We start from the raw sequence: 60,948 nt of genomic DNA on the forward strand, positions 1-60,948 counted from the left end.
CTCTCTCTCTCTCTCTCTCTCTCTCTCTCTCTCCCTCGCTGTGCTTACGTTTCTCAGACCGCCAACAGTATGCTGTGGTTTATTTTCAACCTGTCACGTAACCCCGGCGCTCAGAGGAAGCTGCTGCAGGAGATCAGAGCGGTGGTACCTCCCAACCAGAACCCGTGTGGAGAGCACCTCAAAAGCATGCCCTACCTGAAGGCCTGCCTCAAGGAGTCCATGAGGTACGGTGCCGCAGCAGCAGCATGACAGGAAAATGTTGTAGAAAGCTCCAAAGCTCTAATCGGAAACAAGGAAGTAGCTTTAAACCAAACTTAAACTGGACGCGGTTGTCTTACTGTTGTGTCATCATAGTCCAGATGTTAGAAGACCAGAGTTGACTTCAGTTATTAACCCTCCTGTTGGCTTCATTTACGGGCACCAAAAATATGGTTCCCCTGTCTGATAAAAATTAAAAAATTCAGCAAAAAACTTTACAAAATTTGCAATACCTTCAGGAAGAAAATTCCAATAATTCCTTAAAAGTTTCCCTTAAAAGTTCTATTTTAAAAAATACCCCAAATTTGGCAAGAAAATTCTTTTACATATTTTCAAAAAAAAAAGTAAAAATCTTCCCAAAAAAAGCCTAAAAATATCTAAAGTGATTACATATGTATCAGTAAAACCTCTAATATTTTTTACATTCTTAACATTTCTTCTTTTTTCCACCTAAAAATATTCAAAGATTTCCCAAAAATATTGAAAATGTGGACATCAGAAGTTTCTCTGTGAAAATATATATTTTTTCTCCACATTTTCAAACTTTAAACCGGGTCAGTTTAGACCCGCAGGACGACACGAGTGTTAATGCAGCCGCTGATTGGAAGACCTCAGGGCTCTTTATTGGTCCTTCAAAGTTTAAAGCTCCGATAAATAAAGTCTAGCGAGATCGTTAAGAGCTTCAAAAACGAACAATAAAAGTTTAAAAAGATTACATCACATGAAATGGCACAGCATGTACAGAAAAACCTGATTTATCTAGAGAGTCGTCATCGTCAATCAGATTCACTGTCTGATTCCACTTGGAGATTAGGAGGGAGACCTCTCACACATGACTGGCTCAAAAACAAGCCTCCTGAGATATGGTGGCGTGATCAGCAACAGCCAGTGGTCCAAGCTTCAAATCCACCATGTGCTCACGTTCAGATCTCTTCCTGGGCCTTACAGGCTCCGCTTTCTCCCATCTTCCAGCGCGATCACAAGTTGTCGAACATCTAATTTCAGGCCCCGCCATAAATACATCACCCGTAGAATGCATATGACCGCTGACCTCACCTCATCTTGCACTGTGAAAAACCACTGGATTATGATTAGCTCCTATTACACACATGCTACGCTACAGCTTCACTGAGGCCATATTCCCATGGGTTTCTTCTAATGCTCACAGGTTATCGCCATCAGTCCCATTCACCAGCAGGACCCTGGACAAAGACACTGTGCTGGGAGATTATGCCATTCCAAAAGGAGTAAGTGGATCAGTTATTAGTTGCCATACATCTGACATCAGCAGAAGTCTTCAGGCTCATATTCTGCAGTACTGTCTGTATCATTTAGCTGCACAGTTATGCTGCTAAAGCCAAAGGATTTAATTGCTTCTCGATTCACAGACGGTGTTAATGATCAACACTCACGCACTGGGCTCCAACGAGGAGTACTTCGAGGACAGCAAGCGGTTCAGACCTGAGCGCTGGCTGCGGGAGAACAGCACCATCAACGCCTTCACCCACGTTCCCTTCGGCATCGGAAAGAGGATGTGCATCGGCCGACGGCTGGCAGAGCTGCAGCTACAGCTGGCCATGTGCTGGGTACGAGCAGTACCAGTCCCTTTAGCCCTCCTGTTGTCTGCGGGTCAAATTGACCCGTTTTAAAGTTTGAAAATGTGGGAAAAAAACATATATTTATGTCCACATTTTCAACATTTTTGGGAAATTTTTGAACATTTTTTGGAGGAAAAACAGAAATCTTAAAAAAATAACAGTTTCTTTAAGAACATTCACAAAAAAATCAACCAAGATCCAGCGAATTTCGCTGGATTTTGGTTGATTTTTTGTGAATGTTCTTAAAGAAACTGTTAGAAGTTTTACTGATATGTGTGTAATCACTTTCGATATTTGTAAGATTTTTTTGGAAGATTTTTACAAATTGTTTTGAAAATATTTGCAAGAATTTTCTTGCCAAATTTGGTGGATTTTTAAAAAATAAAACTTTCAGGGAATTATTGGGCTTTTCATCCTGAAGGTTTTGCAGATTTTGAGAATTTTTGATGAATTTATTGCAGAATTTTGGAATTTTTTCAGACAAGGAAACACTATTTTTTGGTGCCGGTAAACGAAGACAACAGGAGGGTTAAACTCGTGCACGAGCACTTGGTTCATTAAATTCCCCACTTTGAAGTGCTGCCGTCCAACGAAACTGATGTTTGTTTCTCGTCTTTCTCACAGCTGATCAGAGACTTTGAGATCGTGGCGACAGATAATGAGCCGCTGGACGTGATCCATTCAGGGGTTTTGGTTCCCAAAAGAGAACTGCCAGTGGCCTTTATCAGGAGATGAGGTAAGGAGGGAATGAAATGATTTAACTGTCATATCTGTTCAGTAAATATGACGTTATTGAAGGCATACAGCTAAGCGTAAAGACTGGAAAATCTACCAACCAGCACTATAAAGACGACATTTTGCCATTTTTTTCGAGTATGGTAGAGTATTTCTTGGCTGTGAACAGTGAAAACCGGAAAAATGAAGACATAATCCCATGTGAAACGGTGAAATGCTGATAAAACATGCTCGTCACTGAGAGTTAGAGGTTGTCGTCGGTGAATTTTGTTACCAGAAGGTTCAATCTTTCTCTCATTTCATGTTATTATGCAAACAAATTGATGCGAGTGTGATATCAGCGTTTAGATCTAACTCAAACAAATGTTCCTTTATTTCTTTAGAGATTTGACTTCTATCTATCTTTCTCACCTCCTGTCAGAAGAACATGAAGACTCTGCATTCAGCCTGATTACTTGTTTTTTCTTTCCCCTTCAGACTCCATATCCAGCTTGTCCGGACGTAGCGACAGAAGTCGGTTCCTCTGCTGCCACGCTCCTGAAGCTTCAGTGACTCCCTGTATTGCTGCTCTGTAAATAGAAAAACCCCAGAAATTATTCTTCATGTAATCGTGCCATAAATACCTCAAACTTATTTAAAGCTATTACTTATGACTGTTAATGACTGACCAAAATACCAGTTGTGATGTACAAATTGAATGTTGTACCAAGGCAGCTGTCTCTTCAAATTGTCAATCTCTTACATGTAGAATGTAGAAACGACTTTATGCTTTTTCTGTGTAATAACTTATAAGTTAAATAAAACAAGCTATATATAGATATATATATATCTATATATAGCTCATGGATATGTTTATTTCCTATTGTGTATATAATGTCCTGTTATAATATTGCATTGATGCTCATTGTTTTACATAGAGACATGTTTTATTCACTTGAATAAATGCATTAATAAATGTGTCAAAGCCACATAACTTGTGTTCATTTTCAAACTGCCAAGTCTTGGAGTTAAACCTTTGAGTTATCTGGGAGTTTTTATAACTTGAGCAATGGAGCTAAATAAACCTTAAAAAACTTCATTTTTTGAACTTGGTGCTAATGCATGAAGACAAGGTCAGAGTTTGGCTAATTAAAATTCAAGCTAAGCTACAACAAAATCCTTTTCAGATGAAGAAAAATCTCTTCGACACAGATTCAAACAACATCTGGGGGCCCTGTGTTTAGAATAATGTATTTACTGTGTAAAGTAGTGGTTCCAAACCGCTTAGCTGTTGATTCCTTAAAATTAAACATTCAAGCCTTGATGTGGCCAAGTCAGTGGTTTGAACTGGAGGATTTTAGAGGCCTGGAATAAAGAAAACATGAATCCTAATTCTTTCCTTGAGGAATTTATGTTCAAAACAAAATCCCAACTACCATCCATTCTCTATACACCGCTTTATCCTCACTAGGGTCGCGGAGGGTGCTGGAGCCTATCCCAGCTGACTCGGGCGAAGGCAGGGGACACCCTGGACAGGACGCCAGTCTGTCACAGGGCTACATACACAGACAAACAAGCACACTCAAATTCACACCTACGGACAATTTAGAGTAGCCAATTAACCTCAGCATATTTTTGGACTGTGGGAGGAAGCCGGAGTACCCGGAGAAAACCCACGCATGCACAGGGAGAGCATGCAAACTCCATGCAGAAAGATCCCAGGCCCACCCCGGGATTTGAACCGGGAATCTTCTTGCTGCAAGGTGAAAGTGCTAACCACTAAGCCACTGTGCAGCCCATCCCAACTACCCTTTTATGAAAATTTTATAAAGCAATTGAAAAAAAATCTGCAGTTGCACTGAGAAATTCCATACATATTGTTGAGCTGAATCTCAGGACATGGGACAAAATACTAAACTTCCCAGAATGCACCGGTAGCAGCAAAGAGGTGCTTGACTCCTGATCAGTCATCAGTGATTGAGAGGACCTGGGAAGGACTGGGAGAAGCTCAGTCATTCAGAGAAACAATCTTCAGAGGAGAACGTAAGAAGGAAAGAACAAAGGAGATCCAAGTCCAAACATGGATTCATTCCAAAGACGCCAGTGGTTGGTGAGACCCATTGAGATCGAGACCTCTTTCACAAATTCTCTTCCTGGCCAAGAGAGGCAGCAGCAAACATCAAAGTAAACAAAACAGACAGATAACAACAAACATTAAAATATTAATTACAAGTAATTAGATGCATAAAATACAGGAGTCCTATTTACAATAGCAATTTAAGAACACAGGCACTGTTCAAAGGATTTACATTGACGATACCTTAAAATAGAGCGGAAAGCCTCCAATTAAACAAATTTTGACAACTTCAATTTGGATTGGAGGGCATTCCAAGCAGAGGGAGCAGAGTAACTGAAAGCTTTTTACCCATTTCAGTTCGAACACGATGAACAGAGAGATGTAAAATGTCATGAGATCTTAGGGCATAACAGCTTCTAGTTCTCTGAAGAAGGGTGCATAAATAAGGGGGACCCACGCCAAGAAGTGCTTTGTAAACCAGAGTCATCCAGTGTGTGTATCGTCTTACGTTCAAGGAAGGCATGCCAGCTTTAGCGTACAATTCACAGTGGTGGATGAGGCGGCTACAGCCAGTGACAAAACTCAGAGCACAGTGGTAGACTGGAGTCAAGGACTGTAGGCAGCTGGTTGAAGCACACATATACACAACATCACCATTATCAAGTATCAGCAGAAAAGTAGCTGACATCAGAAGCTTCCGAGCTCTGAGGGAAAAACAAGACTTGTTTCTATAGTAGTAACCGAGCTTCACCTTTAATCTAGAGATCAAGTTTTTGATATGGACTTTAAAGGAAAGGCCCTCATCAGTAGTTAATCCCAGGTACTTGTAGCTGGTGACCGACTCTAAAATTGTACCATGGGTAGTTCTAATTGTGGGGATACCTTCAGAGCGAACAGAAGAATTTGAAAAAAGCATGAGTTTGGATTTTTCTGCACTTAAAGGGATAGTTCGGGATTTTTGACATGAATCTGTATGGCATCCCCGTCAGCAGTGTTGTTCATTCACACAGACTTACCGCCGACAGCGTCCGGTGAGCAGAGATCCGGTCCGGTTTTGGTCCAGACGAAAGTAGTCCGGCAAGTTTGCTGGGGTCACGAAAATAAAGCGTTTTCTTCTCAAACCAATATGTGTTCGAAAGAGTGATATATTTGCATCACAAAACCGTTGTCCACGAAAAAGTCAGACCTCGTAAACGCTTGGCACTATTTTCTCTCCCTTCATATCACTCCGCGCTGCCTCCAGCTGGCAGCCGCGCAGGTTTCACTTTGTTTACTGCTCGTAAAGTTAACAACAACATGTCTGACTACGACAGCGACGATGAATATATTGACTTCAGCATTCAGCCAAGGGGATATCTTTATGAACCCGAATATACTGAAGCCGAAATTCACCAGATGGAGTTAGAACGGGCAGAGAGAGAGAGAGAGGGTGGACAGAGAAGTGGATCACTTGTACAGTATAAAGTTATAAAAATGACAAACTGAGGCATAATGTTGTTGAAATTGAATTTAGTTTTCTTGAAAAATTTCAGGTTGTTCATGATGTTTTGTAAAAAGTTAGTTCCTAAAATGTCAGCACTTTCAGAATGTACTTTTTTTTACACTAAAACAAAGGAAAAACATTGCAATAGTGGTTATTTATAGGTCATTATGGTATGATTTTACTGGTCCGGCCCACTAGAGATCAAATTCTAGAGGTACGACCAAAGCTGCTAGAAAGAAACTGAGAGGATTTTGCCAACAGCAGTTGTTGGAGAAGAGAAGAGCTTAGGCCCCAGTGAGGATTGAACTCACGACCCCTGGTTTACAAGACCAGTGCTCTAACCACTGAGCTATAGAGCCCCACATAGTGGCCTACAGTAACAGAACAATTCAGACATAATCTATGCTTAAACTCTCCTAAGAAATAAAGACAGTCATGCTTTTGAGCTGGCCTTTTTAAAAATATGAGTCTCTCCTTGTGTTAAACCTTATCCAATCTGTTACACATCGGTTCATAATCAGTGAGGGTCACTTTGAACTATATTTAACTGATCCTAAAAATCTTAAAATCATGTTACACAATACCATAGTCTGATTAGGAAAGTGAGTTATGAGGTGAGAAGCTTAAACGTCATGATCGAATGGAAAATATAACTTACCTAAATTATAAAGAAGGAAGCAGAAAAGAGAAGCATGCCAAAGCACACAATCTCTTTTAAAGCTTATCTGATTTAGTAACTTATAGAATATAAGAAAAACAACATAAGATCTGAAATTCAATGCAAAGACCCAGAACTGTTTCAGCCAGAGCTGAAGTGAAGGATCTGACTGCATCTTCAACCAGCGCTCAGCTTTAGTCTGAGGGACACGCGAGGACATCAGTGTCCTCCTATGGAGACAGCACTGACAGATTCAGTTTCTGACATTTGTTGTCCTGACATCACCTCCCTGACAGTCACATATAAGTTTAGTCCACGTTTCATCTTACTGTGGCGACTCTCGCATGACTTCCATGTGATCTAAAAACTCACATGTGACCTCAGGTGACTTCACACACAACCCAAGTTCAAGAGGCCTGCGCTGCCAGGAGACAGCAAAACGTCTTCACGATGAGTGAAGCGAGACTGTGACAATCGTGTGTTCTCATCTATATTTCCAGTAATGACTTCCCAGAAGATCTGCTCCAACTTTTCTCCTGTGAAACAAACTTCAAATCTGTACGTGAAGAAAAGGGGAGAGATCATTTAAGGACACATACCTGTTTGAATAGCCTTACTGTCTATTCAGATTGTATGAGGCTGTAATCTCAAGGGGTAAGTCCACCCAAATTGCAGGAAATTTCTTTCAATTAACTGCAGTGGTTTGGGATCATTATATGAGATTATAATCATTTGACAAACACTTCCTTCAGCGTGAAAAGCAAAGCTTCAGCGGGTACGTTCAGCTATTCCCCCCCCCCCCGTTTGTGCACAGAAGTGCTTTCTAAAAAACCTGTAAACACTGAGCTACATCACACAGAGTATGAGGGTCGGTGTTACTGGAAAGAGTCGCTCCGATGGACACAAACAGAATTCCTAGAGGCTCTCATGAGGGCTGAACTCATGACCCCTGATTTACAAAGAGCAGTACTTGAACCGCTGAGCTACAGAGAAATGAATGACGCCAGCTTGTGGGTTTAACATCCAGTAAGACTCTTAAGCTAACCTTTGGTTTCCCACTCAAAATGACTTATCCTTTTATCAGGAACAGAGGAAGAAATTAGTTTGAATTGCTCGCGTCGGATCATTGAAAAATACACAGAACCCATAGTAGAATGAATGGCTCTATTGAAACAGTGTTACAGTTATCTGCACAGTGATCCTTTGAAGCCATATGACTCAAGGTGCAGCTAGGAATTGTACAACACTGCCTCTCAGTGGCCAAAAGCTGGATGCATAGACTTTTAGTTGAGTTATATTTGGCGGACAAATTCACTTTGACATTTAACCCTTGTGTCGTCCTGCTGGTCAAAATTGACCCACTTTAAAGTTTGAAAAAGTGGGGAAAAAATATATTTTCACAGTGAAACTTCTGCTGTCCACATTTTCTGCATTTTTGGGAAATTTTTGAACACTTTTTGGTGGAAAAAAGAAATGTTAAAAATGTTTCTTAAGAGCATTCATTTAAAAAAAAAAATCAACTATTTTTTTGTGAATGTTCTTAGAGAAAATATTAGAAGTTTTACGGATATATATTTAATTATTTTAGATATTTTTAGGATTTATTTGAATATTTTTACTCATTTTTTGAAAATATATATTTATGTAAGAATTTTCTTGCCAAATTTGGATGATTTTTTAAAATAAAACCTTTAAGGGAAACTTTAAAGGAATTATTCGAATTTTCATCCTGAAGATTTTGTAAATTTTCAGAAATTTGGGGAATTTCTTTTGCTGGATTCTTGGATTTTTTTCAGACAAGGAAACAATTTTTTTTGGTGCCCATAAGTGAAGACAACAGGAGAGTTAATATAAAAAATGTATAAAATATTAAGCATTCTTATATGTTTATTTTTAGGATATTTTTGGGAGATTTGTACTCATTTTTTGAAAATATTTACAAGAATTTTCTTGCCAAATTTAGGGGATTTTTTTAAAAAAAAATAAAACGTTTAGGTAATTATTGGGATTTTCTTCCTGAAGGTTTTGCAAATTTTCTGAAATTTGGGGAATTTCTTGCTGAATTTTTGAGTTTTTTCAGACTCCAAAACAATATTGTTTGGCGCCCATAAATGAGGACAACAGGAGGTTAAATATACTCCCTGACACAAGAATTAAACAACAATCTATAAATTATTTGACCTTCCAGGTACTTCTTAGCACTCTAGATCACGTATAAAATGTGTCAGCATTAAAATATTACCGGTTCTACAGGATTTCAGTTCAATACAACTTCCTTTGTTCCAGCAAAAGCTACAGCATACACACTAAATAAAAGGAGAAAGAAAGAAATTACAACCAAAGCCTACAGTTTATGCTTGAAAACAATCTGTGGAATTGGTAGGAAAATAACGCTCTAATTAATGCATTTAAATATCTAAAAACAGTCAGTCGTGCGTCTTTATATTTTCATCAATACATAGCCTTCCTTTATATCTTGCAGCAATCAGCCTGCTTGACACACACAGGAAGAGATGAAGCGCGCACACGCACGCACAGGTCCGCACCCTCTGCTTGTCTGCTTGTCATCTTCAGCAGTGACAGGAAGCGTCTGACGCCGCTAGTTCTTTTTATTTTTTCCCCTCTTTCTCGCGTTGGATGCTTTATTCGAGCGGCTGCTGATGTTTTAAACGCACCTCACACAAACTGCGACCGCGGCTCGTTTCTTTAATTATCCGGCCTGCTACTTCATTAAGTTCTCGCCTTCTGAAAGCTTCCTGAGAAGATTAAAAACTTTTGTCGCGAAGAAAAGCTGCACGTTCAGAGCTGGAGATGGCTTCTGGAGGTTTGGGGCTCACCGAGGGCCTGAGTCAAGACATCAGCCAGGAGGAGTTGGACTTCTCCGACCTGTTTCTCTACAATCCACCTGGCGATGACTTTCCTGGCTGTGATAAAGGTGAGCGTACAGTAATTAATGTTTTTTTAAGCCCTTAAGACAATACATCCGTTAAATAAGGCAGTCTTTAATTATTTTATTGGCTTTTTGTTACTAATCAGTTTTTCTCAGCTGAGAATTAAGTGATAAAGATGCTTTGGGATATCCACCAGCACTTAGCTGTCAGCTACTGATGTTAAGCACTACTGTAATCATCCCTTCATGGTCCTGAAGGAGGAGAGGTCAACTAGACCCTCCTTTCTACAAGGTGGGCCATAAGTTTCCATACATTTTATGTTGGACAACTGTATTTATATAATGTGCTCTATATGATTACCATTGTTTCAAAAACACATATGAATACGTGTTTTCCACTGTTGATGAACTTGCATTAGCACAGTTGAAGTTCTGGCGTTGGTGAAACGTTCTTTGACCTGATTTATGTCTCATATCTTCACCTGATGCACCACAGCCTTCAGGTGCCCCCAAAGAGAGCATCAAACGCCTCTTCTAGGGTATCTGAAGCATAAAAAATATACATTTTCCTATTTATGGAAACTTTTGGCCCACCCTGGATTTTAATAACGAGAAAGAAAAATACATGTGCTGTCTTTTGCTCACTTTTGTGAAGTTAAAATATGTTTTTCTTGTTGTTATAAGGTTGTTGAAGGAGAATAGGCTCTCTATGTTTGGCTAAAATATAAATTAAGATGTATATTTAGGCTATAAAGAAGATTTTGTGACATTATGTCTACTTTGAAAAGCAATCATGGAACCTCCAGCTGAAGTACAAATGTAGTACTGAGAACTTTTCAGCAAGAAATAGTCTGGAGGAGAGCTGTAGCTTTTTATGTAGCTGTACCAGTAGTAATTGTCAGGTATTTTTGACACGTGCACTCAAGTGAACCGCCTCGTTGGTCTTTGACAGATGACCCCGGTGCTCTCCTTCAGAATGACAGCCAGCCTCCTCTGCTGGTGGTCAACCATCACGCCGCGTACATCTCCACCTCCAGCCATCCAGCTTCCAGCCAGGACACCTCCTCCCACAGCCCCACCACAGAAAACCTGGTGGGGGCCGTGTTCGACTCCTTGGGGTTGGCATCACGAGCCGGCAACATCCCTGCTCCCAGCCCCAGGATAGAGATCACTCCGTCGGGTGACTCTCTCAACTCTCAGCCGGTGGATCCGAGCCCCGGCTCCAAGGCCCTGGGAGCCTACAGGGAGTGCGTCAGCCCTGCTAGTAGCAACTCCTCCACCGGCTGGCCACCAGAAGCATACTCTCCCTCCGCCTCGCCATGCGTCTCTCCTTCTGTCTTAGCCGGCTCTGGCGTGGGGTTGACTGCCTTGGACCTCTGCCCAGGCCTGCAGGGCATCCACACTTCTTCTACCCACTCCTCTCCGGGAGCTTCTCCTCGAAACAGCATCACAGATGAGACCTTTCTCCAGCCGCAGCATCACAACACGGCCGCGCCGCTTCCCCACCAACGTTCGCGTTCGGTCTCGCCGCATGGGAAGCGCTCCTATGACCAGAGCCACTCCTGTCAGGGGGGCACGCCGGTCAAGCAGCGCTCCAGGAGCCCCAGCCCTATCCCGTCGCCCCACGAGCAGCAGCAGGGCTCCTACTACATCCAGCAACACCAGCCCCAAGCTGAGTTTCAGCCCCAGGCTCAGGCCTCGACCTCGGGCCTGGAGGAGATGCTGAGCAGCCTCAGCTCCAGTCTGCCCAGAACGATGCCCTCTGCAGCGGTGAGGAGTGTTCACGGGCAGGCTCAGAGACAGGACTGTGTCTACGGAGAGGGGTACGACTGGGCCATTGAGCAGGAGAGGATAGGCAGGGCCGGACTCGACGTCAAACCTGAGACCTTCTACATGCTCCCAGCTGTGTGGAATGCTCCTCATCCAGTCCATCATGGTGGACGGTCCACATTCAGGTGTTTTGCTTGTCTTGTCTTTTCAATTAGAAATACTAAGAAATTCAAATGTAAGCCCGAATCATCATAAAGTACACCACTTTTTACCGACACCGTGAAACTATACATGAGCAAACCTGATTGCTGTGGAACAAGGTTTGAAATTTGTAAGTTTAACTGCTTGTTGTCATTTTTATTCCCTTTCGTCTCCCCATCTTTTCTCCAGCGGTCTCTCTGTGGATCCGCTGCCCTCTTTAGAGTGGCATTTACCCAGTCAGTCCGGCCAGTACGAGCTGCTGATCCAACAGCAGCCCAGATCTCACCACAGAGCTCACTACGAGACCGAGGGCAGCCGAGGAGCCGTCAAGACGCCAAACGGAGGACATCCAGAGGTTCAGGTGGGAACGACTTGTGCGCGAACATGATGTAGGAAAGAAAAGGAAAGACAGAGGCCTTTCATGTGACATATTCACATCAGAGAAAGGTGCAAAGGGGGAGTGAGACGTAGTACCTGTGGGGTGGTATTTCCTGGATAAGGCTGTGTTTGTGTAAAGCTGACAGCCATGCAAATGACAGAGTCTCACATCACGATCAGCACTCCCACATGGTTGGTTATTAAGGCATGCATTGTTTCAGTCTGCCGAAATGAGCAAACTAGCGGTTACAAATCAGGTATAGTGACAAAACATAAAAATCGACACAGGATATACTTTATTGAACCCTCCTTGTCTAAATAAAATAAAAAAAAAACGCAAAAACATTCCCCAAATTTCTGAAAATTTGCAAAACCTTCAGGAAGAAAATTCCAACAATTTCTTTAAAAAATTCCCTTAAAGGTTTTACTTAAAAAAACCAAATTTGGCCAGAAAATTCTAGTAAATATTTTCAAAAAATGAGCAAAAATCCTAAAAAAAAATCCTAAAAATATCTAAAGTGATTACATAAAAATCAGTAAAACTTCTAATATTTTCTTTAAGAACATTCACATAAAAATCAACCAAAATCCAGCAAAATTTGGTTGATTTTTATGTGAATGTTCTTAAACATTTTTAACATTCTTTTTTTTTTCCACCAAAAAATGTTCAAAGATTTCCCAAAAATGTTGAAAATGTGGACATCAGAAGTTTCACTGTGAATATATATATTTCTCCACATTTTAAACTTGAAAACGGGTCAATTTTAACCAGCAGGACGACACCAGGGTTAAATTACATAATAATCCTTCACTGTCGGCTTTCCTGCCTGTTACACAAATGGACTATGCAAAGCAGCCTTCTCGCTTTGCCAGTTAGATGTGAAATCACCCCCACAGCGCCGTGTAAACGTGGTCTCAGGAGTCGTGCGCTTTAATCGTCTTACAGCTCCCTTACATCAGCATTGAATGTCCATCTAAGTGCCTCCGTTGCCCTCAACAGCTCCGTGGATACCAAGGCACAGCTCCACTGGGGCTGCAGGTCTTCATTGGGACGGCAGACGAGAGGATGCTGAAGCCTCACGCCTTTTACCAGGTCCACCGCATCACCGGGAAGACCGTCACCACGCCCAGCATGGAGAGGATGATCAGTGGGACTAAAGTGTTGGAGATCCCTCTGGAGCCAAAGAACCACATGAGAGTGGTGTGAGTAAGACAAGGAGGCTGAGGCTGGGTGGGGAATGCACGGTTATTCAAAAAAACTTGAGTCACTTATGAGTCAACATATCACCAGTTGCCTGTGACCCCATTGAAGCAATCTGCAAACACCACTGTGCTCTCTTTGCACCTCATCTTGCAGAGTTAGAGATGCAGATAGACAGTAGCCTGACTCGCTAGTGCCTTGTGTTTTATTTTCCAGTGTACTAAATGCTCAGGCATGAAGGCTACGGCTGCTCACGTCAGCCATGAGGTTATCGTCTTTTTTGACTCCCAACACGTTGCTGTTGCTACTGTCGGAAACAAAAAAACGCATCATTTCCTGTGTGCCAGAGACTGAGTCTTTGCAGCAGCGTGCACCATCGGTTTGATGATAGTGATGTATGATGAGTCACCGAAAAACAGTAGTAAAGTAGGGCTTTTTTATTTGTATCAAAATGTCAGAAATCATTACACTGACCGAACAGAAGTAAGTTTCACCCGACGAATCATTAGAAACGGAGACGGGTTACATCAGGACGGGGATTCTGTGTGAGCGGAAACGATGTTGCAGGAAGTTTCTAACGTCGTCACACCTTTGTCGTCATTTTAGGGCCCCCTTTTACCTTCTGCATTATTTCCTACATTGCACAGGATTGACTGCGTAGGGATCCTGAAGCTGAGAAATGCCGACATCGAACTGAGGAACGGCGAGACGGACATTGGACGGAAGAACACGCGTGTCCGTTTGGTGTTTCGTGTCCACATCCCTCAACCTGGAGGAGCGCTCGTGTCTCTTCAAGTGGCTTCTCATCCTATCGAATGCTGTAAGAAGTGTTTAATTCCTGCTTAGATGAAGAACTGTTTCTGCTGGGTCATGACATCCAGTTTTGTGGACCTTGCAGCTACATTTTGGCTACAGCCTTTCTTTGGTCTGATGTACATTATTAGTAGATTATGATGTCATGTAAATATTGCTGTGTACCTGATATTACCGAGTGAGTTTGCTGACTTTATGAATCTTCTCTGCTTGTGTTACCATTACACTACGTTATCAACATTTATAATTTATACTTTATTATGTAAATGTCACCTGTGGTCATAGTGGCTTCTAGTCAACAAAAGTTACAAAGGCTTTTGAATGCTACTACATGCTGTATGCCAAGCAGTGTTCCCCTTAGATGTATCCCCACTCCTCTGTAGTCCTTCATACATCTGTGTCTTCCTGTATCTACAGCTCAGCGCTCAGCTCAGGAGCTGCCTGCTGTTGAGAGGCAGGACCGGGACCGATGCTCCGTACATGGCGGTCAACGGATGGTCTTAACCGGACAGAATTTCACATCCGACTCCAAGGTGATATTCTCAGAGAAGACGCAAGGTAAGATTTTTTTTTTTTTTTTTTTTAATAACATCTCCATCCATTGGATCTCTTCAATTCCAGTCTCTGGAGGTACTCGTATTTCCTGGCTGGTAAAATGTTACAGAAAGTCACTGCTTCTAGTCAAGAAATACACGACCATTCAACAGTCTGGGGTCACTTAGAAATGTCCTTATTTTTGAAAGAAAAGCATTTTGTTTCAATTAAGATAACATGAAATGAATCAGAAATACATTCTTGACATTGTTCATGTGCTAAATGACTGTTCTAGCTGCAAATGTTTAATGGAATATCTCCATAGGGGTACAGAGGAACATTTCCAGCAACCATCACTCCTGTGTTCTAATGCTACATTGTGTTAGCTAAAAGGCTAACTGATGATTAGAAAACCCTTGTGCAGTTTTGCTAGCACATGGATAAAAGTGTGAGTTTTCATGGAAAACATGAAACTGTCTGGGTGACTTTTGAATGGTAGTGTAGTCAAATGCATAAACCTCATAATAACACAGAACTTTGTTTGTTTTTATGAGATAAAAAAAATGCTAATCAATAAATAAAAATGCTACAGTCTTGTGTGATCATTGTACAGAGTCGGGCTGCCAAACAGACTCTGCCAACCAGCACGCCTTTAGGAAAACTCAAATAGAAAAGTGTGAAAAGTTCAGTTTTGGTGGCCTTCTGGTTCCGCCATAGTTGATGTCTTCATATCAAGTTAACCAGCTACTGGCAGTGGGTTTGAACTTACCGTCTACACATGAAAGTGTTATTATTATTGTGATTGTTATTTGTCTATATTTAGATCACAACCTGTTTTTACGATTAAAATAGACTAATTATTGCTTATGTGGCTTCTCAATATCCTGCTCAGGTGTCCACCCCCACAACTAGTAATTGTATTTTTAGATGATTTGCATCTTAACAGGGGAACATCAGCTTTCAGTGACGCACGACTTCCTCCAGCCCCCACTTTTAACTTTGACAGAAAGAACCACCGGCTCAAACATTAACAGTTTTTCTGTCGGTGACAACTTTTTATTTATTTCTAAATGGAACTTTCTCACCTTGACACTGCTCCTCCTGCCCACACAATATTGTAAGGCTGCATGGTTTGAGAGCAGGATAGGTGTAGCTGAGTGCATGTGAAGGCTCCTTGTTGCTTGGCGTGGGGTTTTATGCAACAGGATGTGGTTAGAGAGACTGATAAAGATTCAGACCCAGAGCAGAGGCTTTGTTTTTTTTTTTTCACTGCGTGGGTAGAAAACAGAAACAGCAGGTAAAAACTGACATGGGACTGAAACACTAAACCAGACATAAAAGAGAAGTCTGTTTTCCACTGTGAGCAGATGTGCTCACTGTCAATTACAGACATGATCATTATAATCGGATTTCTTGTAAATCCATGTTCACGCAGTCAGACGTTTTTACTTTTGTATTCATTGCATTATTTTTTTTTTTTTACATCAACTCCCAGTTAAAAGTTTGGACACAGCTTTTCATTCAATGCTTTTTATTTATTTGTATTATTTTCTACATTGATAGATAGATTAAACCTTTATTAATCCCATAATTTACAGATTGTAGATTAATACTGAAGACTAACACCTTTTTGTTTGCAACATAATTCCATGTGTGTTCTTTTGTAGTTTTGATGTCTTCAGTATTAATCTACAATGTATAAAATAATTGGAAAAAACCATTGAATGAGAAAGTACACCCCCTGTCAAAAGTTTCAGGGCACTGTCTCATTCAAATAAAGTAGAACCTGACCTAAAACTTTTGACAGGGGGTGTATTTCATCATATGGATGTGATCAGGGCAGGACTCTGATCATACATGTAAAGTTTCAGGCAGATTGGAGCATGTTCAGGGCATTTACACAGCATTTGAAATTTCATGGCGAAGGATCAAAATTCCAGAGGCCGCCACGGACACGCCCTTTGATTTTGGAAAAAGATTTTAATACCTTTGGATCATTAAGGCCTCCTGTATGTACTGGCTGAATTTGAGGTGAATTGGAGTTTCCCCCTAGGAGGAGTTCACTCTAGAAAAAAATAAAAAATGGGCAAAATCTGACATTCAACGCAAAATAGCTCACTTCCTGTTTGGTTTGGAATGTGGCTGTCACTGACTTTTTTGTTCAGCCTGATGTGCTGCATATATGTACTAAATCTGGTAGATACACCCCCTGTCAACAGTTGTAGGACAGGTTCTACTTTATTTGAATGAGAAAGTGTCCTAAAACTTTTGACATGGGGGTGTATGTGCAAACTTTTGACTGGAAGCATACAACAATTATTTGACTGTGGAAAATGTTGGACAAGGAGCTTTAAATGATATAACTGTCTGATAAATAAGAGGCTACACTACACTGAGCAGCTGATGAGCCTGAGCATATCAAAACAGATAACATGGATTGGTAAGATGGTAATAAAATTTGAAAACTCGCGCTTCTAAAACCCAGCAATAGTCCAGCATATAACCACAACATGCTTCACATTAAACAAGACATAACAGGTTAACTATTGAGCCTTACAGGAGCTGCATTAACACCTGCACACTGTATTGCTTTTGCTTTCAGATGGGCAGCAAATCTGGGAAGTGGAGGCCACTGTGGACAGAGACAAAACCCAAGCTGTAAGTTAACTTCCCATGTTTGTAGTGAGCCTTGCAATAATTTTACGTAGCTCATAATATCCTGCACCGTTTTTCAGACGCTAAATATTCACGCCAACATTGTCTGGTACTATGAAGCAAACACAAAAGCTATGACCCAGCTTTTCTGACTGCCTCAATATGCTAATCAAATGTCGTAATATTCACGGAATTATTTTTCCGATTCAGATTTTTATCCTGAAATACACAAGGGAAAGTTTTTGGGGGCAGCCCACGCCTATCTGTTTCGGCATGAAAGCGTGGCTGAATGTTTTATTTTGCTGCTGTGCCACTAGAACATGCTGTTCGTCGAGGTTCCTCCGTATCGAGACCGAACCATCTGCCAGCCGGCCAAAGTCAACTTCTACGTGATCAACGGGAAGAAGAAACGCAGTCAGCCTCAGCACTTCATCTACACGCCAGTGAAAGGTGTACATCATTGACGTTTATAGGAGGAACAGCTGCACCTTGAATGCTTGAGTAATAGGAAGGTGACTGAAAGGTTACCAGTTCCCATCAGTGAAGTCAGGGTTGTGAGGACACTGATCTCTGTCAGCCTAATGCTGAAAGACGTGATAACCCACACTTAACCGTTCGCCTTATCTCATTCATGTCAGTAAGTGACAGCAGAAAAAACACAAAATGAACACTAAAATAGGTGTAATATTGCTGAAATGAGGAACTGAGTCAAAGTCAGAGGAAATTGCAACATTTTAGCCAGATAAAATCTGACGGCTCTAAAAATTTCAACCTGAAAACAGCTTAGCCCTTATCCAGCTGAATATTTTGCACAGCTGTTTTACAAGGAATCTGTTCACATCCTGACAAATCAATCAGCACACCACAGCCCCAGCGTAAGCCGTGTAGGGGCGGCAAATCTCTCAAGAGGAAAATGTGTCACTCTGCTACTGTTTTCACTAATCCGTAAACACCTACGTGACGTACCCGCAGATGAAATGCCATCGTGCTACTTGGCAGATTTCGAAGGGCATTCCAAGAAATTCACCCCATATCTGGTTTACGTGGAAACATAGCTATTTCTGCTTTTGTTTAGGCATGTTGAGGCTGATCGGGCATCCGCCATCAGTGTGCGAATGTGTGTGTGAATGCGGTGTAGAATGTATAGTAAAGCACTGTATAAATACAGACCATTTTAAAAATAATAAGGTAATGATTTCAGTGTTTTATCGTGAAATGTGCTGGTTTGTTGGTGCACCACTTTGTCCCACACTGAAAAAATCTTTAATACTGAATGGATTGCCGTGAAACGTGAGGAGTACATTCACCATCAACAGGGATCCTGAAGATTTTGGTGGTGATCTGATATTTCCTGTGGTGCCACAAGCAGGTCAAATTTACATACACATACAGAGTCAGCCAACAAAATGTATACACACGTTAGGAAAAGGAAAACTGGCGTAAATATTTCAATATCAAATTTATTCAAACACTACGAGATTAATACAAGTTACCTTTGGCTTCTACAATTACAAGAGGTGCTCAAAGTGGTGGCCACTGGTTTCAAGACATTTATGTTGTAGACGTCGCTTGTTGATGTTGTGTTCATGAAGGTAATGCAGTCTGTTGGGAAAACATCGTACAACAGTGCACAGTGTTATCGTAAGTTGATCAAACTTTGAAAGAGGTATCTATATGTGTAGAAGTACTTATCCAAATTAAATATTTATGCAAGTTTTTCTTTTCTTGATGTGTGTATACATTATTTTGGCTGACTCTGTGTATACATATGAAGAGTTCATTTGCAAAAACAGGCAACTCCGTTTTCAGAAAACTCATTTTTTTATTGTTTACTTGAGATAATAATAACACTAATAATTTATTTTTTTCTCTATTTTGTCATGTATTTTTCTACTGAGTCAAATCCACTCAACTTCAATTTGATTGATATTATCTCAAGTAAACAATAAAAAAAAAGTTTTCTGAAAATCTATCAAAACGGAGTTATCTGTTTTTGCAAATGAACTCTTCATATTTAATGAAATAACTCAACATTTACAAGATACATTGGGACAATTTAGCTTTTGTAGATTTAGAAAACCGTTTCCAATAACATTGTTTCCATTTTATCCACAACTTTAGTTTCTGTTCCAGTCGGTACTGTGATGATTGACCCATACTATTCTCTTCAGGTGTCAAATAACCTTGCTCTTCTTTTTTCAGCCATCAAAGCAGAGCCTCTGGATGACTATCAGTTGAATTCATACGGCTACTTAGAAAATCAGCCTCTGACTGGCATGTCAATGAAGTCCCTCTACCATCACCTGGAGCACGAGAACAACCTTCAAGCCTTGAATGTTCCCTCTACCCTCTACCACCTAACCACCGTAGACCCCCGAGCCCACGTGTTGACCACTGACCCGCTGGACGACCAGCCGGTCTACTTCCAGTCCAGGGCTGGCGCTCTGATCAACAGCCCGGTGCTGTACCACACCGCCAACCAGCATTACAGCAACTGCAGTCCCGCCCTGCTCGGTGGTTCCCCAATGGCTTCCCATCCTGCCTCTGCTCCCAGCCAGTGTGTGAGTGCTAGGACAGCCGTTGGCAAACTGAGTGAAGGCCCTCAGGTTGGCGATTCATTCGAGGCTTGTTTGGTGTCAAGACATCAGGGATTCGTGCAGACAGGGCTGCCGCTCGGAAAGTCGCCACCCTCAAGATATGTTCAAGGTCAAGCCCAGGGGAAGGCTGGAAGCCGGGTGGAGCCAGTCGGGCAGCCTCTGGCCCAGATCGGCTCCGCTAGAGGACACCACGAGGAACGAGCTCCAGAGAAGATCACGGTCAAACAGGAGAACCTCAGCTACGCCTACCTGGAGGATGGTGAGTGTTGTCATGCTTTTGTTAACCCTCGTGGTGTCCTGCGGGTGAAATTGACCCGTTTTTAAGTTTGAAAATGTGGAAAAAATATATATTTTTGTCCACTTTATTAACATTTTTGGAAAATTTTTGAATATTTTTTTGTGTAAAAAGCGAAATGTTTAAAAAAAGATTCTTCAAGAACATTCACAAAAAAAATTCTTTGTGAATGTTCTTAATGAAAATACTAGAAGTTTTACTAATATATATGTAATCACTTTAGATATTTTCAGGATTTCTGCTCATTTTTGAAAATATTTCCAAGAATTTTCTTGCCAAATTTGGGGGAATTTTTAAATAAAAGTTTTAGGGAATTATTAGAATTTTCTTACTGAAGGTTGTGCAAATTTTCTGAAATTTAGGGAATTTTTTTGCAGAATTTTTGGATTTTGTTTTTTGGAAGGTCACAATATTTTTTGGTTCCGGTAAATGAAGACAACAGGAGGGTTAAGGGGTCATTATTCTTCAGATGGGGTATGGGAAAATGGTTGAACATGTGTATTCCTCTTACACCTTTCCTACATCAGAAGTGGGGGAGCTGGCGATTTTTATAACCTCTGTTCGGGCATTCTCATTTCATGCAGAGACTGAAAAACGACTTAAATTTCATATCATGTCTACAGACAAGATAGTAACACATTAATATAATATATAATAGTTTTTTCTGGGTTCAGTTTGTCCAGTTTAAAAAGTTTTTAGCACAAGATTACTGTAATATTCTAAAAGGATATAGACTGTGCTATCAGAAAAGACAGAGTACACTAATATATACACTGTGGAATGGGTGTTTCCAGTCTGCAGTGCATACTAGCACACTGCAGCTGTACTACTTGCAAATCCTTCCTTGTGGTTTTCTGTCGGGCCTCTCTATCCACTCTCCTGTCTGTTTCGTTCTCACTCACTCTCACTCACTCTCGCTCTCTCCCACACTCACGCAAACACGCTCACTTTCTGAAGCTTCATGAGCACACTCGGTCTCATTTGAGTTACACAGCTTGCTTTTAATTTACGACGTGTTTGAGGATAATGAGCGGGACACAAGCAACGGCGCAAAAAAGCAAAAGAACGTGTGATTTCTCCTGGCCGTGTTTGCTGTGCGAGAAAGCTTCTGTTTACACCTTTGTGATGAAGGACAGAAGCAGGAAGTAAACCGTGTAGGCAAATACATGCAGACACACCTGTGGTATATATTAAAAAAGCAGCAATGTTCTTTGTTCTGGTATCTGATACAGACTGGGGCAGTAGTTGCAATTTAGTTAACCACTGATGAGTGTCATAAACACATTAGATAAACGCTTGATCCATGCAGACATTGCAAGTCATCACTGGATTGATTTATGTTGAAATTAGGTCATTTCACAGGGGGGTACTGGTGACTGAGGTCTGTAAGGCGCCAACCACAAACCTCAACACTCTTGGTTTAAGTCTGGTCGAGGACCTTTTTGCATTTCCCACCCATCTCCCCCTCCATTTCCTGTCTATTCTACTGTAAGACTTTAAAATACCCAAAGAAATATGCCTTTGGCGACTCCTACTGGCAGTATCTAATAAATCATAATCTCCTGACCCTCAACAAGTAACATAATAGATGAGGTTAAAGCAACTCCAGTTTTGACTGAAATGGCCGCTTTTATTTCTTATCAGATTTAAAAAAAAAAAAAAAGATACAAAGGAGCTTTAACCCTCGTGTCATCCTGCGGGTCAAAATTGACCCGTTTTAAAGTTTGAAAATGTGGGGAAAAAATGTATTTTCACGGTGAAACTTCTGATGTCCACATTTTCAACATTTTTGGGAAATCTTTGAACTTTTGTTGGTGGAAAAAAGAAGTGTTTAAGAGCATTCGGTGGGAAAAAATCAATGATTTTTTCCCAAATGTTCTGAAGAGAATATTAGCAGATTTACTGATATATATATAGAATCACTTCAGATATTTTTTACGATTTTTTGGAAGATTTTTACTAATTTTTTGAAAATATTTATAAGAAATTTCCTGCCAAATTTGGGGGATGTTTTCAAAATAAAAGTTTGAAGAGAAACATTTAAAGAATTATTGGAATTTTCCAATTTAATGAAATTTGGGGATTTTTTTTGCTGAATTTTTGGATTTTTTTCAGACAAGGAAACTATATTTTTTGGTGCCCGTAAATGAGGACAACAGGAGGGTTAAATATAAAATGTATGTAAATCAAACATAACCTTTCACAATATGAGATAAATTCCTTTAAACTGCTACCTGAAATAAGTGTCTCATCTTGACTTATTAAATGCTGTTGTGAACATTGTAGTTGCTCATCCTTATTTTCAATGTTTTCCAGTGAACGACATCATAAGAAGAGACATGACAGGCCACAGTGGAGAGTGATCCTGCAGCCCTACATCCACCCTGATGTCCATCTCTTACAACTGTTTAAGCAGCAAGCGTTGTCTTGAGGCATCAGGAACCATTTAACATAAAATCCTGATACATTTGGAAGAAACTATTTGTAAGAATTGCTGGCAGGCATTTTTGTCAAACAGAGACTGATCCAATTATAATCTTGTATTAAATTTATGCCAGGATTACGTCATGTTTCTGTAGAAAGGGTGGTGGTTTACTGGGCACTTCTCTGCCAACGATCACGCCTCATTTCACTCCTCAACATTTTACATCAGCAGTGGCTCAGCTCTCCGTTAGCCTTCATGTTAGCCGTACATTTTAGCCTTTCAAAGAGAATAGAACATGCGTCTTACCTTATACTGTGCATTTATTTTCTTCACTTTAACCTATTTGACTTCTTTGTGTTCATATAATTGTACAATTGCTCTTTGTAAGCATGTAGAAAATATTTTATATTAAATAAATTCTGTTTATATGAATGAATGAGTCTGAGTATTAATTGTAAGTATGTTAAGTGCAGGTTTGAAGTGAAGATAAAATCCAATATTCTCAATTTACACACTTAAAGTGTTTTCTTAAATACGCATTACTTTGTTTGAGTTGTTGAAAAACTGTCCATGAATCAGGCAGCCAAATTATTTATATTTTATATCATATTTTATTATAATAATTTCTATGAATAACATACTTCTGTTAATATTGCATGAGGTTCATCTGGTAATGTTTACCAAATGCATACTAAAATAGATGACTAAGGCCAAAGGAAGGGTTTCTAAATTTTATAAGGTCTTCACATTACTCTATAAATTGTCTTGATTATAACATATAATGCCATATACATAAAAATTTAATTGAATTAAGATGAAAATAAGACTGTTGACCTTCATCTCAAATCTGCTAGCATTGACTCCAATCCTCTGCAACCCAACAGAGGATAAAGCGGGGTAGATAATGGATGGGCGGGTACTTCTTTTAAAGAAATGTTTTTTAAAAAGGTGGCACAAATGATTTTACATCGTTTTGACTAGAGAAAGAAAATAATGTCCAAATATTAAAATATACATTTTGTGTAAAGAAGTAACAGACTCATTCAAATTATCGATTTTTTTAAAAGTTAAATTAATTGTGCCTGAATTGCTAAGCTCAATTTTTATGTCGATAGCAGTAGTGGAAAAAAAAAAAGTTACAATATTGCACAATAAAATAATTGCAATTAGAAATGCATTTGAATAAAAATAACAAAATTTTCTAATACTTAGAAAATGTTCATTTTTCATTCAGGCTATGTCAGTGATTATTCTTGTTATTATTGATTTATTTGTTCATTTGTTAATATACTGATAAATTGCTGATGAGGTCAAGAAGTCATCTGTTGTAGGCACGATTTTTCAGATATTACAGATAGATAGATAGATATTTTATGGACTCATTGGCGTTTGAGCCTGTATAGAGAAGTTATTTAATTGTTATGTGTGTCTTTTTTTTTTAATGGACCAGTTGTTGTGTCTGAAATAAAGTATTGAATGAATAGATGTTTCAATAAAATGTCTCAGATACTTTCCACCCAGGTAGGTGATCGCTACAACTTTAAATACTATGTTGAACGTTTCTGTCACTGAGTTTTATTTGCCACATGCTCATACAGTTATGGGGCAGTGAAATGCAAAGACTGTTCTACAATTCTGACAAAACAGGACAGAATTTAAGAAAACAGACAAACAAAAATATTCTCTAAAAACAGAAAAAATCATAAATAATGAGGAGTAAAGAGATTGTGAAACTAACAAAGAGGAATCAAAAGACTCTCCTACTTTACTCTCTATTTTTTTACTGCAACAAATTGAACAGTGGCATAAAATGCAGCAGATAATGTAGTTTTACGTTTTGTAAACCCTCCTGTAAAGTGTTGTGTACTTTTTCTGAGGCTCAGTAAAACGGCGCGCGTCTCGACCGTTGGGGGGCGACATTTTCAAACCAATCATCTCCCGGAGCAAAAAAAATGCGGCGCAGGATGATGACGTCGCATCCGATTTATTTTCTCTGCCTTTGTAAACCAAATTAGCATTTTTCTTCATCCATTGGTATCGTTTCGAGTTTTTACTTGTCTTGTTTAATTGTTGTTTTAGCTTTGATTTGTTGTTGTTTACATTCCTGTAACTGTGAAGACGAGTGAAGTGCTTCTTCCACTGGTGAGGTTTTCTTCCACAAACTCGACGCTTATTGTGTAACTAGCATCTTCTCTGCGTTAGCGGATCTGTCCCTGCGGTGTAGATGAGTCCTAATTTGGTCTATTCACTTTAAAAAACCGTACAGCGACGGTTTTTAAAAAAAAAAAAAAAAAATCATGGTCATTATGTGACAGCAGGATGCATAATTTGTTTACTAATCCAAACCGTCGTAGCTGTTTATAATGTGGGTGGGACTGTATTTTAGCTGCTTTAATTTGTTTAGGTCCCCTGAAACCTACCTCTATCACACACAACTTACTTTTGAGTCGCTGATATATCTTCCTCCTAGCTGTGCTCCTGTTTATTCCACAAATCGGTCGCTGAGGGAAGACCAAACAGAGCAGCGTCATGTCTGCAGAGCTGGACCTGTCTCCTCCAGAGGTCCCTGAGCCCACTTTGCTAGAAAGCATTCTGCGCTATGGGTTGTTTCTGGGCGCCATCTTCCAGCTCATCTGCATCCTGGCCGTCATCTTCCCCACGTCAAAGGGCCATGAACAGGTGGGTAGACACAACAATATATTAGGTATCACAGATCGCAAATGAAGCTCTGGTCAAATGAGGGGACACAACACAGGCAGTGATCAAAACATCACTGTGCACTTTTAGCTGATGTTCTTTCTTGACAACATAAAGTATATGTTAAGGTATCATGCAAGATAGAACACAACTATAGAGGACAATTGTTACCTGTGTGTTCCTCCTGACTTATCTATATTTGCATGTATGTTATTCATGACATTATGGATTTTTTGTTGTTAGAAAACATTAGCAGAGCAAGAAACAATGGGGAGAAGTCAATTTAGGCAGTTAAAAAAAACGTATTATTTTCACTTTATTATCAAAATTGAACTGCTGAAATAAATCTCAGATGTTGGCCGCAATTTACAAGTCTTTCAGTCATTTGTTCAGTCTTACTAATGGCTTAGATGTGTTCAAAGAACGTTCAGACACCATTCTGATTTTTTTGTGAATGTTATTTCTTCACAGCAGTTGGTTGTAAATTAGCATGACTATAAAGGAAAAAACATTGCTCTTTTGCCGCCCAGCATAAGTTCTCACAAAATGTCAACAATTATGTATGAATTTCTCACTAAACATGTGAAGACTCCAGAGAGGCCTGGATCACTGACCTAATTTAGACTTGTTCAGCGTTACTGCAACAAGGAGTGATCTATTTTGGGCTCAAGAAGAGATGATGGTTCCTAAGACTGTGCAGTGACGCCATAAAGACGAGTTCATTCAGTAGGTCGACAGTGTTTAGTCGGTGCATGTGATGTAAATGTCCTCAGATGTACGTTGCTTTGGAAAAACTAAATGAAACTGCAGAATTGTGGAAACTTCTGCCTTGTCACAGAAGAGCTCAGTTTCTTGTTATGTTATGATTTCCAGGAGGCGCAATCCCCCACATTCAAGCTGCACGTCACAGCAAAATAATGTAATGCTGATGATGACAGTATATTAACAAACCCTCATTATGTCTTCCCAGTTAGCCTACACCTTTTGTCCTCTGGGGTCAAAATGACTCTGCCTGGTTTGACTGTTACTTAAAGCAGATATAGTTTAAATTGTCAACTGATTTTGCATTACACCTTTAGTCTTACTCCAGTCCAACCAATTACCACAATTTTTCCCTTTATTTTGGAGCTTAGGGCCAAATAGAGCTTGTTTACATAAAGGCATACGGCAGCAAAAGAATTTACTCCAAGGACAACGCGAGGCTTAAGTGAATTTATTTGTGTGTTTTTTATATTATGGGATGCTTGACAGATCTAGAGGCTCTACAAAAGCACAGATTTGTTAAACAAAACAAATAAAAATCAGTCTTTCTGAAATTCAGAACAGCCTGATGTAACTAAACAAAGTGGAGTATCTGTGACTGTAGAGCTACCACGGGCTACTCTCACAATCTCCACACTAATAATTGTCAGGAGAGATTATTTATAGACAAGAGCAATTAAATCCACTGTCTAATTATTCTATTTTCAGGCATTGTTATCAGATGCGCTGGTTACTCTGCACGGTATGTCGCCGTTTCATCTCTTCCAGCAGCCTGCTGTCAGTCTCCTCTGCCGGAACAATAGGAAAGATTGCACTCTCAGAAACAGTGCTGACAGACAGGAAGTGCTGAAACCTGCCAGAGTTTCTTTTGTTTGGGGAATTTCATTCAGCTGTCCATTTAGCTGAGATAATTTCACACACATAGTGAGATATGAAGGAAACCACAAACTAAAAAAAAACATTACCAAAGTGTATTTTAATCGTTCACGCTTCAGTGCATATTATTAGTGTAAAATACTGTTTCATGACAGGTTAATTCTAAAAATTAAACCTTGTGTTCGTGGTTTCAGCAGAGTCATTAATCAAATATATCCCCAGATCACGCTCACCTCTGTGTGGTTAGCAGTCGAGCATTTTCACACCGTATTTCGACACCTCAGAGCTTCTCCGTTGAATTGCAGGGCGCTAAATGTTTCCTGCGTTTGTTCTGCAGGAGGAAACCGAGTCCACTGATGGTAAATCTGCCGAACAGATGAAGAAACCTAAAGGACCAGCACCTCAGATTCGACAGAAACCAAAGAAAGAGAGCAAGAAAAAGCGATGAACAGCTTTGGGTCTCACTGTGTGTGTTTGTGTCCTGATTGTGTGAATGGACGTGAGTGGTCACTGCCAATACTGGATTATGAAAGTTAGCATTTCAGTTTTCACTACAAGTATATGAAACACTCATGTGTATAAAAATTGATGCGCATTGAGTTGATACTCTTCAGAATGACCTCTGTTTGCGTCCTACTCTCATTCAACACAGAATTACAAAAAGCTAATAATTACTGTGGCATTTACTGACTAATAATTACTACATTTTTCATTGGCTACGTTTTTATGTACTTTGTTTATAATTGAACATCACTGAGTGAATTGTGTTTGCATTAAAACAGACAAATAAACATGTAGTCAGCTGTCTGGTTTAAATGAGTCAGAATGACATCATGTCCTGAGCTCACGGCATAAAGCGATGGTTTTGTGGCAAGTAAGGATTATCTGCTAATACTTTTTCTCTTTTCTTAACTTTTAGATGTCATAAGAGTCCAAAGCAACAAGAAACAAATAATTAGGACACCAAATAATTTGAGCATAGGTTAATCTGTCATTACAATGTTTGTGTTTAAATAAAAGAAAAAATGCATATTATCAATATAGAATTATCAGAGTTCCCCTAGAAGTGATATAGTTTTTAAAAAAGGATGATTTTGAGCAATAATATTAAGTATTCCTTCTTAAAAAGGGATCTTAATATTACCGTAAATGGAATCGATGTTGTTAGCTGTTTCAGTTTAAAAAAAAAGGATTTTTTTTCTATAGAACCTTTCAAAAACAAACTCTACAAAGTGCAGTAAAATATACAACATGCAAAAATGTGAATTTCCATAGAAATGAATTATTAGAACAAATACTAATGGAAACAAAAAAAAGATAAAAGCACCAACAATGCCCTACCACAGTAAAGGATAATATATAGAACAAAGGGCTTTACAGACGGTAAAAACAAAACAAAAAGAAAGATACTCCTGAAGACAGTGGAGATTTGCAAAATAAAACAATGCAACAGCACTGAATAAATAAAAGCACCAAAATTCCATAGCAAGTTAAGAGGGGTAAAAGTAGAATAAAAGGAAACATGGGGAAAGCAAATAATTTAAAAAAAATGAATAAAACGTATAAAAGACGAAAATCACAGAACAGCATGTCTACGAAAATGGGTTTTAAAAAGGGATTTGAAAGAAACACAGCCTGCGGGTGTGGTAGTCTGAAAAACATTAATATTGTTTTTTTATTTGTGTTATTTTTGTTTTAATATTAATGCCCCAGAATAAAGTTGCCGCAAGGAACTTTCCGCTGCTAACAGAAGTCAAGTGTGTCGCTTAGCAACCGATGTGGCTAGCCGGACCCAAACCGGAAAGAGGAGATTTTTTTCTATGTTCTTAGAATATGCGTCGTGTCGCGCTGCTTTTACGACAATAAAGCGTCTAAGTCGTGACTATTAAATATTTTTAGAAAAGCTAACCGGGGTTGTTGTCGTGCACTGCCAACGCCTCGGACAATTTGACTGTTACGCAACGGCGACGTGAATTCTTCCGACGCCGCCGTTGCTGCGTAAAGTGCGTAAAAATCCAGCCTCATCATATTTGCGCTCTCGTGTTTCGTCAGTGATGCACTACCCCGTGCCTTTCCCCCTACGAGGCATGTCTTCTCCTCCACACCGCGCCACTCCCGCTCCGTCGCATGAATTCACCGCGCCGTCGGCTCTCCCCAGCTGAACGGTTTCGGTGTTTGGTCCGGCCCACCGCAGCCGCCCGGCAGCTGTGCCCTCTGCTCCACAAGGCAAGTCCCCGTCATGACCTCCTCCTCCTCCCCCTCCTCCTCCTTCTCTTGCGATTCTGCCGAAAATCGCTAAATGGGATTCGTGGCTGGCCCGAGGTTTCCACAGCAACTGGCCATCCGCTTCCATTATTTTTCTAATGAGGACAGCCGCTCGGATCTAACACGGTTCCTCGCTGCGCGTCTCTGATTTTTGGGCTGAATCTCCAGACGCGTAAAAGGTGAGTCAATTGGAGCTTCGTAGCGTTTTATTGCGAGGGTGTATTTCGGTTTACTAGCTGTGGGGCTGTGGGTTTGCCGCTGCGCATTTTTCCCCTCATACGGATGTTTTACGCACAGCGTATCTCCACTGACTTTGTATTTCATTGTTGCACAGGCCATTTAGCCAGGGCTTGCTCGCACATTTGGCCAGTGCCACTCCAGTCTGTGCCAGGGCTCGGGTTGTTGACGATTCACTACACACCGCGCAAAAATGCAAAGCCCCGTGTGCAAATGTGACATTTCTGACTGTCACGACCACAAATGCACCGGCAAATCGAGTGCGCACGGGAAGAAACATAAAGCCAACAATCCATCGAAATTCAAAATGGAGCTGTAACAGCACCTGTTTTGATTCATCAGGCCGCATATGCGCCGTATGGGAGCCGGAGCCCACGACAGCCACAGGAGCATTGTCCCTGTTTTTAGATCCCATTCACAAATCCGTGTTTACGTGCCCAGTGTGGATCCGTTTGGCAAACAGCGGATGTTTTTCCGTTTTTTATTTGTCCGCCGTTACATCCCATAGCAAAGACATTATCATTTTGACAGCTGCTACTCCTGTAGGCAGCAACTACCCCACCCCGTGTTTCTTTGAAAGCAGCTTTGCTGACAACTGGTGTTTAATCCCGTGGATATAGAATTTTAATTACGTGGTTAATCTATTTACAGTTGGTTTTTTGGGGGGGCTTTGGACAAGTTCCAGCTGATTTCCATAAGGCGGTGGATTCGGGTTTGCCTTGAATGAGATGCTTGAATCGTGGGAAAGCTCAGTGTTGGACGACCTTTGAGGATGTGATCTGGCAAACATGGGGTTAGCTTAGCATGAGGAGACGCATTGTGTGAATGATAAAGTCATCCTTAAAATTTCTCAGAAACGATTTCCAAGCAGAAAGACTGTAGAAAGTGGGTCAGAATACATAGTGTTCCTCTCAGGGGGCAGTAAAGGACTCGTGCTGGCTTTAAGGCTGCAGCTAAAGGTTAGTTTTGAGTAGTATCGATTAATCTAGTGGGTGTTTTCTTTGTCAATAGTAAATAATTTGGCCATGAGAAACAGAAAAACACTCACTAGAAGTTCCACCAGCCCAAGGTTACATCTGTATATGTCTCCTTTTGACAAGTCAACAGTACAAACCCAATTAACCCAGTTTATATACTGCCACAAGAGACACAGAAAACCAGAAAAGATTCCCATTTTAGGAGCTGAGTTCAGATTAGGTAAGATTTTTGTTTATCAAAATTGATTTATTGTTTGTCTTTTAATTGACTTCATTGTTTGGCTCAAATGTGCAGATAATGTTTGCATACTGGGAGGAGAGCAGATGTTACAAATAACACCCTGAGCTTGTTTTGTTTTAAACGACCAAAATAAGCTGCTTGTAAATTGAAATTACCGACTGTCTTTCAGTAAAAGGCAGATGAATTTGTGGAGCTAATCATTCGCAAAGAGTGTGACATGAAGCAGCCTTCACGTCCTGTGAAATTAATCATGCTGTAGCAGCCATTCCTCCTGGCCTGGATCACTCGCTGCCAGAGCCACCACATGGACGGAAATGGGTTTTATCAGTCCCCCTTCTCCTCTTCCTCTACTTCTTCTTCTCCTTCTTTATGTCGCCTTTCTTGTGTGTGTGACGGCAAGGCACAGGCTCACACTTCCCAAAGTCTGTGGGGTCGGTACAAAAAAAGAAACATTTTGGGGGGGCAGACAGTGAAGAAGATGGGATTCACAGGACTAGAAAGTGCAAGACTTGATAGTTAATGTGGCCGCATTGTCTTTTCTCAGCCCTGTTCTCTCCCTGACACAGATAATCTGGTATTTTTCATGCACAGTACGTGAACTCTTAATGTTTCATGTCACCACGGAGCATATATCAGAGGGAGACGGTGACGCTAATGTGCACGTTTCCTCTCGTTTTGATCTTGAGGAACTATCGTTGCTCCCTCCTCTCCTGCTCCCTCGCCTCTCCCTCCCAAGGGCAAACTGTAATTTTCCCATTCAGCTGAAACGTTGGCTGGAGGTCCTTCACTCTCTGCAACGCGGTGGCAACTGTTACCGTCTGTTGTGACTCAGTGAGGTTCGCCGTGGCCAAATGTGCTCGTGTGCCCGACCAGCCTGCTGTGCTCAGCTTCAGATGGAGGATTACAAATGTTTGATGCGGCAGGCCAAACGTGAGAATGAGTTAGTTTTGGGTTTGTGTGTGTACTTGCAAGCTGTGCAAAATCAGTTTTAAGCTTTATCGTACTGAAATGTGGTCCTTAAATGTAAATCGCTCTTTAAATCAGAATCATCCGTCTTCAAGAATGTCAGCAGTTGGTTTGTACTTAGAAGATAATTCAACATAATTGCATGGCCAGAAGGAAAAATGCTAAAATTTGAGGAACAGGTTCACATTTTGCCAAGCTTTGGTTGCTCTCGCCCTTTGCCTGCTGCGTAGAGATTCCTTCCTGACACGACATAAAGGACAAAGCCTTCAGCCGTCCTTCTGTGCGATGACGCATTAAGTTCACCTGAAGCCAATATAAGACTTCATCAGTGTTAGCCTGACAGGGTGAGTGTCTTCCCAAGTCATTTTAGCACCAAATTCCTTCATTGTTTCCCCAAACAATGGTTCCTTGTTGGGCTGCGGTGGATGAACAGTGAGACAGAGTGCTGCTGTGAGTGTACCGGCTGTATTCATCAGGGACTGCATGCTTTAAAACGGAGCAGGGGTCTTCGTTGGTGGGTGTTGTCAAGAAAGTGGTGAGACAATGAAATACAGTCCGGGAAGTCCAGTTGGAATATCGTATTGACGAGTTTATGGGCTTATCAGAAGGATTTTTATAACTTGAGGTAAACGGAAGCAGTGTGGTGTTTAAAGCTACGAGCGTCTTTCTGGAATTTGTTGTATTCTGTTGCAAGAATAGCCACAGTAATGCATGTGATAACTGTAAAGATATTGGAGCCAGAGCCACAAATGTCAACACCAAACCCAGGAGGAATCATTCTCTGGTGACAACAAATGGTTGAACCAAATTTCATGCAGATGTCGTGGCTGTAGAGGAAATGTCAGGGAATCGGCATCATGTGGGGACGACGAATGTCCAAAGAAAACTGCATTTTTACCTACGTTTCTTACACCACAATCACAGCAGGCCTCTTTATGGCCAGTGTGGACAGAAGGAACTTTACAAGCAAAGGCAAGCAAAGCCGGTTTCATTGTACACCATTAGCACACGAGGGCTCAGTGACATCTGTGCATTTCAACGACGACCATTGTTGAGTAGTCAGATGAGTTTTGGTATCGGTCATTGGAATAATAGCCCTGGAAACACCTCACAGAGGTTCAAAAGCTGGGGCAACACCAACCACCACCAGAACTGAAGAAGCCTCTTGGATGGTGAAACATCTTCAAGGAACTTTCTTAAAGTCCAGTGGATTTATTTAAACTACTTTGGATAACCATGACCTGGATGAATGAGAACCTACACAGACATTGTCCACAAAAGTCAGATCAGACGAACAACATGCATACTGTAGTGAAGCTATTGACCCGATTCAGTACCAGAAATGTGTTAGGACTTTTCTGCTTTATCAGCCTGCAGTCCTCTTAAACATTTGAACTCTTTTCCTTTTCCTTTCGCCCTCTTTCTCCACAGTATTCAGTTCATGTCAGAGATAGTTTATAGATTTTTATAAGGCTCAGTCAGCGCTGGGCCTGTGAGAAAGACAGAGGTTGGTGATAAATGCACTGTCAATATTGAAGTGCTCTTGAACTCCGTTGTGGATTGGAGGTAAATAGCACTCAGACAGAAACCTGTATTTGCCGTGATTCATATCTAATCCTCAAAATCTCTCTTCCGACAACACAAAAAGGCAGGGGTTGATTCACGGAGTCAGCGAGTCTTTGCGTTATGTCGCTGTTTTATTGAGATTCTCAAACCACAAATCGAATGACTTTATAGCACGCTCTATACCAGAAAGCAGCTCTTATTTAAGAAGACATAACATCCAGAAGGCATCTCTTGTTCCACACACGAGTGCTGTGATTTATAAATGAGGGAAAGTCATTTATAATATCATGATTATATAATGTGAGGTGCAAAGCAACAGGAGTTATTGTTGGAAAGAAGTTCAGTGTCCTGGGAAACCAGGAAAAATAGCCTCTTTGTTGGCCCCCACACCATCTTCCTCCTTCATCTCCCTCCTCGCTTCCTTCCTCCCATCCTGCCCTCCCGCTGCTCAGGTGCCTGTTCTTGTTGCAGTCGCTGGCAGTGGAAGCAGCGCGGTGCAGTCTGGTTCTCCCACATTCCTCTGCGCTCCTGTTGTACGGAAAGACTCGCAGGGATTGAAACCTCCCATTCCTCATTATTTTTTCATTTCTACTACTCCTCTGTGTTCACAAGACTCTACAGCACACCCTCCCTTTACCTGTTGCTCGTTTTATCCATCCGACGTGTTGCTGAATCGGTATCGCTCCTCCTTTGCTCCATTTTATATCACGACGTTGGATGGAGTCACGTGTTAGCATTCATTGATATTAGGGCACTCAGACACCATATTAGGAAAAGGCGTGAGGCAGCGTTAGAGAGCCGGCTGTGCTGTTTACATACGCAGGCTCTGAGGCTTTCAACGGTGCTCCAGTGTGTGCTGGACAGATCCAGAGTTTAGTGTTGGCCGCTGCAGCTCTCATAGGACCCGACTGTGAGGATCATTACTCTCCTCATCAGCGTGAGATTAATCCTAATGATTGGTCTGTTTTCTAAATCAATTTGGGACCAGATCAAAGCCAGAATCAGAGCGTCAGGGTTAAATGACCCTTTTCTCCCAAATGCTTGCCTTACTGCGTTACACACGATGATGATGTTTCTGTACGGTGTCCAAATTCACAAAGCTCCACGATATATAATAGTACAGTGGAAGCAGTGAAATGCAAATTTGATAGGAGAAAGATATGATTCAGTTGTTCCGTCAACTTAGTCCGGATGTGACCGAAACGATCAAACAAGGAGAAGTCCCGATAAGTCTACAGTGGTCGATTTGTGGTATCATGTGATCGTCTGCAATAACGCCGGGCTGCTATCTCACAATGATCCAGAAATCTTTAACAAATCCATGGATCCAGACTATGAGCTGCATCACTGTCAAACTCTAATCAGGTGGTCCTTGTGTCATTTCTGACCTTCCCTGAAAATTTCATCCAAATCAGTTTGTCCGTTTTTGAATTATGTTCCACACAGAAAAACAGACGGACAAACGTACACCGATCATCGCGTAACTCCACCACGTTCCTCGGCGGAGTGATAAGACTGCAGCAGAAAAATGCCATAGTCATTTATAATACACACTTTTAATAGAACTGATGGAGACGGATATTTAAAACCTCATCAGCTCACGGAGTGTCGTTCTGTATTTCATCTGCACTAGTATCACAGCATGTTTGTGTGATGTGTGCTGATTTAGTGTAACACCTGCAAAGATTAAATGTTATCGATTTTCTTTTTTTCCTTCAGATTATTTATTTAGCATTTCCCACATTAACAATGTGTTTCTTTCTATTCATACCATCAAATGTCTGACAAGTTCTTATATTTTCATCGTTTGCTGTTGATTCATACTGCATATAGTTTTTCCTTTTCAAAAAAATCCATCTCTATTGCTGTGAAAATTTGAGTTAAAGCAGGTTTTCTGTCACAGAGAGGTCCTGTAGATTAGAGGCTCAAGCTCTGGACCAGTGACTTCCACATTTCAAGCTTCAAGTAGATCTGAAGTAATGGGACATTCAGTAAGGAGTCTTTCTTTATTTCTTTTGGTGAATTCGGCTTACTGTCTATTGCACAGATTGGCACCACAAGTTTTTTTGTATGCATATGTTGACTATCTGGCCTGCTAAATATATCTGTTGCATAAGCTCCTCTCGAACCTGCTAAGACTGCGATCAGTGGAGCTGTGGTTGTGGCCCACTTTTGCTGCCGTTTTGTCATTTTGGTGGCGTTTCGATCATCAGAGAGATGGTACCACGAAGTCAATTCCTGATGTGTGGACTAGCCGGACTAATCGAGCGGTCGGTTTACTTTTCACGCAAATCACACAATCCTGTCCGTCTTTCTCTGCAGGTCTATCTCTGTGTGACTCAGTGTTGCACCATGGGATACGTTAACCCCCCCATTGCGCTAGATTACATCCTGGCAGGAGCTGAATCAAAGATTGCACGACTGTACGTGCGTGCTCGCAAAAAAAAAACGCTCGTGCACACTCGGCAGCTTACACGCCCACGCATCTTCACAGTGGGATCCTTCCATGTCTTTCAGAATTCCCAGACCTGTGTAATTATGTTATGCTCACACATCGCACTTAAAACACCCACTAAGCCTCAGCTGTCCATGCCATATACAACAGCCACCTACATGTTCTTTTTACAGCCACCGGCAGTTCCTTCCTCCTTGTCTGTTAATAACCCTCTGTCCTGTCTGTCAGACTCACACAAGTGTGCTGGAAACACTCGCAAAGGGTACATGCGTGTGTTGGAAAAAAGGATGTGAGACGCAACTGTGCTCGGGTGTTGGTGTGCGACTGAGCCTCGTTTCCCAGAGACCAAGGAACAGCTGCTAATGCACATAACCACACACACACATACACACACCTACGCACATGCGTACACTCTGTCTGGAACTGAGAGCGCCTGTATTCACAAAGGAACAAGGCTGTTTCATGTGTGTGTGACTGTCTCTGTTTCAGCTGGCCTGAAATAGCCGGTCTTGCAGTGAGTCACTCCACAGCGCCTGGAGGGAAGCGTTGGGCTCGGTGTGTGAACGAGGCACTCCAACTTTCTGTGGGTGCACTTTACTGTCTGAGCGTGCTCGTCGTCGTCGTCGTCGGCACTCACGACGGCGGCACATTCTTGACCTGTTGCGTGTCATCGGGCCATAATAGATGTTTTCGGCGTTAGAACAGAGATGAGAAGCGGTACCTGTTGTGTCCTTGTCATGTCACCAAATGTTGGCGCTCGGCTTCAGCGCGGCCCACGGCTCCTTTTGTTCGCAGCCCTGTTTTCCTCGTAGATGCTTATTGATTCGGAGCAGATTGAATCAGATAGGAGTGACCTTGAATGCATGTGTGTTTTTTTTCAGAGTGCGCGCATGCTAAACGGTTTTAACTGAACCTGGAACAGCTCCAAAGATACTCTGTGGTGGATTAGGAGAGCTACAGTGAAAGTGACGCTCACAAAGCGCACGCTGCTAAGAGGAGTTCAGTTTGAGAAGTCAATGTCAGTTCCTGTTTCTCAGTGAGCTTTTTTTTAATCAACACTGTTAAATTCTGATTGATTAAAACGGTAGTTGCACAGGATTCTTATCTCATTTGGACCTGGTCACCCTGAAAGTATCACATCTACTAAATGTGCATCTGAAATCTAACAAAAAATCTCGACTTTTAAACTGTCTAGAGAAGTGGCATTTGGATTTCTAGAGGTTGACATGTAGCAGAATGTGTGTGGGTCAAACTGCAGATAAATAAAAGTGTTATTAGCAGGAAAACATCCAGATGCATGTATCTGATGGAAGTAGACCTGTGGGGTTTATATGACGGCAAAGGTACTGGATGAAATTAAAAGCACTAAATGCATCGCTAAATATGCTAAACAGGCACCTGGAATGTGGTGGTATTTTGATTAGAACTATTTAAAGTCCTCTACCGTTCGAAAAGTTTGGGGTCACTTGGTAATGTCCTTATTTTTGAAAGATAAGCAGTTATTATTCAATGAAGATAACATTAAATCTGAAATACAGTGTAGACATTGTTATTGTGGTAAATGACTATTCTAGCTGTAAATGTTTAGTGGAATATCTCCATAGGGGTACAGAGGAACATTTCCAGCAACCATCACTCCTGTGTTCTAATGCTACATTGTGTTAGCTAAAAGGCCAATTGATGATTAGAAAACCCTTGTGCAGCTCTGTTAGCACATAGATAAAAGTGGGAGTTTTCATGGAAAACATTCAATTCAATTTTATTCATATGGCGCCACTTACAGATCAGATTGTCTTAAGACGCCGTACAGAACCCAGATGCTTGGATTCTGCATTTAAAAGGTAAAGGACAGCAGCTGAATCTCCATTACTGCCAGTTAAATGTAAACGTTGGATCGGCTGGTCAAACCGCGTGTGCACTGCTTACTGCTAAATTCTTTATGCCTCATCGAAGATTTAATGTAATCAGTAGGAAACTATAGACAAAGTAATATTTATTTTGAAATCACATTTTTAAAAAAATTCTGTATTTTTTACTACCTGCACATCAGATATTTAATTGTACCGTAGCTAAAATGAACGTCAGGATGTGGGGAAAAAATCTAAAAGCTAATCTCTCGTGATCGAGTGAAAAACGTGAAATTGTCTTGGTGACCCCAAACTTTTGAGCGGTAGTGTTAATTTTTGGGCAGAAGCTGTGGCAATGCGGCTTCAAAGTTTACCTGCTGCTTTCTTACTTGTCATTGGCTCTCGTTCCAGGTCTGCACATGGGGGCGGGCAAGAGCAAGCCCAAGGAGCCAGGCCAGCGCTCCATGAGCCTGGACGGTACTATAGGCACGGGCTCAGACAGCGGGCACTTCCACCACCTGGGTCCTGCCCAGCAGACCCAAACACCCAACAGGAGCCCCGCCGTCGGCACAGGCAGGCAGGGGCGCCAGGGGCAGCACCAGCACGCTCCGACAAACACTCCTGAGCTGGCTCTCTTTGGAGGGGTGGACCACACGGGAACCATCACGTCACCTCAGAGAGGACCTCTGTCAGGTAGGAAATGCATGATTAAATCGGTAAGTGAGGCAAGTGTATGCATGTAGCAAACTTCAACAGCGGACAAGGCATTAAGATAAAAATAGGGCAATGTAAAAACACACAAATGGGTGTCTAGTAAGAGTAGAATATAATAATAGAAAAGTCGAATGAGATAGAGGTCATAGATTCACCAAGGTAATAAGAATCTAAATGAATACATTTTCAGTGTATTGCACGATACAAACAAGACTTAACTCAATAAAATGCAACAGCAAATAGAAGTGTCTTCAACCTTTATGTAAATGAACCGAAATTTTTGAACAGTCGGTGTCTCCAGAGAGAGAACAGTCCCTGCATCGCCTCCAGTTTCCAGCCGAGTTAACCAGCTGTTGGCTGTGTTTGAAATTTTTAGTGTGAATGAAGCTGAGAAGCAGATTTAACAGGATCTGATAAGAACTTTGACTTATCTCTGAGTCAGCTCACAGATTTGCTTTTAGCGTGAAGTCCTGGGAAAAGACAAACATCTAAAACCGGATCCACAGTGAGTCACACTGACGCAAACAATATCTGAAAGCTGTTTCTTTTTCCCCACCATCAAAAAGCCGGACTTAAAACCGTCGCTTTGACTTTGAAGCCCAACGTGCCAAAGTGTCCAGATTTTACTTGACATTTGAGCCGTCTAGACTGTCCAGATGGTTGGCTTAATGTTCCTCCATCCAGAGAGCAGAGGCCTGCTGGTGTGTCAGGATCGGTTCTGCTGGTCGCATCGTCCTCCTGCAGCGCATCTAATGAGCCGATCGATGATTGGCCGCAGAATTCCCTGCTTTAGATTGCAGGTTCATTAAAAATAAGGGATACAAAGCTTCACAGAAAATAGAAAACCTTTAATATGATTGCCTTGCCCTCCAAGAACAATTGGTTGGCTGTCTGAAAGTCAGTGTGCTTCATTAGTCTCCAGAGCAAAGAGCAAAATAACTCTACATGTAAAGCTTAACAGAGCACATTCACGGAATAGGCCTGTGTTATGGTAAGTTAAGAGGAAGTAGCCTTTAATGTCTTTATTTTCGTGTGTTTCATTTCATTTTTCCCTGAATGAATATTTCTGTTTCTGTGTGTGGTTTCCTGCAGGAGGTGTGACTACATTCGTGGCGCTGTATGACTATGAGTCACGGACGGCGTCTGATCTGACCTTTAGGAAAGGCGACCGGTTGCAGATTGTCAACAACACGTAAGAATCAACAGCCGTCCGTCTTTTTCGTTCTCCCTCCAGTGCCACCACTTCGCAGTTATCTAAATGAGCAGATTTCTCGACGAGCACGTGATGCGCACGAATGTGAATGAACGCGAGCGCACACGGCGAGAGTCGGAAGCGGTAACCGCTGAGCGATCCTGCCCATCTGTTTGCTAAAACGGAGCAGAGCGGCACTCAGCTAATGCATTCTGTTCCTCTTGGGCAGCTGCCATCGTCATAATCTTAAAGACGCTTTATAGAGACGTGCGCTCGCATTCCTTTCCTCCACGCAGATGACGCCTGGAAAAGCGTGTTTCCCCGTTGGACGTCAGCACATGTCGAAATCTCGTCTGTGTAACGTTGCTTTTCAGATTTAGAAGGAGCAGGTTTAAGAAATTAGACGTGCATTTAAAAGCTGCAGGTGTTTAACATCAGAACAATAGTGTTTTGTCATTTTTTTCCCCCACTTATGAGCTCTTTCCATAACTTCCTGCCATAAATCAGGTCTGCTGTTCTTTACATAGTCTGGCACTACATTGTAGGGCTGAAAACGTAATAATTTCACACCTTATGCACATTAAACAGTGCAATATCTGCATTAGAAAGTGCTACTCAGGGCATGTTTTCAAAGCAAATCATGAATTACAAGCAGTTATACCATAAATCTATTAACATACCATGAAGATTTGGTCATTTTTGAGAAGGAAATGACAGATACTTTTATACCAATTATTACAAACCACACTAAAATGGAAATTCGAGCCTACATCAGCCCCACGGTGTCGTCCCTCAGCGTATTCAGCCCCTCTGCTATCTGTCTGTGCTGTGCTGCTTGCCCTGCTGTGTCTCTTTGCCGTGTTTTGATGTGTCTGCTGTGTCTGTTATCTCTCCTTCTCTCTTCCTTTCTCATGCCTCATGGTTTCTCCTAGGAAAAAGTACAGCTTCAGGTCAGTAATATTTAATGCAATAAAAAAATAAATAAAAATCCCTCATGCAACCTTTTGTTCACAGTCCCTTTGCTGCTGCTGCACGGATTTGTCTGATCGAGTTCAGAGGGTAGCTGCGATGAATTAGTAAATATTAGAGATGCTGAGTGATTCTCCAGCTTGCTTGGTAGATTGCGTGTGTGCTAGGACGTAGAGCAACAGTTCAAGGTCTAAAAGTGGGGGACTACACGTAGAATAAAAGGTTGCCTGTGCCTGTCTAGCTCCTCTCTTAAGGGTGGGTTTTACTTCACATCGTTCTGTGAACTTTGGTGTGGGATGAAGGGTGTGTGTGTGTTTTTTTTTTTTTAAAGGTTTCTCTTGCTTTAAGGGCATTGTGGGCTTCAGTCAGATGATGTGGAAGTTGAGGAATGTGGGGTTTGAAGCTTCCTGTAGATGCATATCCTATAATATAAGATAAATCTGGCAACGTTTGCTGTTTTTCTTATTGGAAACAAATCTAATGAAACTGCCAAAACCGGCATGATTGTACACAAATGTGTTCATCCACAGCTAGTGTGTAAGATAACGCTCTTTCCACTATCTACATGTTACCGTTTTCAAAATGCCCTTCACTAAGCGAACCGACGACAACAACTTCCAGGCAGCCCGAGTTCTGCTGAAGGTTTGGATTGGGCAATAAAAGAGCCCTGCGAGGTTTTATCAGTGGAATGAACCGTTTGAAGGACAGTGCTCACCTCCCCAAAACAATTCCTCAGATTTTGAGTGAACACCATCACAGATTCCTGTTGTTAGGGATGCTAAAGACAGTTGTGATCAATTTCAAGAAGCAAAAAAAAAAAAACACATCTGAGTTTATATTATTTTTCCACCATTCCCTATAGCTGAATTATACTTACACCACCTGTTTTAGGACGCTTTCTCATTCATTTGAATGAGAAAGCGTCCTAAAACTTTTGACAGGGGTGTAGATAGAGTCGGACCATTCTACACGGGGCTCGATAATGGTCTGTCTATGCAAAGCACATGTTTGAGTTTGAGGTCACTTTGAAGCATCTTTTTTTTTTTTTTGAAAGAAAAGCTTTTTTTAAAAAAAGAAGATAACATGAAATGAATCAGAAATACAGTCTAGATGCTGTTAATGTGGTACATGACTATTTTAGCTGGATTTAGATTTTTTTCTGGAGGCTGACATGCAGCAGAATGTGTCTGGGTCAAGTTTTATAGCAGGCTAACATCCAGATGCCTGTATCTGAGCCATGTTACTGCTGCCAGGATGGAAGTAGAACTGTGGGGTTTATATGATGGTAAATGCATCTCTAAATATGATAAACAGGTGCTCGGAATGTGGTGGTGTTTGATTAGAATTATTTTAAAGTAGTCTACCGCTCAAAAGTTTGAGGTAACTTGGAAATGTCCTTCTTTTGGAAAGAAAAGTTTTTTTTTTCAATGAAGATGGCATTAAATATGATTCATAAATCCAGTCTAGACATTGTTAATGTGGTAAATGACTATTTTAGCTGTAAATGTTTAATGGAATATCTCCATAGAGGTACAGAGGAACATTTCCAGCAACCATCACTCCTGTGTTCTAATGCTACATTGTGTTAGCTAATGGAGTGAAGGCTCATTGATGATTAGAAAACCTTTGTGCAGTTATGTTAGTGCATGGATAAAAGTGTAAGTTTTCATGGAAAACATGAAACTGCCTTGGTGATCTCAAACTTTTGAACAGTAGTAGTATAGTCCTACATGTAAAAATCAACAGATGTCTCGTAATGTCCTCCCAGTAGCCATACACCCTTCATCCTCTGGGGTCAAAAATGACCCCGTCTGGTGATAGTTCACTGCTATTTAAAGCATGTAGTATAAATTGTCAGTCAAATCTGTGTTACACTTTTAGTCGTACTTCATTTCCAGCCATTACCTTAATTTTTTTCCCTTCATTTTGGAATTTAAGGCCAAATAGACCTCGTTACATGACAATATACGACGGCAAAATATTTTATTTGGGATCAGAATGACCCCAGGGCAACAGGAACAGGAGGGTTAGGTCAGTTCTTAATGTATTTTTTGAAAGGAGACAAGATCGGATAGCCATGTAGTTTCTTAGATATTTTTTTGTTGACAACAAGAAAAATATAGCTTAAAATCGTTCCTATTGTAATAGTAAATTGTTGCTCTACTTGGTTTGGTAGATTGTGTGTCGAGATGTAGAGCAAGAGTTAAAGATCCAGAAGTGAGGGAGAAAGAATAGGAGTCATGTAGTTTAGGTTCTTTTCATGGGATCTGTCGACAATAAGAAAAATGTACATTAACATCATTCATACTCTTTAAGTGTTCCTCCCCCATAAACTACTGTTCCTAGGAGATCTTAAAGCTAAGAAACGCTCTGCTTGTCTCGTTCAGTTTTTCGTTCATGCTCTCTCTTTCTCTCTCTCCTTCCTCCACAGAGAAGGGGACTGGTGGCTCGCTCGCTCCCTGACGACAGGAGAGAGTGGTTATATCCCCAGCAACTATGTGGCTCCGTCCGACTCCATCCAAGCAGAAGAGTACATTGTCCTCTCCTTGTTTAGCTCTCGCAGTTTACTTGGCTGTTTGTTTTCCCCGCATACATTTAAAGGCAGCTCCCAGTGCTGAGGCTGAATTTAGTTGTATTCTCCGTGCTTTATAATGATGCTTGCGTGACGAGGAAATGTTTGCATGTAAAGTCTGAAGTGCGCTGGCACACTGCTTCGTACACACTTCCAGTAAAACACCCTAGCTCTGCCTGCCTGCTCCAGCAGCTCCTCACTGATCTTCCTCTCTGTGGCCCACTTTGGCAGGTGGTATTTTGGGAAGATCACTCGGCGCGACTCAGAGAGGCTCCTTCTGAACCTGCAGAACAGACGAGGAACCTTCTTGGTGAGGGAGAGCGAGACCACTAAAGGTGAGAGAGCAGATGTTTGCATCACTCCAGAGGCTAAAGCCATTTTCAAGACCAATTAGCTTTTCCCCCTTTCTGTGCACCAGTTCATAATGGTGCATTAAACGTATGGCTCTCTGCCACTTTGAGTATTTAATGTGGAAAGGAAAACAAATTAGTGACACTGTCTGACTTACACAAAGGGCAGTTTCTCAACATGTTTTTGCTCGGGGTGTTTTTCGAGGCTTTTCACATGTGATCCTGGTGAAGTTGCAACCGACTTAATGTGCAATGATTGGTTTAACTTCACCATAAAATGATCTTTGTAAGAAGTATTACTTATTTTAGGCCTCCAAATACTGCTTATCAAACAAGTTGGTCATTTGTGTGCAAAACTTAAAATGCAAAACATTGAAATTATGCATTGAGTACAAGCTGACAATGAAGTTTAGAGCTGCAGCAATTAGTCTAGTCTGAATAAATGTAATTAGCAACTATTTTGATGATGAGTTTCATTCATTTTTCAAGCAAGTTGCCAAGACTTTTTGGTTCCAGCTTGCCTTTGTCATACAGTATGTGACATTATATTGAATATCATAAGGTTTTGGCCTGTTGGTTGCACAAAATGAGCACTCTAAAGGCTTCACTGTAGACTCAGAGACAGTAGCAGACTAAGCAGTTAGTTCAGGGAGAAATGCTTTATGTTAATAATGAAAACAAGTCTGATTTGCAGCTGTAACTAAGTTGTCAAAAGATCAGCGATTGTTCCTGAGTTGCAGGCTTACAGTTGTGTTTCTTAGCAGTGAACAATGCTGTGAGGAAACATCTAAGAAAATTCTCTCTACAAAACCCGTTCAATAAAAAAGACGAGGGCCTTTTTACTTTGCACGCATTAAAAATGTGTGAAAAAAGGAAGTGATGACACTGTTTCTACATCCCTGGAGCCCGCGCCGTGCAGCAGATGTGTTTTACTTTGAAATAAGTAGATCTTTAGGGACTCAATTTGAAAGAGGCAGAACCTTGTAATTAAGTCATTTGTTAACTTTCACACAGGCCTGTGGCGCCATGTCTTTGTTCTCTGGGCTTATGGCAGAGTTTTGAATCTTTCCCTGAATGTCTGCACTCAGATCTAGTCCCTGTGACGTAGGTGGACTCTTTTGGGGGTTGTTTTGGAGGAAGTGTGGGGGGGGAAAAGGAGAAGAGTGGAGTGGGTTGGGCTTGTGAATGGATAGGGGTGAATCACTCTGCCAGAACTAGGTCAACTTAGGCGGGTGCTCGATTTCCCCCCGGCTATAAGTCTCTGTTCTCCCAACATGCACACTCTGAGACGTGGGGAGGAGAGGCATGAAGAGAGGGAAGAACTGTAAAAGGGGGAGACTGGTAGGAAAGGGGGAGGATCAGGGGGAGTAGGAGGAGCTCTGGCAGGAGCTGCGTTGGCCTCTGGGAGCGTCCTGTATCGGATCTCTAATGCGAGGTTCTCGGTGTGACAGAGACGAGCAGAAGCATGCCGCTCACATGTAGCAGAACATTTTAAGTCATGGAGGACCGTGCAAGATGAATCTGACCATTTAAAAGCTCAGGCACACAAGTTATGACCCTCTTGAAGTGCTCAAACAGGAGAGGTGCATAGTCCATCGTGAAAGCTTTTGTTAGAGACGTTTGCGCCTCGTGTTTTACATACATGGCAAGAAAAATGCTGTGCAGAGTGTATAGATGACCAAAGGAGAGAAATGAAGCTGCGACGGTTTGGTCTTGAACCTGGAAGGAAAGGTCAGGGGTACACTTCAGTGGTACTACTGCAATAATAACGTTGCTATCCTTTGGAAGCGTGTCTTTCTTCCACTAGATTTTGTTTTTGATGAGGGAAGAAGAGCAAACATCAGTCAGCAAAACTCCAGATCAAAGACGATTGATTTTTCATTTTCTTTCACTGTAGAACAACCTCCCTGCAGAGCTTAGGTTTGCTACGTCGGTTCAGTCTTTTGATTCACATATTTTTTTCCAAGTTTGCTTCCTTGCTTCACATTGGCGAGATCTCAGATTCTTTATTCTTGTCGTTATTTTTGACCTAATTATCTGTTGTTTTATTTTTGTCATTTCCGCTGAACAGATCTTTTTTTAGGGATCGTGAAGTGGAGTTTTCTGGAAAGCTGCTGTGTAAAACAAGCTGATGTAGCTCTTGAACAGTTTAACCTTTACACAGGAGCTGACCTTGAACAGCGACGTAAAGGCATGCTTGGATCTGCGTGGCTTTTAAATGGACCAACAGTCACAGCTGTTAGGAAACTCCAAAGAGCAGCTGTCACACAGGCCCAGAGCCACCTGGTTTTATTTATCTAACCTGTCTCTGTCTGCTGCTGTGTCTTGTTTTACAGGGGCATATTGCCTGTCAGTGCTGGATTATGACAACACCAAAGGCCTGAATGTTAAACATTACAAGATCAGGAAGCTGGACAGCGGAGGTTTCTACATAACCTCCCGCACCCAGTTCACCAGCCTACAGCAGCTAGTCTTCCACTACCGCAGTGAGTAGTCACACACATCTGCTCCTTGATAGTAAGACGATGCCAACAGCCCCGACAGTCAACCTTTTGCAACACCACCGGCCTCAACCTGCCCTGTTCTCTTTCTCTTGCCGTCCCTCTTTCAGAGCACTCTGATGGACTGTGCCACGCTCTAACAGACGTCTGTCCAGTGGCCAAACCTCAGACCCAGGGACTGGCCAGGGACGCCTGGGAGATTCCCAGAGAGTCGCTCCGCCTTGACCTTAAACTGGGACAGGGCTGCTTTGGAGAAGTCTGGATGGGTATGAATTCTTCACACACAATGACCAATAGATGGGTTAGACCAGGGATGTCAAGCTGATTTAAATTCAGGGGCCACATTCAGTCCAATTTGACCTCAAGTGGACCAGTAAAATCACAACATAATAACCGATAAATAACCACATTTCCAAATGTTTCCTTTGTTTTAGTGCAAAAAATTACATTCTGAAAATGTTCACATGTAAAGAATTATCCTTCTACAAAACATCATGAACCACCTGAAATTTCTTAAGGAAAAGAAATTCAATTTTAACAACATTATGCCTCGGTATATTATTTAAACATTACAACTTATAGATCACAGAGTGTCTACAAAGACACACAACATTTAGTCACAGGTGTCTGGAGCCAAACAATATAGTATTTTACTTAAAAAAAGACAAAAAACAACAAAAACATGTTTAATGTCTTCTCTGTAATTTTAACACTTTACGGGCTAGATGTTTGACACCCATGGGTTAGATTTTGTACAGTATGAGGGTGCTCCAAAAAGTTGTCATCCTCCCAGAAAATGTCACAGGAGAAAGATCGTTCTTTCATTATTTTTCAACCTCGTCTCCTTTAGCTTCAGTGCACTTGATCCACCAATGTTCAAGCGCCTGACCCTTTGTGGAGGAAAATAAAAGACGGCATGCATGAGCTCATCATCACTCAAAATGACCACCACGCTAGCAGGAAGTCAGACGGTGCAGGTCAGGTCAGTCAGGGTCATGGGGCAACAGTTTGCAGCCACATTTGGCTGCTTCTGCCACCTGCCATCTGTGGACGGAGCAACAGCACTACAGCTTGATGCTTTCCTGCTGTTTTTTCTGTAGCCCTTTAAGCTGCAGTCAATTCCAGCCATTTTCAGTACAAAAAAATCGCTAATAACCTATTTGTAAATAAAAATATGACGAGAAATACAGGGAATATTGGATGTGCATCACGAGGTGCATTTCCTTGAAAACGACCTATTCGTGGATTATATACCGACTTCAAAACATGTTTTGGACAAAATATGTTACTGGCTTGTTTCGTCTGGATGTCCAAGGTTGGATTATGGCCGTTTTTTGTGGAATATTTTCGTCTGTGTGTAATAATGAACCTGGAAATGTGAGTCGCGCTGTGTACGTTGAAGCCGTGTTCAGAGAAAGGATGGATGGATATTCGTTGTTTGTTGGACAAATGTGTTTTTCTCACCCGCTGTGGTAATCACATCTGAAAGTGGTTTATACCGGCGGAATCTAAGCTTTCCATCGGCGTATAGTGTTTGTATAATCGCGTTTGCAGTTTCAGACATTTAGCAAATTGCTTATGCAGATCTCAAAGTGTACCGCGGGCGGGACACTGAAGCGCAACGGGTTAAAAAATAAAAAGGTTCTTTGGGTCCCTCTCAACCCAGCCGGCCAGCGGTAGATGAGTCCCCCCTTGTGAGCCGGGTTCTACTCAAGGTTTCTCTCCGGTGTTGCCCCTGTCCACTTAGGGCTTGCTCTGGGGGTTCAGGTATATAGGTTCTGAAAAGCATCTTGAGACAAATTGAATTGTAGTTGGCGCTATATAAATACAATTGAATTTAATTTAATTGCTTCAAACAATTGAGTTTTTGCGGACAGTGATATCAGGCTTTATAGTATACAGTTATACCCCAAAATAAGAGATGGGCTCCTTATTTCCAGGTGAGGCCAAGAACTTTTTGAAGCACCCTCGTATATGCAACATATGGGCATAATTTAATTTTAAACCCATTTACAAGCTGTTATAACTCTTTTTCCATGTTAAATCTTCAGTACTGAGTGACGTGTCAGACTCAGGAAGGGAGGCAGAGCTTTCCTGATCCACACAATGAGCTTGTTTCTGTTCGGACAGGTACGTGGAACGGTACGACACGGGTAGCCATTAAGACTCTGAAGCCTGGCACCATGTCTCCAGAGGCCTTTCTTCAGGAAGCACAGGTCATGAAAAAGCTGAGGCACGAGAAGCTGGTCCAGCTGTACGCCGTAGTGTCTGAGGAACCCATCTACATTGTGACGGAGTACATGAGCCAAGGTAACCGGGGCCAAACCTTAGTCCTGTTCACTCGTTCCTGATCAGACGGTTCAGAATTAAATCTAATAAATGCTCTTGCACAGTTGATTTAAATTAATATTTGAGGATTTTTAAAGCAGTTGATATATTTCGTAACTGTTGTAATGGCACCACATTTCTAATAACACACGTTCACAAACACCAGAGATGGATTAAATGACAGTCCTGCTATCTGATAATTATGTGATTAGTGGTTATCTTTCATTTAACAAATGATCTGCTGCTGTAGTTTTTATAAACACAGTGTTGTTGCTCTTCAATTTGCAGGCAGCTTACTGGACTTCCTTAAAGGGGAAGCAGGGAAGATGCTTCGCCTGCCTCAGCTGGTAGACATGGCTGCTCAGGTACAAAAGATTCTTTGAGGTTCAGTGTTTGTTGACACATTAAAAATTAGAATGTTATCTGAAAACTGTCCTCTCTGCTTCCAGATTGCGGCGGGCATGGCCTACGTGGAGAGGATGAACTACGTCCATAGAGATCTGCGCGCCGCCAACATCCTGGTAGGAGACAACCTGGTGTGTAAGGTGGCAGACTTTGGTTTGGCGAGACTCATTGAAGACAATGAGTACACTGCAAGACAGGGTGAGTCCGTACTTTATGTCTGCATTAGCTTTGCAACTCTCAAATTAGACACAGAGAGAAATATAGGTAAAGGATGAAAAAGGTAAAAATAAATGACAACTAAATGTTATATGTTAGTCTCCAGCACGGTGCATTTAAATTTTACTTTATTAATATTTCTTAGGAGCTAAATTCCCCATCAAGTGGACGGCACCGGAGGCAGCTCTGTACGGTCGTTTCACCATCAAGTCGGACGTCTGGTCGTTTGGTGTGCTGCTCACAGAGCTGGCAACTAAAGGCAGAGTTCCCTATCCAGGTAAGATCCAGTCAACCGCAGCAAATCACAGAATCTATCAAGACCAAACCATCATGTTGGAATCATGTTGGATGACAGAATAATTAAATTAACAGAAAATCAGTCGTCATTTTTCAAGATAAAATGCAAAAAGATAATCTTGATCCAGCTTCTCAAATGTGAGAGTTTGCTACTTTTCCTTGATTCCGTGATTGTCTTTGGGTTCTCCGCTGTTGTTCGGACAAAACAAGCTATTTGAGGACATCGCTCTACCTCTCCTGTCTCCCTCAACCCGCCGACCAGCAGGCAGACAGGTCCCCCCACATAAAGAGCGGGGTTCTGCTCAAGGTTTCTTCCTGTTAATGGGAGTTTTTCTTGCCACTGTCGTCTTAGAGCTGCTCTGGGGATTCAGGCATATGGGTTCTGCTTGAGACTTGAGTTTTCTGAATCTGAAGCTGGAACGATTAGCCGATTAGCAATAAATCAGTCGTCATTTTTCAAGATGGAATGCAAAAAAAAAAAAAATCTTGATCCTGCTTCTCAAATGGGAGAGTTTGCTACTTTTCCTTTTGTATGCAATTGTCTTTGGGTTCAAGCTATTTGAGGACATCGTATTGGGCACTGTCGCATTTGTGACGGTCTCTTTTTGTTTGTAGACCAAAACAATCAGCAGATTAGTAGATCTGAAGGCAGTGGTTAGCTTCAGGGATAGAAATGCTAAAAATACAGAATGTTGAAACATCAGTTCATTTGCAAAACACCCACGCTACAGGGTGGGCCGTGAGTTTCCATACATATGAAAAATAAACACTTTATGTTGGACAACCGTTTCTGTTTATATAATGTGCTCTATGTGATTACCATTGTTTCGAGAACACATATTAATACGTGTTTTCCACTGTTGATGAACTTACATTAGCACAGTTGAAGTTCTGCTTGTAACGGCGTTGGTGATACGTTCCTTGATCTGATTTATATCTCCTATCTTCACCTGATACACCATGGCCTTTAAGTGCCCTCAAAGATAGCATCAAACTCATCTTCTAGGGTATTTGAAACATAAAAAATATACATTATACATTTTCCTGTGTGTGGAAACTTATGGCCCACCCTGTAGAAATCGATCTAACCGAATCTGTCAGATCTACTGAAAGACGGCCTTTCTTCCCTTCAGTCGAACTTCTCGCTTGTCTCTCCAGGTATGGTTAACCGCGAGGTGCTCGACCAGGTGGAGCGTGGCTACAGGATGCCCTGCCCGGCTGAGTGCCCCAGCTCCTTGCACGAGCTCATGCTTTCCTGCTGGAGGAAGGATCCAGAAGAGAGGCCTACGTTCGAGTACCTGCAGGGCTTCCTAGAGGACTACTTCACCTCCACAGAACCCCAGTATCAGCCTGGGGAGAACCTATAGAACCGCACGCTGCGCTGAACCGGGGCAAAACGGGGGGTGGTGGGGGTGGCCTCGGCACAGAACGATCTGCACTAACCGACCTCAGAGGGAGCGGCCGTGGGAGGATCTGAGCCTGTGAAACTCATCTGTGAGGAACTTGAGATTCTTCTGTGGAAACAAAACCAAGATAGAAACCCGCAGAAGTCCCCCCTCGAGTGCCATAAGGGAACCGCTTCAGAAGAACCCGGAGAACCTCCTTTCTGCAAGCACTCACTGTTTACTCAAGCTCTCCTGCAGAAAAGAGGTTCGGAGCTGTAAATGGACGACTTCTAGCCGGACGGACTTTGGCTCGGATCGAATCGAGTGACTAAACTTGCGGGTAAATGTTTTTGAGAGGTGCACTGATGTGGGAGGAACCAAATCAGGATCTACAGATGGAGCGAGAGGGAAAAGATAAAGAAACCTCCCGTCGAAGAGAGAAGGTCAAGGGAGGGTATTTCAGTCGGGCATGAGCTGTTTAGTGAAACCTCCCTCTTTCCCTCTTCTGTCGTGTCTCTTTACCCTCGTCTGGTACCTTTTCCGCCCACAGAAGAGCACTGCCGCTGTGGCTCAGGTGCCAAAGGAAAGTCTGTCTCTCTTAACGTCCTTTATCTCCCTTCTGCCTCTCTTCCTCTATTTCTGTCTGACTTTCAGTATCTTTCTCCAGTTTTTCTCAAGTGCTGCTTCTTCAAAGTGTCTCCAAATAACTCAGCTCTGGAACTCTACTTTGCATCTTTATCTTTATGTTTACTTGGACAATACGTGTCCCGTGGTTCAGGGTTTTGTTCAGTGGCAGACAAAAAAAGTTTCTGATTTCAATTACAATTTCTTTTTCAGTGGTTTTCAGTAGGAAAGGTCGGTACACTCGCTACCGTGGTGGTGCCAGGGTAAACACGCTCAACAGGCAGGTTCTGTAACCCTGAGAATTAGATCATTTAAATGAACATTTGAGGCCTTTCTCTCTCGTTTAACCATTCGTCCCTTTTCTAGCTGTATTTCTTGCCATACTTTGAACGGCCTGCTGGATCCAACCTCGATTAAAAATTGATTTTGATGCAGGTAGCGTCTGAATGCTTGTTGTTTTGATTGACCTTGAGTTTACCTGGAAGGTTGCGTTGATGATAATGTCACGATGGCACTAAAGGGTAGCTTTAATGAATAAAGTTTCTCAGATAAATGGGGCAACTTTCATCAAACATTAACGTGACCTGTTAAACGGCTGACATTGCTGCCAAATTGATCACATCTCTGGTAAATATCCAACTCAATGCGGGAAAAACTCTGAGTGTAAAAGCCTCCTGTTGTGGTGCCAAACAAATCACATTTCTTTACTGCTGTTCATGTATATACTGTTTTATTATCCAGAGGCTTTTAGTTATTCAACTGTTTACTTAACCCCCTCCCCGGTAAACGTCATGAGGACGGACAAACCTGTTTCTGTTTGCTGAAGCCGACAGAAGGTTTGAGTCACTTCTCAGCTGTTGCCCATATAAAGTATGCAACCAGGCAGCCCTAATGAAACTGTAAAACTCTGATCAGGTAACCCCAATAAAACTGTGTTTATGACTTTACTATCAGAGTTGATTTTGAAGCCAGTTAGCATGCTTTTGTGCCGTTCTTGGCTGGGTTTGTATTTATGCTGTACTGTACATCGACATGTGTATGTTTACTTTTACTCCAGGTTCAGGTGAGGGATCAACATCGGTGCCATCAAACCATATTTTTTCGTATCTCACCCACTGCTGCCAGTTTTCACTGTCATACTGTACATATTGTAGCTCCCTAGGGTTGTTTTTTTTTTTTTTGTACCATGTTACGCCACTTTTAAATGGCAGGTATTTATGTTGGGTGTCGCACATTTCATAGTGGTTTGTTTCATGGTGTAGTCTATACAACAACAGCAGATAGAAACGTAGAGATAGTTGCCAACAAGTGGTATGAAATCAGTTATTAAAAACATGAGCCATGCAGCAATAAGACAGACCGACATCATGAAATGATTATTATCCAGCGACAATTCCCGACGATGGCTAATTCAATCAACAATGAGGACAGTTCTGAAACCACAAAAGGAGTTTGGGTTGCGATGACATGAGAAATGAGGTCAAAGATGTAAATAGTAACTTAAACAAATGACTGTGACTATCATGTAATTTGTTTTTGTATAGTTTTTCTTTCATTGCACCTCCATGTTGAGGTTTTTACGGTGACACACGCCTGCTCCCAAAATGTCTAATCATTGATAAGATGCTACTGTAAACGGAGCTTAAATGATGTTTTACTTTTTGACTTTCAAAAAATGATATTCTACATCTGCAAAAGACAATTCAGAATCGGGCTTGACTTATTTATATGAACATATATATATGGATCTTTCCGGGAACATCTTATTATTCTTATCAGTGTTTTCCTCTTTTAGAATGGGAATTACCCTGTTTGTTTTGACTCACTGGACCGCCTCTAAGTCACTGGGACAAAGTGCAAGTCAGTGGGCTCATGACAAGCATGAGTAACGCCGAGGTCTGATTGGATTTTTTGTGCCATAATAAAGTGTCTCAGTTTTTTTTTTTTTTTTAATTAAGTTATTTTTTTATAAATCTATGCAGTTTCAGTCTGGGATTCCTGCAACTTAAAGGCCATTTTGTTCAAAAGTCAAAAACAATGACCGTAAACGGAAGGTGTGAGCATTTTGTAAGGACTTCTTTTGTCTTATTTTATTTTTTTGTTCAAATGTAACAAGATTGAAATAAGTATCGTGCCACTTTATGTTGATCTTTAAATGTGCAATAAATTATATTTCAAATGTGTTTTGATAAGGGTGTGTGCGGGTGTGTGTGCTGTCTTAGGACTGGGACGCATCACGTGAGTCAGTCACAGGCTGAATGTGTGGGGAAGTGAGAACGTCATGTGACAGTCATCAGTTCAAGCGGTCAGAATGTTTGGGACTTTCAGGCCATGAGGGAGGAGGATTTCATGAATGAAATGTAGTGCAACCAGTTAATATAGAGAAGCTCACTGCAGTTACAATGTGAGTTTAAGTGTAAGGCACTGAAAGTAGATGAATGTCAAGCTGAGTGTAGGTGACGACTGAAGTGGAAGTCCTCAAAGAAAGTGCCTCTTTGGAGGTATTAGCTGAGGTGTAATTGCTGGAAGGAGTTGGTGGAAAGAGTCTATGAAGTCTTAAGAGTTGGAACAGATTAAAGGCTTCTTTCATGGCTTAAATGCATCTGTCGCAAGTGTCTGAAGTGTCAGTTCAAGTGTCAGCAGTGAAAGGAAGTAAAATGACGGCTGTCAGCGAGCCTAAGATCATCAGTTCAAGATGGCAGAATTTCTGACACATTTAGGCATCAAATGTCTCCTGAATTAAACACTTTTTTTTCCTTGCTGTTTTAAAACAAGAAAAGCACTCAGAGCACAGTACTAAACCAAGGCTGCTCAGTCGTTTATGATTTTCAACAGGTAAGTCCAGATAAGCAGTCGATTTGTGGTAGGATCACTTGTCATGATTACAGTGACGCCATGCCGCTATCTCGAAGTGACACGGAAATCTTTAACAAATCCACGGATCCAGACTATAAGCTGCATCACTGCCAAAATCTAATCGATTGGTCCTTGTGTCGTTTCTGATCTTGTCTGAAAATTCCATCGAAATCCGTTTTTCAGTTTTTGAGTAATGTTGCTAACAGAGACAAACGGACAAACGTCACATAACTCTAATAAATATTCTAGTCAAATGTTCCACTCAGATCAGATTAGAAGTGGCAGTAAAATAAAAGTTTCGTAGTGTCTACAGATACGGACCCGTACCCGTAGCCTGTGGCCTACGGATACGGCACTTTCCATTTGTCAGACAGATACGGACCCGTACGCGAGTCTCGCGAGTCAAGAAGCTGCTAACCACTGCAAACTGTTGAAAGGTAAGCAAAGGTTAAGGTTAGGGTTAGCGCTAGGGTCAGGTTTAGGGTCCGTACCTCCAGCGTCTACTGGGAGTCACGTGACCAGATCTCACGTATCTGATTGGCAAATGAAAAGTACTGTCCGTACCTCTAGCAACTACTTAAAAGTTTACAGTGAAGTAGTTGATAATTAAAAAAACAAAACATTCATTAAAAGCAATCTGAAATGCTGAAATTTCTTTGACATATAAAAACTTTCTTTCAATCTTTCTTTTATTGGATGTATTTAAGTTGGGAAACAGGTAAAATCATGGGTTTTTTTTTTACTGTTGACTAGCAAGGACCAAAGCTTGATAGTTTATCGGATGCAAAGGATCATCATGTCTGAGATGAGTTGAAGCAGTGTGGGGGAAAAACTTAGTGGGAGATCAACAGCGGACCCCTGGGGAAAGGAGAAGACAGAAAGAGGAGGCAGAAGTGTGGGGGGGTGGATGAGGCGTGAGAAGCAAGAACAAATAGATGGGAAAGGCAGAGTGGTATATATAGATGTGCGGCAGGAAAGCGGGTGATTGAGGTGTGGTCCTGCTCCTGAACCTCACCTCAAGATTTTCTTCCGTTTCACCAGCAAGGACCACACCATTGATTTAAAGTTTGATTGTTTATTGGATGCAAAGGATCATTATGTTGGTGATGACTGAGTTGAGCTGATGCGGTGTGGTGGGAAAAGCTGAGTTGGAGATGAGCAGCAGACCCCGATAAGAAAGAAACGAAGAATGGGTGTAATGTATGTCTCGAGGGCATTGATTAGGTGACCCTGAAGCTGCGTCAAAAAGGAAGGAGTGGCCTGAAAACGTGCAAGGATTCTGGATGCCATCAGGACCTGCTCGAAGTGGAAGGGGAAAGGGGATCAGATTGTGGCAAACTGAGGGTCGGAAGGCATGAGAAGCAGAAGAAACAAGTGGGAAGGATACAGTGGTCTACACTACAGTTCAAAGGTTTGGGGTCACTTATAAATGTCCTTATTTTTAAAAGAAAAGCTATTTTTTTAATGAAGATAACATTAAATGAATGATAAATCCAGTCTAGACATTGTTAATGTGGTAAAAGACTATTCTAGCTGTAAATGTTTAATGGAATATCTCCATAGGGGAACAGAGGAACATTTCCAGCAACCATCACTCCTGTGTTCTAATGCTACATTGTGTTAGCTAATGCTGTTGGAAGGCTCATTGATGATTAGAAAACCTTTGTGCAGTAGTGTATGTTCTTGTAAATTGAATCCTAGCCATCTTGTCAAGCTGCTGTCAGTCTAGACCCATACTTACTGATATTTTGAATGGTCTGTGAACTGACCATCTCATTGATTTTGCATGTTTTTCTTGATTTTACATTTTATTTCGGTGGTCTAGTTGACTGCTGGTCTTTCTGGGTTTGCTTGCACAACCATCTGTTGACAGTCACAAGTCGTCACTTTTGTCACTTTTTGACATTATATCCAACTATAGATCATAGAATATCGAGCTTCTTTTCAGACATCTCGAGTGACGTTGAATTGTCTTTGCCATATATGCTGGATTTAAATAACCAGTTCCAAGACAATTTATAGTGGATGCATGCTATTCTAGCTGGAAACTGCTGATTTTTACAGAGGAACATTTCCAGCAACTATCACTCCTGTGTTCTAATGCTACATTGTGTTAGCTAATGGTGTTGAAACGCTCACTGATGATTAGAAAACCCTTGTGCAGTTATGTTAGCACATGGATCAAAGTGGGAGTTTTTATGGAACACATGAAATTGTCTGGGGACCCCAAACTTTCGTAGTGTCGATAGGTGTACGACAGGAATGGGGGTGATTGAGGTGTGATCCTGCTTCTGTACCTCAGCCAACAATTCTAGCTCCAGTTAATGTACCTTCTGTTCAGGCAGTGGAAAATGAAACTTGATCCTTTGCTCTTTGTGTCCATAGCATAACCTCCGTTCGATCATTTTAATGTATTTTTGCCTATATTTTCAGCATTTTATATTCATCAATATCATGATATATTGTCGGTGTTACAGTATTACTTTCCACCACATTCATCAGCCCTTCATCAGATCAGCAAGCAGCAACAACACCTGGATTTTAATGAGCTACGAGCTGAACTGACTGATCCTGATAACTGCAGCAGGCTTCTGTAATACTTTTGACTTTGTCTGTCCTCTGAAAGAACTGATCAAGTGTTTTATGTTGACATTATATTCAATTTTCTGGTTCTTGTTCATGTAAAACACTAAATGACTTAGACAAGAGACAGTAATGAAAATAAACAGATGTGTTGTCTCATTAGAGCTGGATCTGTTTACAGGACAGTAAGTGAGGTTTACGTTGATGTCTGGTGCCCGGTCTCACTCAGCAGTGGAGGTGTTTTCCTCCACATGGTGGCAGTGTTTGTCAGGCGTATCAAGGACACTCGGTGGACGAGGAGCAGCAGGCCACACTGAGCAGCAGATTGTAACCCACCTGCTGTGTGGTAACCTCCGCTAAACAACATTAACCTTTGCTCGCCATTTATAGTTGAGTTGATGGATTACAGCTAGAGATACATTTTTCAGAAAATCTGACTTTTGGCACTGTGCTGTAATTTAAAATTCATTAGACGTGGGAAGACCTCTTGGGCCCATGTGTTCACTTTGTCTCTGTCTTTTGCTTCACGTCAAACGCCCCCACCGACAGTAACTGCAGCTGGTAATTGATCGCAGATGACTTCTGCCTATATTGGCTTGAATCTGCGGCCATATTGAGCCAATCGGCAGCTGACGTTCCCCCACTAATGAGTAGCTACTTCTTTCCTGTGGTTTTCTGCTCTGCTGTGATTAGCAGCAAAAATGCATCAGTTGATAAAGTGTTTCATTTCAGTCTGTTGTAGCGAGGAGGATGTTGATCTGGCATCTGCACCGAGCCTAAAAGATCTCTTTTATCTGTCTATCGTGTGCACGTCCTTGCTTTTATGTACATGCACACGAGTATCGGTGACTGCACAGGCATGCACGAGCACATACAATATATCTGCATATGTGCGGTTAATGTGTGTGACTGGCTGTTGTTTTTCCCATCTGCTGAGCCGCAGTGCGAGTCATTTATCTCAGTTATCCAGACAGTGTCAGAGCTCCATCTGTGAAAACAGTAAACACACTGACTCACACTCTCTAAGTGACTGCCATTGATACCAGACGAGAGAGTGCTGCAGATACACACAAAAATATAGCTCACAGGGCTACAGTTACTGTTTGTTTTTATCTCATTACAGTGACAGGAGCACGGCAACCCCAGAGAGGAGGCGGATAATAGTCCTGTTTTGTTTTTTCTCCACTAATGGCCCAGGTTGGCGCTCTTTTTTTTTCTAAATGATACCCGGTCCGTGTGCGTGCTTGTCAGCCTGGATAAAGATATCAGAGCTGCTTGCTGCTGGATGATCCGCTGCAGTTTCTGTTTGTTATTTCAAGTGTTTGCACTGCCAGTCATCTGTTATTCAAAGAAAAAAAAAAAGATTTGGTTTGTACCAGTAAATACTCTCACTGAATTTTGATAGAGGAGTAGCTGATGCTCACAAATGCAACACATTTGTAAGAATAGTAGATGCACAGATGCCACAAAGGCATCTGAACAAAAACAACAGTAACAGAGCAACATCTCTATCCCGCTAACAGAGGTCTTTGGTAGTCACCAGTCTGTCGTAGGGCTACATATACAGACAAACAATCACACTCACACCTACGGGCAATTTAGAATCATCAGTTACCCTCAGCAAATTTATGGACTGTGGGAGGAAGCTGGAGAACCCAGCGAAAACCCACACATGCACAGGGAGAACATGCAAACTCCATGCAGAAAGATCCCTGGAAGACTGGGACACAAACTGGGGATCTTGTTGCTGTAAGGCGAAAGTGCTGACCACTACTCCACTGTGCAGCCCCCCTGCTGGAAACAGACAATAGCTAATTGGCAAAATGTCCCAATGAGCTCAGTCCAGTCTGCTCTGGATCAGAGGACACAACCTTACAACACTGCTGCAGTATGAACAGGAGTGAAAAGTTACTGCAGTAAGTACAAAACTGAAATAAATATTAAGATAATAGTATTTTACTTCACAGGGAAATATGGCACTTTATTTAGCCAGAGACAAAGCGCTTATAGTATCTTTATTTTGACCAATTACAATTAAAAAATACTACTTTTGGATGTAATTCTGCATAATAACTGCTTTTACCTCAAATACAGGGTGTCCATAAAGTCTCTTTACAGTTTTAAGAATTTATTATAAAGGCAGTTGATAAGACATCTTAACCAGATTGGTTTTGTTGTAATCAGTGTTTATCAAAGTTTACTCCCTTGGACTTCTTCTATGGGGTGATGTTGAAGATATCGTGTATCGAACAAAGATACAGGACATCACTGACTTGAAGTAAAAGATTTCTGATGCCATTGCCACCATTGGTGAGGCTATGCTCGAGCGAACATGGCAAGAAATCGAGTACCGTCTTGATGTGCTTCATGCAACTAATGGTGCCCATATAGAGGTGTATAAAATGAGGTAGAAAAAACTTTGACAACCACTGATTACAATAAAACAAATCTGGTTAAGATGCCTTTGTAATAAATTCTTAAAATTGTAAAGAGACTTCATAGACACCCTGTATGTTGCATTGTTTATACTTCTGTACTTTTACTTGCAGAACTTTTCCTTGTGATTGAGCATTTTTGTGATGCAAACATCTGCAAGCACTGAAGACACTGCAGTTCAAACCCAGATAAAAGAATCTGCCTCAGTGATGAGAGAGCTCAGGAGGAGGTAAATGAGCTGTGTGAACTGATAGACTGATACAAAGCACCGTGTCTTTCTGATGCATCTCTCACTGTAACATCATCTGTTTTTACAATTTCACTTCCAATCCTTTTCTTCCCTTCACTACTCCTCTTCTCCGTTTCCCTCCAGTAATTGTTCTTTTCGTTCCTCCTCCTCTGCACCCAAGATATTCTCTGTTTGAAGTTAAGGCCTGCTCGAGGAAGCACAAACTGACCCACATGTTCTCCATCATCAGCTAACTTCAAACAGCAGGAAGATCACTCAGCTACGTGTACGAACAATCCGGTGAGTTTCCTCCGTGCTCTTAATGGCTCTGTCAGACTCTGAAGGATACACACTGCGCAGAGCGTGAATAGTAACAAGAGATTCTTTTTGATATCAGGGGGATGAACAGGTGTGCAGACGGCCCCACACTTTAATCAGTCTTCCTTTGTTGTGAAGCGCCGTGCTGTGCTGACAGAGCTGTTTGGAGTCCAACCTGCATGAGCGCTTTGCAAGTTGCCTGCCAAGTTGCCATGGGTTACGGAGCTCTTTGTGGCATGAAGTCGCACCCTGTAGCTATTACTGAAATCAGTCACCTTGGCAGGAGAAGCTTCGCCTCGGGCTCAGTCATTTCGTGCCAGCGAGAACCGTGTTGGGACAGTTTTGATACGCATGGAAACCTGTGCACACATCTTCAAGAGACCTTAAAATATGCCCCGCATTTTCCACTGTTTTGATGCTGGAATGAGCCGAGGATTTAATCTCTCTTCAGTGTGGGCTCAAAGGAGTTTCTTAAAGAGGTTATCTCACACTCTTTCACTGCCTTTCGTTTGTTGGCTTTGGAAATTTGGGACTCAGGATGTACGGATAATGCTCGTTTTGTTTGTAATAATCTGTTTTTGCAGGGTTGCCAGGCAAATTTGTGGGCTTTTATTTCGTGCTATTCTCTGAACCTTGTTTGTGGCGTTACGGCGTACAGTAGATGGATTTTTGTCAGTGAATAACACAGGGAATATGCTCAGTGCTTCATTCTTTTCTTCCCTCTGCTAGTGGCAAATCCAATGATGGCAATGATGGAAGGTCTTCAAAAATCTCAACGACTTCTTGAAGACTTTGGAGACTTGTTGACTTTTCATCCAGTGCCACCAACAAGTCAAACATCCTGTGACATACCAGGGTACTTCAAAAAGTTCTCACATAGTCTCCTTTAACTTCAGTGTACTTGGTCCGCCGATGTAGAAGCTCGGCAATCCCTTCGCGGAAGAAGGTCACGTCTTGAGCCTCCAGATGTTCCTCAACTGCATGCATGACATCATCAGCACTTTGAAAATGGCAGCCAAGTCCAGGTTCCGCTCAGGATAAATTATACTAACACTCACATTAACATTTACTTCACTTTGTCATAGTGCGCTCCTAAACTGTCTATGACTGAAGTGGACTGTGTCTGAGTGTGATGGTCCACCTTCCCAACACTCCTGCAGACGAGGATTCACATTTTTGCTCCATACGCTGTCATCACCCATGAGTATAAACAGTCTTTTATCTTATCGATGTTAGATGCTTTCATCTAACCAAATATCTACTAAACAGTATAAGAAAGTATATAATAGTGGCCACATTTGGAAAAAAATAGCCAACAGCTGTGTAATGTTGATTCCATATCCTCGTTTTGGTACAGCTAGCTGTCACCTGCTGTCTGCTGCTCTTCCAAATGGGCCTCGGCACAGACCGTCATACTGAGCTGGGGTACAATATATGATGTTCACACTTTCTAAATGTACTTACAGTACCCTTAGTACTATCTCGGATTTTCTACCATGATTGTGGACTCCTTTTTTTTTTTAATGTCTTTCGGCCT

At 41.5% G+C, this 60,948-nt stretch overlaps 4 protein-coding genes and 1 non-coding gene across 6 annotated transcripts in view; 4 read left to right on the forward strand and 1 right to left on the reverse strand.

The window, feature by feature from the left end:
* LOC110958743 (1,25-dihydroxyvitamin D(3) 24-hydroxylase, mitochondrial) overlaps positions 1 to 3,555 on the forward strand; it is a 7,548-nt gene extending 3,993 nt beyond the window's left edge. Inside the window, exons 8-12 of the mRNA XM_022205419.2 lie at positions 58 to 224; positions 1,427 to 1,505; positions 1,647 to 1,844; positions 2,481 to 2,592; positions 3,069 to 3,555. Coding sequence (XP_022061111.1) covers positions 58 to 224; positions 1,427 to 1,505; positions 1,647 to 1,844; positions 2,481 to 2,591 — 555 coding nt within the window. The 3' untranslated portion in view covers position 2,592; positions 3,069 to 3,555. The remainder of the gene's footprint in view (positions 1 to 57; positions 225 to 1,426; positions 1,506 to 1,646; positions 1,845 to 2,480; positions 2,593 to 3,068) is intronic.
* A 2,861-nt stretch (positions 3,556 to 6,416) lies between these two features.
* trnat-ugu (transfer RNA threonine (anticodon UGU)) lies at positions 6,417 to 6,489 on the reverse strand. Its single transcript has one exon. It is a non-coding gene; the product is annotated as a tRNA-Thr (tRNA).
* A 2,885-nt stretch (positions 6,490 to 9,374) lies between these two features.
* On the forward strand, positions 9,375 to 22,979 carry LOC110958742 (nuclear factor of activated T-cells, cytoplasmic 2-like). The gene is made up of 10 exons (XM_022205418.2): positions 9,375 to 9,723; positions 10,631 to 11,633; positions 11,839 to 12,010; positions 13,028 to 13,230; positions 13,876 to 14,048; positions 14,459 to 14,599; positions 17,178 to 17,233; positions 17,548 to 17,680; positions 19,433 to 20,086; positions 22,439 to 22,979. Exons 1-10 carry the CDS (start codon positions 9,600 to 9,602, stop codon positions 22,483 to 22,485), a joined length of 2,706 nt encoding a protein of 901 aa, XP_022061110.1. The 5' UTR covers positions 9,375 to 9,599; the 3' UTR covers positions 22,486 to 22,979.
* A 1,535-nt stretch (positions 22,980 to 24,514) lies between these two features.
* manbal (mannosidase beta like) lies at positions 24,515 to 27,679 on the forward strand. Its single transcript, XM_022205416.2, has 3 exons — positions 24,515 to 24,689; positions 25,018 to 25,226; positions 27,220 to 27,679. The coding sequence occupies exons 2-3, from the start codon at positions 25,077 to 25,079 to the stop codon at positions 27,328 to 27,330; spliced, it is 261 nt and encodes an 86-aa protein (XP_022061108.1). The 5' UTR covers positions 24,515 to 24,689; positions 25,018 to 25,076; the 3' UTR covers positions 27,331 to 27,679.
* A 1,173-nt stretch (positions 27,680 to 28,852) lies between these two features.
* LOC110958739 (proto-oncogene tyrosine-protein kinase Src-like) lies at positions 28,853 to 53,172 on the forward strand. 2 transcript variants are annotated; one of them, XM_022205412.2, is made up of 13 exons: positions 28,853 to 29,326; positions 37,848 to 38,129; positions 39,243 to 39,342; positions 40,275 to 40,292; positions 42,743 to 42,841; positions 43,115 to 43,218; positions 45,570 to 45,719; positions 45,845 to 46,000; positions 47,865 to 48,044; positions 48,351 to 48,427; positions 48,512 to 48,665; positions 48,829 to 48,960; positions 50,139 to 53,172. In XM_022205412.2, exons 2-13 carry the CDS (start codon positions 37,856 to 37,858, stop codon positions 50,345 to 50,347), a joined length of 1,653 nt encoding a protein of 550 aa, XP_022061104.1. In that variant the 5' UTR covers positions 28,853 to 29,326; positions 37,848 to 37,855; the 3' UTR covers positions 50,348 to 53,172. The 2 variants fall into 2 exon arrangements, with proteins under 2 accessions (XP_022061104.1, XP_022061106.1); XM_022205414.2 differs by lacking the exon at positions 40,275 to 40,292 and having other exon boundaries at positions 28,854 to 29,326.
* The last annotated feature ends 7,776 nt before the right edge of the window (positions 53,173 to 60,948 follow it).

Source organism: Acanthochromis polyacanthus, chromosome 5 (assembly GCF_021347895.1).
Source record: "Acanthochromis polyacanthus isolate Apoly-LR-REF ecotype Palm Island chromosome 5, KAUST_Apoly_ChrSc, whole genome shotgun sequence".
Taxonomy (NCBI): domain Eukaryota; kingdom Metazoa; phylum Chordata; class Actinopteri; family Pomacentridae; genus Acanthochromis; species Acanthochromis polyacanthus.

What these genes read in the sequence shown, in the direction of transcription:
- LOC110958742 (XM_022205418.2), top strand. Translation starts at nt 9,600, where the DNA reads ATGGCTTCTGGAGGTTTGGGGCTCACCGAGGGCCTGAGTCAAGACATC. An exon ending in GGTGGACGGTCCACATTCAG is followed by an intron (nt 11,634 to 11,838) that starts GTGTTTTGCTTG and finishes TCTTTTCTCCAG; the next exon opens with CGGTCTCTCTGTGGATCCGC. An exon ending in TTCTCATCCTATCGAATGCT is followed by an intron (nt 14,049 to 14,458) that starts GTAAGAAGTGTT and finishes CTGTATCTACAG; the next exon opens with CTCAGCGCTCAGCTCAGGAG.
- manbal (XM_022205416.2), top strand. Translation starts at nt 25,077, where the DNA reads ATGTCTGCAGAGCTGGACCTGTCTCCTCCAGAGGTCCCTGAGCCCACT. An exon ending in CGTCAAAGGGCCATGAACAG is followed by an intron (nt 25,227 to 27,219) that starts GTGGGTAGACAC and finishes TTTGTTCTGCAG; the next exon opens with GAGGAAACCGAGTCCACTGA.
- LOC110958739 (XM_022205412.2), top strand. Translation starts at nt 37,856, where the DNA reads ATGGGGGCGGGCAAGAGCAAGCCCAAGGAGCCAGGCCAGCGCTCCATG. An exon ending in TCAGAGAGGACCTCTGTCAG is followed by an intron (nt 38,130 to 39,242) that starts GTAGGAAATGCA and finishes GGTTTCCTGCAG; the next exon opens with GAGGTGTGACTACATTCGTG. An exon ending in GACTCCATCCAAGCAGAAGA is followed by an intron (nt 42,842 to 43,114) that starts GTACATTGTCCT and finishes CCACTTTGGCAG; the next exon opens with GTGGTATTTTGGGAAGATCA.